The 72,089-nt window shown below is 43.8% G+C and overlaps 1 long non-coding RNA gene across 1 annotated transcript; it reads right to left on the reverse strand.

The window, feature by feature from the left end:
- Nucleotides 1–12,412: 12,412 nt before the first annotated feature.
- LOC129518423 (uncharacterized) lies at nt 12,413–49,831 on the reverse strand. Its single transcript, XR_008666192.1, has 3 exons — nt 48,009–49,831; nt 39,185–39,338; nt 12,413–12,551 (listed from the first exon to the last, which is right to left on the reverse strand). It is a non-coding gene; the product is annotated as an uncharacterized LOC129518423 (long non-coding RNA).
- Between the last annotated feature and the right edge of the window lie 22,258 nt (nt 49,832–72,089).

Genomic DNA, 72,089 nt, shown 5'->3' on the forward strand with positions numbered 1-72,089 from the left:
CAAGGCTTCAGGGCCCTGACTACTAGAAGGATGGCATTTCCATGCTGACATGGAAAAAGCAGTAGGAAAGGCAAGTGTGGTAGAGAACAGCCAGTACACAAAGCAATGCTAGAATTATGTATGTGTGCTGCCCCATAAGAGTTTCCACTCATGGAAACTGGCCCCTGTACCCATTCTCACAGCAGGCTCTATGTGTTCTGACAAATGAATCACAGGCACTATTACGCATGCATGTGCAAACCTGTAAATGTGTGAGTGGACAACTTGATTATTGCATTAAAACACCCAGGAAGCTGCTTTTGGTGGCAGGGACTCTGAATGCTTTGCGCTGAGTGTCAGGTGCATATAGTGAGACAAACGCTTAGGTGCTCTGCAATCACATGATTTGAAACTCAAGTTTACCCATAATCTTGTGTTCCTTATATCAGGAAGTAAACCAACTGGCATCTAGAAAGTGCTACATCTTGAGAAAAAAACAAAACTCAGCTTCTGCTTCAGTAGAATAAATGCAATAATCATGTGTATTTATATATGAATATACATATTATGAAATTATTACATGTTATATAATATAAAATGTAATCATAAATTTATATATAAATTATCTCTATTTTTAAAATTTTATATAATTGTAACACAATAATATAACATATTACAAATAGGTTATAGCATTCTATCCATATTAACTTCAATAATATAAAAATGTGAATGGACATCCACATTTATATTCTATAATACACATTACATAATGCTAGAATATAATAATATACCTTGGTATATAATTCTGTCTATATTTTATGTAACATTCATTACATTTGACAATTATATATTATGTATGTTATAGAATATATATACAAGCCATATGGTCATTAATATATTTTACTAGTATATACAATAGCTTTAAAAATTAAAATTTTTAAATTTAATTTAAAAAAATTACCAAACCATAACAAGTATATAGGCCCCAAATTAATACATGACCCATCATACACAGCCAGTCTGCCCTCTTAAGCTCCAAGCTAAAATGGAGTTGTCTTCAGTGAACATTATGACCTCATTCTTGAACTGACTCACATTCCTCACATACCCCCATTGTTCCCTTTAGCTCACAGAAACATGCACCCACATTCCACTTTTATATCCTTTAAATGTATTTTCTGTGCTATTAGTCATCCATTAAATTGAAAGTTTAAAAAGATGCAAGGAAAACTGGACAGAGAATTCATCTGAGCACCATGAATGGCTCTCAAGGCAAAACCCAGTGTAGAAGAGACAATTCAACTAGCCGATGAGGACTGGGGCACAGACTACTAGATGTGCTAGCTCAGGAAGTCCTAGAAAGTGATCATGAGGAACAAGACAGAGGTCTGGAGAGAAGGAATGATTTTGGATGACCAGACAAATATAAGAGCAAGTGTGAGTGAACGGTCACTAACATAGGAAATCGTTTCTCTACAGGCACCATTTTCTCAAGTATACCCCATCTTCACAAGGTGAATATGTGTTAGGGTAGAATAACTGTAGTAACAAACAGCCCTGCTGGTTCAAGACAATAAACATTTCTCTATTGCTCACACTATATTCCAGTGTACAAGTTTCTCCTCTGACACTGGTCCTGAGGCACCTCTTTTCTATCTTGTGGATCTTCCAAATTCTGGGGCTATACAGAACTTGCCTTCCAGATACACTGAGGGAAAAAGAGAGCATGGAACATTGCACATGAGGCTGTTTGGGGATAGGACTGGAGGTGACATGTCACTTCAGCCACATTCCACTGGACAGAACTCAAGCACACAGCCACCCCACATGCCAGGGAAACTAAGAAATGTGGCCTAGCTGAGTGCTCAAGAGGAAAAGAGGTAGAGTGAGCTTCTGCCACAGAATACCAGGTAGGGTAGGGAGCACAAAGACAAGTAGATCAGATAGAAAATAGTCATAGAGTAAAGAGCTTTTAAAAAATGGTTTGACCCAGTTAAGGAATGTCTTTAGAACTACCACCATCCTCTCAACTCTGGGCTTAAAGTATAAACAACAACAATAATAATTAGGTTGAGGGGGGATGACTGGATGTTTCAGTGGTTGAGTGTCTGCCTTCGGCTCAGGTCATGATCCTGGGGTCCAGGGACTTGCCTATGTCTCTGCCTCTCTTTCTCTGTGTCTCTCATAAATAAATAAATAAAATCTTCAAAATAATAATAATCATCATGTTGGGGGGGGTAAACTAAAACCAGAGATATGCACAGTAGAAAATATATGATGAACTGGAATTAACTACACTACAGATGTAGTGCTAGCTGCCTATCCCATCAACAACAGTCTGAAAGAAAACTGTAGTTTCAAGTGCCTGGGCAAGTATGCCTGATTTGATCTCAATTCAGACCTGTTTTGTCTTCTACTATCCTGCTTCTCCCATTGTCTTTATTGCCACTGGCTGGCAAACTACAGCCCACAGTAACATCCTGTTAACTACCTGTTTTGGTATGGTCCAAAAGCTAAAAATGGCTTTTACATTTTCCAATGACTGAATGAAATCAAAAGAATCATAAAACATCAAGGCCCATTGAAATTAAATGAAATTCAAATTTCACTGTCCATACATAAAGTTTTATAGGAACACAGCCACATTCATCTGTTTAAATATTGTCTGTAGCTGCTTTCATACTACAACAGCAGAGTGAAACCTTATAACAGACTGTATGGCTCACAAAGCTGAAAATATTTACTATCTGGCCCTTTACAGTAAAAGTTTACCAACCCCTGGTCTAAGCCAAACTGGCTACTTTCTGCTGTCAAAAACTGTTGTCAAATACACAATGTTTTCACTTCACAGGATGCAGTATGTTCAGTGTTCAAGCCTTTCAGTGTTTCTACTGAAACCAAGTAACAGGTTGGCAATTCTTCATCTACTTCCTTTGGTTTTGCTGTTCTTATTCATCAATCCATACCACACAGGAAGCTCAGTATGTAGAGCAGCTACAGTGGGCAGAGAGGACAGGATGCCGCCTCTGCTTTTCTATATATCAAATGGGAAGATTTTGCTAAAACCTCAAAAGTTTTAAGCAGAAAAAGAAATGCTTAGGCCTCTGAATGATCTGGAATATTTCCCACCATTTCTTCAACGCACTGTCCTCCATGACTATTTTCTATGTTTCATTTATAAACACCACTGCTCCCAGCTATAGCAGCTGGGATTCAAAACTACTTCCTTTGCCGGTGATTTATCATTTCACTGTTTTATACACACCCTACATCAGCTTCCTAGGGCTGCCATAACAAAGTCAAAGCCAGCATTACTCAAGTCTGTCTGATTTCAAAGCCCAAAATAATTCCCACTAGCCCTTCTTTCCAGCACTTTCTCTACCCTAGGATAAAAGGCCATGAATAAATTTACTCCCTCACCTCCCCCACCACTATATATAGATCTACTGGTTCCACCCTACATTTTCTGATCTATGGGTCCTTTTTCTCCACCCAAAGCATCTACTTTCCTCTTTAATTTTCATCACATCCAGACTTTAATTCCTAAACTGAACTTTGTTTCTCATTGACTCTTATTTGTAGTTAATGTAATTAAACAATACTGCAACTAATAAAAGCTATTAATACGTATTTACACCTGCTAAGGTTTCATAATGTAGCATATTTTTTTCTTACCAGTTCTAACCCACAGCCTCCCCAGCAGACTCTCCAAGCTGGCCAGATTCCTAGGCTTGCTTCTGCAGCCCATTATAGCCCATTGCAGGCCAGCGACAACTTCCCCAGGCTGCTTGGCAACTCAACTTCCCATATCAAACTAGTTATATAATCATGCTTTAGGCAACTTTTGTTATTGGTAAGTGACTATAATTGGATGAAGTCCCACATTCTTTCATGAATTTTAGGTCATTTTTGCTCCTCCAGCCATAATTTACAAGGGGCCTATCAAAAACCAATCTTTCAGTTTTGCAAGTTTCCAGAAAACCATACTTCAATGGGTAATAATTTGATAAAAAACTGTAAATAAAATCCTCAAAGCTTCAAGGTATTCTCCAAAAAAAAAAATAATAATAATAAGTAAATACACTACCATACATAACCCCCTGCAAAATCATGAGCCAACTCCTATTATGTAAAGTTACAAACTCTATTATGAAGTGATTACTCCTTTCGGGAAGGAAGAGAAAAAAAGGCAACATTAGCTGCTAAAATTCAGAAACTGGAAGTAATACAAACAGCTACCAAATGGTCGTCAAGTAAAACAAAGACCAAACATTTCGTAATTTAGCCAAGATCCTAATCCAACTTAACTCATAACAATGAATTAATGGCACAGATGGTTGTCATGGTGACCTCATTTTGGCTTTACGGAATCTAGATGTCAGATGACACATACGAGAGGTGACATTGGAATACTGCTGCAATAATGAACAGTGGGCATGCTTTAAATTCCTGGCATCTCTGACCTTCTTAAATTTAAACTACCTTTTATTTTATTTTTATTAAAGATTTTATTTGAGAGCAAGTACAAGTGGGGTGGGGTGCGGAGGAGAGAGGGAAAAGCAGACTCCCCAGTGAGTAGGAAGCCCAGTAGGGGCCTGATCCCAGGACCCGGAGATCATAACCTGAGCCTGAGGTAGATGCTTAACCCACTGACCCACCCAGGTACCCCTTAAACTACCTTTTAAATCCATCTGAAAATATTCAAGATAGCACTTAAGCCTCCTGATTTATGCTAACAATTTGTCTTTCCCTTCTCTTAGTAAACCTACCCACATTTGAATATACTGAATGGTTTAACCACCTCAACAGATTTGTGATCAAAGCAAGTGTGAAATAATTTTCCCAGCTTTGTACAGCAAAATTCTTTATGCAAGTAAGTCAACAATACGGAGAGGAGATAATGTAATTCAAAGGGCGTGAAGACAGGGCTTACAGACGAGGCATTTGCTAATATTATCATGTGAAATTGTTTCTTTTGTTTTCTTAAGTCTCAGCTGGGAGGCAGCAGCAACTGAAACAATGTTCTCCCAGTGTAGCACATATTTAAGTTGCTTCAGAGAATGAAATTATTTTCTAATCATGAAATCCACTAGACTGTGGAAGAGCCTAAGAGAACACACAGAATGCCAGCAGCTCTGGGTCATTTTGAAGTTAACACATTGGGGAGTACGGGGTGCCCTACATCAACTCACTTGAGGCCACTGCTGGAACTAAAGTAAGTGAGCAGTCCTGGAATGAGAGAGAGAACACAGGAGCCTTACTTCCTAGCCTCTGGGTTTAGCAGTTAATGCAGATATATCAGCTGAGGAGCTTGCCAAATTAGGGAGGCAACACACGCTGGGGAAGAGTAGGGAAAGTCTGGAGTTTATAGAATTAAAAATCTTCACTTGTAAAATCTTCTAAGCCTGGACTCTCAAAAGAGATGCTGATCATGAAGAATTATAATCCTGACTTTACGCTGAAGTGAATTGCAAGGTTTTACCCTTATGTCAAAGAGGTGAAGCATTGATAATCAAATGAATGGGCAATCTAGATACTCTCAGGCATGTCCTCCACTCAAGCCTGAGTACCTATGTTTTTCCTCTTGCTCAACTGTGGTCCCAGGCTGGAATCACAGCATGACGAAACAAAGAGGCCTCACGGTCTGCAAAGGAGTGTAGAGTTCACTTTTAAGCCACAGATCCCAACTTTAGCCCAACATAAATCCACAAGCCCTTCAAACAGAGGGCAGTCCCACCTGATTCAATGTACATTTCTAACAATCTCCTCTCCCCTTCCCATCTTTCCAGAACCAGCATTTAATTAAATCAGCCCATGGGAAAGAGCTGCAATCCTGATTACAAGCTCACCCTTACATGCTACCTTTTGATTCATGCTCTCTGGTGTTTTGTTGCTACAGATTTTCTTTAATACTCGTATGATTACTACACATTTTAGATTCAGGTGGAAGGCAGGCTGCATTAGGTTATAATCTTGGCTTTCTGGTTACTGTATGGCCTGGAGAAAGTCTCTTAACTTCTCAGAGACTCCATGAATGGAGAGAACCTTAGTAAGGACATCAAGATGGGGCTAAGAATGAAATGGAGAGAAACTCAATAGGACATCATGGGAGCTAAGAATGAAGTGTGAAGGTGCAAGCAGATCACTGAGACTGCCTGATGAACAAAGCATCCAAGAAACGTGTTGGCTTTTATTCTCATCTTTACCAACCTGTAATATGACTCATATACACAACCAACCCCAATAAATTGACCTCAGTGGATTGTAATTTCTTAAAGCACTCAAATCATCAGCCTCTGCTGTGTTTCTATGGCTTTATCTCAGCCAGATACATAGTTTAGAGCCTCCTGGGTCCAGATTACTAAACAGAAGTACAGGGAGTAATATTATGCTTTTACACGTTTAAGAAAAAGACTTCATAAGAAATTGAAAAAAGTATGGGAGTAAATATAAGAAAAGCTTAAAAAGTAAATGCTATGTCTATAGGAAAAACATGGTTATGCACTGAGGTAAATACTGTACCACATTTCATCTGATTGTGTGAGGGTTGCCTAAAAGAAAAAGGGATTTATAACCATTTGATTATTTTTGAAAGGACACAGGGAGAGAAAGATGGACAAAAGTAGAAGGAGAGAGGGAGACATGAGAAGAGAGACAGAGATAGAGGGCAAGGCGAAAAAAGAAAGGAGAGGGAAAGAAAAAAGTAAAGGAATGGAAGGGAAGCAAAGAAAAAAGAAAAAAAATATCTTAAAGCATCAGTTGGTCTTTACAGACCACACTGATTGTGGTGGTGTGGAGCAGTTGCTTTCTCTGATGCAGCAACATGCTGTTACTCTCACAGTCTGAACAGCAATCTGAGGGCCTGGAGACACATGGGACCAGGGGCACCTCTATGCTGGGAGCTGCTGCCCTTCCCAGGAGCCCTGGACAGGCATCTCCTGCCGCCCTTCCCAGGAGCCCTAGACATCTTCTGTTGGCTAAACCCTATTCTCTGGTCACCAGGCAACAGACACCTCCCATCTAGAACAGGGACATGACTGCTCCCAGGACTTCTGCTTTTATTCTATGGAGTTAGGTTTTAATAACCTGTCTCTTCCATAATACTAAGGTCCTCTTGACCCATTAACTGTGAAGCTGCAGTCTAGTATTTGGAGACTCAAAATCTTTTCTATTACATACAAACATTACAGTGAAAAGCAACAGTGGGAAAAGAAACAAAAACCAAAGTACAAAAGAGGTTACCACAAGTTATGTATTGTGAGTAAACATAACACAAAAATCAAAATGCATGCATGCACATGTATATTCATATACATGTGTGCCACACAGCTACATGCATGCAATCACACAAGCACACAAAGACATGTGCACACACATGCACACTGTTAAATTAATTAAACAAGGAAGCCATTAGACTGAGCTGGCTCAGATGGCCTTGCAGCCTGAGTAAGCAAAACAAAACCTCAGCCTATAAATACCTCAAAGTTACAAAATCAAAACCTAAGAACAACCAACTGCAAACAGCCAACTAGGCTTGAAGCAATAGCCAATCAATAATTTTCTTGTTTTGCTTCTGCCTTTTCTTTAGAAAAGTCTCTCCCTGAGTGCTTGTCAATGGAGCTCTCCTAACTACTTCCAGCTTGGCTACACCTGATTTTGCTCAAATAAACCCTTAAAAATTTTTAACATCTCTCAGTTTATCTTTTAAGCACACACGGAGACATAAATATACACACACCCTCACATACATGGGCACATATACATACACACATATTAATGTGGTAAGCTCTTCCTCAACCTCTAAGAAACGGAATGAGCTGCAGATGTCAAAGGCTTCTTGCAAGGCAGAGGTCACTGTTTAAAACAGTGAGCTGAGGGGATCCCTGGGTGGTGCAGTGGTTTAGCGCCTGCCTTTGGCTCAGGGCACAATCCTGGAGTCCCGGGATAGAGTCCCGAGTTGGGCTCCCGGCATGGAGCCTGCTTCTCCCTCTGCCTGTGTCTCTGCCTCTCTCTCCCTCTCTGTCTATCATAAATAAATAAATCTGTAAAAAATAAAACAGTGAGCCAAGGCAACAACATTCTAAAGACAGACTTTTGAACTTGCTTCTCCAGTATCCTTCCAGTAGCGATTGCTGCCCTGTAATAAGCTTGGGGGGGGGGGGCAGGGGAGGATAGATCATGTGTTCTCTTACCCCAGTACCCCAGTGCGGAGCCTGGGGGGGAATGGGACACATGTCATGTATTCTCTTATCCCAATGGGGGGAAGGGGGGCGGGGGGGGGGCGCGATGATACGTCACGTGTTCTGTCCTCCCAGTGACAGCCCCGGCTTCTCAAGCTCCTATAAAGCACAAGGAAGCTTTCCATAAGCAGAGAGTGAGTCAGAAAAGTGGTGTCCACTGCATCTTCCATAATGATGACCATAATTTAGCATATAAACCCAAACCTCATGTATTCTGAGGTTTGCTACTGGACCAAAGGGACCAGTCCTGCTCTCCCTGAGCCGAAACTAAAACAATAAAACAAAATTAGATCAGTTCAGGGAGCAGTAAACAGGGACCTCCTCTCCCCATCTCTGCTCTTTACACCAGAAACCAGTTCCTCCTGGCAGGTGGGCAGGTGCCGAGGTGGGGCCAGGTGTGGGTAAGAGTGGGAAGGATGCAGAGAGTACATTCTGTTACCATATTCCCTCATCTGCAGACCAGAATCAGTCCCACTGCATGTAAGCAAGAAACGGATTAGGGCTCCATGATGCCTGAGGGGGGGATCAAAACTGTCATAAACACACTGCCTTGCTCAACTGCCTTCAGTCTTCACTCTTATGTAAATGTATTACCAAAACAAAGGCCACTGTGCTTCCAGTAAAAGGACACCAGTGAACCCGCCAGCAGTCTTCCGGCTGCCTGGGTGCTTCAGCAAACATCTCTGAGATCCCTAAAAAAACATGGATCTGCAGGGTCCACACAGGACACTAGGAGTAAGACAGGGTCCCTGGGAGACAGCTGAGCAGGGGCTTCAGAAGGGCTTCTCTTCCTCATTTCTATCACAAAATTTTAAGTAATCAGCCAAATCAGCTTGTAAACAAAACGTGATTTTCAGAGTCAAAAGTTGAAAGTGAGAGTGATTTTCTTTTTGTTTCTTGGTATGGTTTTAAGCCAATGAGACAATGAGAGCTATATCCATGTAGTTCTGGTGTCCAACATCCATCATTCTGTGAAGTGGCCAGCTGATTTTAACACCATTTTTGTTCCACACCTTCAGAAATTAGCAAGATGAATCTTACAGATGTCCATTAGGGGCTAACATTAAATCATAAGCTTTCATCAACAGGAAAAAAAAAAAGCCAACTAGGAAGCATTTCATTTTCAAAATCGTGTATGTGTGTAAAATCCTTTGGGGGTAACACACTGTTTCTATACTTTCTCATTTCAGGGAAGACAGGAAAGATTATATTTCACTTTCATTTTGTCTGCCCAAGGAACAATTCATTATATTTTAATAATAATCAATAATCACAATGACAAGATAGTTTCTACTAATTGTACCAGGTAAAACTTTAAAGTAATCTCGATGTAGTAAATGATCCTGTTTTTGTTTTAATCATGTTCAGTGAATGTGCCAGCTAAGACACGGTGATTGGATGTTAAACATCACTCAAGGTTCATCAGGCTCAGTTTCTATTTGCGAGGGCACTGTGTGCTATTTGACCTGTCCTTTACAACCACATTGGGGTTTGGTTGGTAATGCAAGTACTTAAGGCAACGCAATCATATATCACAACCAGGACAAAAGTAGAACAGAACGGAGGAGGCACCAATGAAGTATCTCACTGAACCCTCACAATGACCTCCTATCTCCCACCCTACAAAGGTGCACACAGTCGTAGATCAGTTATATGCCCAAGGCCCCATGGAGGCAGGCCAGATGCTCACCCACTCATGCCTCACCCATATATATAATATATATATGTATTACCTGCAAAACTTCCACTGTAGCAGATGAAAACATACAATTTCTCACCTGTATGTCATTTTGGCTCCTGTGCAGGGCTTGCATAGTATATCTTTGCAAGCATAAAGGAAATAAATCTCACCTTCACAAGTACACAGCAGAATGGAGACATAATAATTCCAGGGGTGCCTGGGTGGTTCAGTGGTTGAGCGTCTGCCTTTGGCTCGGGTTGTGATCCCAAGGATCCTGGAAGTCCTGTGGAGAGCGTACTTCTACCTCTGCCTGTGTCTCTGCCTCTGTCTCTGTGTCTGTCATGAGTGGATAAATAAAATCCTTTAAAAAAAAAAAAAAAAAAAAACTCAATTCCAGCAGTCTCCATGGCTGCCCAAAACACAGCAGCCCGGAGCACCCTTCCAGAGTCTCAGTAAAGTCGGTAGGGAAATGTTTGGCTCCTTGAAAATTCTTAGAGCTAACTTTCCCAATTTTTAAAATTCAATTATATTTTTTATATCCATTACATCTTAAAATATTATTCTGCCTTTTTTCTCAACACTTCTGATTTTTCCAAATTAGTAAGAACTGAGTACTAAATTACTGAACAAGTACTTATTCAGGTCCCAGATGAGAAATACTATACAAGCACAAACATTATCACAGCCCAGCAAAGGGGCAGGGAGGGGAATGTGCGGGAACTTCTGGTGGCCATGGCTGGGCTCCGAACTATTATGTATCAGTTTCCTGTTGCTCACTCACAAATTGCATGAAAACTTAGTATGAAGCAAGAATGACCATTATGTAGCACATTCCCTATGGACTAGGGATTTTGGAATAGCCTACCTGGGTAGTTGTGGCTCAGGGTTTTCTGTGAGGCTGGCATCAAGATGCATACGAGGGCTGTGGTCATCTGAAGGCTTGAGGCCGGGCAGGAAAATCCAATTCCAAGGTGGTGTGTGGACAGAGCTGGCAATTCGGTGATGGGTGTTGTCAAGAAGTGTCAGTTCTTCACAAAGACTTCCTCACGAGTCAGATGTGTTCACATCACAGGACAACTGTCTTCCCCAGAGCGAGTGGCTCAAGAGAGAGCCATGGCCGTGCCTTCTGTGACCTATCCTCCAAAGTAACAAGGCCCCCTCATTTCCCTGATACTCTGTTAGTCCTAATACCAGACTGGTCCGTCCTCATCAAAGTGGGGACAACTACACAGAATGTGACTATCAAAAGGGAAGAACCATTGGGTGCCATCTTGGAAGCTGGCCACCTCACGGTTTCCCAGAAAACAATGAGAGAATTGCCAGAAACCTCTGGTCATGCGGGAACCTTGAGGGGAAGAGTAAGGTCAAGAGCCAGTCTTGAGGGACGTCTGGGTGGCTCCGAGGTTGAGCGTCTGCCTTCAGCTCCGGCCATGACTCCAGGATCCCAGGATCGAGTCCCGCATCAGGTTCCTCCTTGAGAGCCTGCTTCTCCGTCTGCCTGTGTCTCTGCCTCTCTCTCTCTCTCTCTCTCTCTCTCTCTCTGTGTCTGTGAGGAATAAATAAAATCTTAAAAAAAAACAAAAACAAAAAAAAAAGACCAAGCCTGGGGCTTCGAAAGTGGCTCACGGCGCACCAGGATGACCACCAGCCCAAGCGGGAGCACCCAAAGGCGCACACGAGGGAAGGAAGGCCGTGAAGGCCCGCCAATGCCCCAGTCAGTGGCGGAGATGGCTGGAGACGGCGGGACAGAGACGCGCCTGGAGTCACGGAGGGGACGGGAGGCCGCAGCAGGAGCGCAGAGCGGCATCGGGGCTGCCCGCCGGGGCTCCGCGCAACGCAGGTCACGCGCCTTCCCCGGAGCATCGCTGCGGCGCAACCCGACCCGCGCAGAGCCACAGCCCCTTCCGGCCAGGACGCAGGCTCTCCGTCCGTCCGGAGCGCTCCAGCCGCCGCCACGCGGGTGTGAAAGCAGAAGGCTGCCCTGAGGCGACGCCCCACCACAGGCCGTCAGGCCCGGGGCGCGGGGCGGCTCGCGGGTGCGGCCGGCGCCCCTAAGAGCCCCGTTCTGTGGGGGGCCCGCAGCCTCGTCTCTCACATGCGCGTCTGGAAAGCCGGGGCGCGCCACGTGAGGCTGCAGCCCGCCGCCGCCTGAGGGCGGCGCAGGACGGGAGTCTCCAGGCACGGCCACACGGAGTCCTCTACTTCCGCGCCCACCGAGCCCCCTGCGTCCGGGAGCGTCGGAGGACTCGGCTCCCCGCCTCGCGGTGGGGCCGCCGCGCACATGTGGAGCCCCCAGGGCAGCGCCGCCCTCCCGCACGCGGGAAGCCCTGGAGGCATCTGGGAGCCCGCGGCCGCGGAGGCTGCCGGGAGCGCGGGGGAGGGGGGGCGGGGCCGCGCCGCCGCTGAGGCTGCAGGGAGCTGAGCGGTGGGCGGGGCGAGGCGGAGCAGCCACGCCCACAGGCTGGTTCCTGACCGCACGTGGAGCCGGAGGCTTGCTACCTGGGCCTGCGGGCACCTGCTGCCTCTCACGTCACCGCGGTCCACTCGCGGGCACTGGCTGGTGTCCACGGAAGCGCTGCCCGTGCTCACATTCTCCGGATTTGCATTGCTTTGGGCCACACGGTTGCCATCACTCAAGGAAGACACGGAATCTGTGTTGGAGGCACAGGTAGAAGGAAGAGGTTAGCGTGCACATCCTCTGTCCCCTGCACCAAGAAAGCAACAAACTTCCGTGGAGGGGCCTAGAACATTCCATGCATGTCTAATTGCCCGAAGAGAGGGAAGAGCAACCTCAGCTACAAGACAGGTGGACAACAGAGAGGATTCGCCATATACCAGGGTCTTCCACAAAACCCTCATCCGTCTCTTTTTTAGGACACATGGCTTTCTCAATGATACATCAGGGCAACTCCCCCTGGAGCATATTTCCAGAACAGTAGTTCTTCAAGATCCATCATGGGGAAGAAAAAAAAATGAAGATTTTATGGGAAAAAAAAGAGGTTAACATTTCCCCCCATTTGACATGCACAGAGCAAAATGTTAAAAACAAAAAACAAAACAGGCTCTAAGAAAACTTTTGACTCCATGTAGCACATACTAAGTGTTCTAGACTCCATCTCCTCCTTCACTCTTAGGAAGAGAAGGCTGACTTAGTTGACCACATAATGTGCTCTGTTAAAATACCCATCTTTCTGGAAGCTGCAGGTAGCCTTGGGATATCCTTCCAGCAAATGAAACCTAAGTAGGAGACTCCTAAAGACTCTGGAAAAAGTTTTAGGTTTCCTGATGAAGGCATCTTTCTTCTCACCATCCCTCCTTCCCTCCATCCTTCCTGACATTCTTCCTTTCACCCCTCCATCCGGCCTTCCCTCCATGCCTCCTGTCTTCTTTGAGCCTAGAGCATACACATTTGGGGAAGCCATTGTGCAAGTAGGAGGCAATGAGCATGAGGATTAAAAGTACAAGCTGAAGACAAGAGAGGAAGAAGACAGTCTGGGATGCTGGGGAGAGTGTGAAGTCACTGCAGCAGCCTTGGACTATGTCTGGATCTTTTGTAATGTGAGAAGAAATTAATTCCTGCTTGGTTAAAACTGTGAGTCAACTTTGTCACATGCAGCCAAATCCCACCATCACTGATATGATTAGCCCAGTATTGCCCAAACTTATTTGGACACAGAAACTCTTTTTCCTTGTAGAATCATTAACCACATCCCACAGGACTGTTTTTCTGTCAAGCATATTTTAGGAAAGAGTGACCTAGTAGCACTAGAGCAGATTGAAGTGGGAGAAGGAGGGCAGCTCCTCACCATGATGTTATAAGAGCTGATGTGCTGCTCCTTGGGTGGTGGAGGGGGTACCAGGGAGAAGAGAGTGTGTTTTAATGGAATGTTACCATAATTGAAAATAACTCAAAGAATGAGAATCAGAAATCCTGGAAGCATTACGTCAAAAGTGTATTAGTCACCTTTATCTTCAGAACACAAATATGTTCAATATTATGCCCCCACTGTGAAATTTATAATGTAGTTTTCATTACTAATTTGCATTACTTGGACAAGAGTTATAATTTAAAACATCTTCCACGAATGAAATATACTTCCCAGCTGGTTGCTACTCCTGCCTTCTTCCACCTACAGTAATTCAAAATAAGCACCAGCTCTTTATGATTATTATTTTATAAATTCCAATGGCATGTAGGTCTGGGAGAGGCAGTGTGCATTTGCTGAGAAGCAAATTAGAGCTTCAGCACTATCCCAGAGCTGTGCTGTCCAAGAGGGTAGCCACTGCCCACATGCAGGTATTGAATATTTAAAAACTGACTAACCTGAATTGAGAGGTGCAGTAATTCTTACAGAATTTGGAAGATTTGGTATGAAAAAAAAAGAATGTAAAATACCCATTAGTAACTAATTTTTTTTTAAGATTTTATGTATGTATGTATGTATTTGACAGAGAGAGCACTCAAGCAGGGGTAGCAGCGGAGGGATGGGGGGAGCAGGCTCCCGGATGAGCAGGGAGCCCTATGTGGGACTCCATCCCAGGACCCTGACATCATGATCTGAGCCGGAGGGAGATGCTTAACCGACTGAGCCATCCAAGTGCCTCAGTAGCTTATTTATTTATTTATTTTTTATGTGTTGAAATGATACTATCTTTGATGTATTGGAGCAGTTGCACATTATTGAAATTAATTTCGTCAGTTTTTTTTTTAATTTTTATTTATTTATGATAGGCACACAGTGAGAGAGAGAGAGGCAGAGACACAGGCAGAGGGAGAAGCAGGCTCCATGCACCGGGAGCCCGACGAGGGATTCGATCCCGGGTCTCCAGGATCGCGCCCTGGGCCAAAGGCAGGCGCCAAACCACTGCGCCACCCAGGGATCCCTAATTTCGTCAGTTTTTTAACCACATTTTTTAATTGACACAGCTAGAAAAAATCTAAAGTTACCACTATGGCTGGCATTATATTTCTATTAGATAGATGTGTTCTAGTCACTCTTTTCCCTTTACTGTATTGTGACCTTTTTGAGGGAGGCTCTGGGCTTCAATTTCCCCACCGATAGGGGGCGTGATTGCTCCCAGTTTTAGATCTATGAACTGTAAAAGTTGTGCGTGTCCTCTTTCCCTTTTTTGTCTCTTAAGGAAAACAGTCACTTGGATATTTTCGGGGGGAGAACACTGAGCTCAGAGTGAGAAAGCCTGGTTTGAGTCCTGTTTCTGCTGCCACTCCCTGGCCAATGACCTTGGGCAAGTTGCTAATCATTTCGTATCAGTTTCACATGGAAAGAACCCATATTTGAAGTGTTTTAAAGAAAATCCTACCTGAATGTGAAGCTGGTTCTCAGTAGACACATGGTTATCTTGAAAGCAAGCATGTTTATTTATAGACAGAGAAAACAGTACATAGGAAGAAGTGTTTTAAATAATGGAGGAACGTTTTATCAGCTTGCAGCCCACAACCTTCTATACTTCAGTATAGAAGTATATAAAATGCCTCCCACAATGTCCACATTAGTTATTTTCTTTTTTCACGTTAGTTATTTTCAATCATTCTGCTGAAGGCTGAAGCGATTAGCACTTAGGTTCCCAGCAGGAAAGGAATCTCAGTAAGACAACAAATATGTGTCAGGTGCTATTCAGGAACTGAGAATACAGCTGGAAAACAAAAAGTCAGACAGGACTCCTTCCTCTCATGGTGCTTATTTTCCTATTTTCCAGAACTTGCAGCATCATACAGATATGTGCCATAGCAGTGAGAAACAAAAGCAGCAGGCACAATAGGTTCGCAGGTGTCAAAGTTTCTATAAACCGTACTGAAAGTTCCTCTCTGTTAAAGTTAGAACTTTTGAGAGATTACATGCAAAATGTCTAAGAATTCTGCAATGAGTTTAAGTCCTGTGATGCAAGTAAGTGGCAAGTCAGGGGTGGATAAGTATAGGATGTCTAAGAAGACAAAACAGGTCAGATGACAACAGACACTCAGAGCGATGCTAGACGCCAAATGAGAGGAAAGTCTGGGGATCTGAAGCAGAGAGCATAGGTAGGGCCTGGAGCAATTTCCTGAACTTTGGCTTTAGGCTTTCAGACCTTGGGAAGCAGTGTGCCCGACATCCAAACTTTGAGGTTCATCTCAGGAACCAACAGGTCACATGAAAAGCCACTCTCTAGCTATAACTGGGTAGTCTTCCTAAAATTATTTTTTAATATTTTATTTATTTATTCATGAGAGAGAGAGAGAGAGAGAGAGAGAGGCAGAGACACAGGCAGAGGGAGGAGCAGGCTCCATGCAGGAAGCCTGATGTGGGACTCGATCCAGGGACTCCAGGATCCCGAAGGAATCCTGGGCTGAAGGCAGCCGCTAAACCGCTGAGCCACCAGGGATCCCTCTTCCTAAAATTCTTTATGCATTTATACTTTATCTGTTATTACACTACTAGCAGTGTATGTACTGTCACCATTCATGTCACTCAAGGAATCACTCTCTTGTGTCTATAAAGAATCAAGTTAGAATCATTGCCTCATATATTTTATCGAATACTGGCTCCTGGGCCGGATGTCATCAGACACATGCAGTTTCCTGACCACTTGGAAGTAGAATGGTGTCCAGACAAGCCCTTTCCTGATCTCATTTCTTCATTCATTCAACACATATGTATTGCATGTCTATGTTATGGGTTCATTTGTGTCTCCTCAGAATTCATATGTTGAAATCCTAACCCCCAGGACCACAGAATGTGACTGTATTTGGAAATAGGTCCTTTTCAGATGTAATTAGTTAAGAGAGGATGAGGCCATCTGAGGGTGGGGGAGGTTAATCCAATATGACTGGTGTATTTATAAAAGGGAGAAATTTGGAGACAGACTCACACACAGGGAGAACGCCATGGGAAGATTGGAGTCCTGCCACAAGCCAAGCAACTACCAGATGCTAGGAGAGAGGCCTAGAACAGAGTCTTCCCTAGAGCCTTGAGAGGGAGCTTGGCCCTGCCAACACCTTGATCTCAGACTTCCAGCCTCCAGAACTATGAGATAATCAATTTCTGTTGTCTAACCCACCCAGCGTGGGGTGCCTTCTGCAGCAGTCCTCACTGACTAACACAGCCTGCTGAGTGCCAGGTCCTGCTCCGACTGCTGAAGCAGCCTCACGGGTCCTTGCCCCACAAAGCATAAGTACTGGACAGCTGAGATAGAAGTAAGATGACTTCAGATGGTGACCCAGGACAGCCCTTACACATGCTGCATTATAGATTCTTTATTTTACTGCTCACAAAACTGTCCGCACCTATAGACTTAAATATAAATAGCTGTGGCGCTAGTATCCATTCCATTCCAGGGATAAATGGCCAATGGGCATTCAGAATCTCCTATTACAGAACTTCATACTTACAATTCAATCCCACTTCCATTTTCCTTCCTTGATGCACATGGTAGGATGCTTTTTAATCAGCAATATTTCTCCTATATTCCTTCTATGTAATATAAACTTATATCTTTGCAGTACAAGTCCATAAAACCTTACCTGACATAAAGCCTACTAAGACAGGTTGAGAAAAAGAAGTCTTTTCATTGTATATCATTGGGAATTTTTTTTAAAACTTTAACAAGAGTAGACAATTATATGAATGGAAAGTTAAAGTAGGAAGTTGGGATGATTTATGGGCCACTATGCTGGCAACCCCAAAAGAAATGTACTAAGGTGTATGTTATATAATCTAATAAATGGATAAAAGATATTATCATGAAACTAGAGAATGGGTTGCCTGGGTGAAGATGCTTGGGTGAAGATGCTGGATGAAGATGCTTTTATGACTTAATCTGAACATAAAACTGTAAAATTTATAATATACTCAATATCAAACTGAAAAAAAATTTTTTGATATGGTTTGACCATTCATATTTTCCTATTGCCTGAAATACTTCCTAGCCAGAAAAAAAAAGTTTTCTGTGTATGTTGATACCAGAGAGATGATAATGATAGATAGATAGATAGATAGATAGATAGATAGATAGAAAGAATGATAGATATGGAGAGATACATATAATTGTATCCTCAGAAGTAAGGTGGAGAAACTTGAATTTCCTAATCAGTTAGGTTTCCTTTTTTTTTTCCAGTTAGTTTTTCAAACTGTCTTCCTCAAATCCTAATGTGCATGTGCCTCTTTCCTCTGGTGAAGCATCTGTCCTTTTTTTTTTTTTTTAACAATTTTATTTATTTATTTACTGCAGACAGAGAGACAGAGAGCATGAGAGGGGAGGAGAAGCAGAGGGAAAAGCAGGCTCCCAACTGAGCAGGGAGCCCAATGTAGGGCTCGATCCCAGGTCCTTGGGATCATGACCTGAGCTGAAGGCAGAAGCTTAACCAACTGAGCTACGTAGGCGTCATTTTGTCAGGACAAGTCTTCATTGTTTTTCATGGTATAGAGCTCTCCCAGCACTGCAGACACTTGGCATCCGTGGACCCTGCCCACTGTACCTTCAAACCTTCAGTCATTAGGATGGCAAAAACCCCTCCCTGCACACTTCTGACTTCTCACCTTAATCAGTGGTTGTCACCAAGCTGCCATCAGGTTTCCAATCTGCCTAGAGCTGCCCTGTTTAATGTTGCAGAAATATCTGGATTGGGTAGCATTGCATAAAAATGCATTGTTTTCTGGGCACCTGGGTAGCCTAGTTAGTTGAGTGTTTGACTCTTGGTTTCAGCTCAGATCATGATCTCACAGTTGTGGGACTGGGCCGAATGTCTGGCTCTGCACTCAGCATGGAGTCTGCTTGAGACTCCCTCTTTCCCTCTGCCCTTTCCCCCAGCTCATGCCATAAATCAATCAGTCTGTCTTTTCAAAAAATGCATTGTCTTTCCATCAGCAGTGCACCAAAATGCCTGGCCTTCTTGAATAACCAGAATATTTGCTAGAAACTAGGCACACCTTTACACATGGCCAGTCTAGAGGACTGTTACCTCCCCTCCACTGCACATGGTTACTTCCATCTTTATGGCACCTTTGTGGCCATTAGCACATCTAGTTGGACACCTAATTCCCAGATTCTGCCTTGAGCATGACAGTTGATACCTGAGTCCCCAGAGGTGTGATGGACTTCTCTGAGATGGGGCCTGGGCAACAGGACTTTTTAAAGCCCCCCAGATGATTAGAAAGTGCAGCCAAGGCTGAGAACCCTGTTCAAAGTGTGTTCTGTGAGTCTGGTTAGTCCAAGGGTCCATGAACAGACAGCATCAGCATCCCCCCAGGGGCCTATTGGAAATGCAGAGCCTCAGGTCCTGGCCCTGATGAGACTGTAATGAGACCCCGTGATGATCTATAAGCCCCTTCCCTGAGTAAAGTAGATATTCCAGTGATTTCAAACAGCACCTCACCTCCACGTGGATAACTGCCAGGAAAGCCTTCCCTGATACTGTATACTGTGTTTATACTATGATTACATAAAACTGCCGTGACTTTCCATACAGGCTTCCTGCCGGTTCTGAGTTGGGGAGTTTTGCTTATAATTTGGAGTCTGCAGGTTTTCTCCATTTCCCGTATTCACTGAAAATATGTCTTGTAGTCTTGTTTTCCTTGTAGCTGTCTAGGAGACAATTCAAAACTAATCTGCCAGCACGTTCCTACAAAAACAAAAATCACTTCTTTGGACTTTAAAAAAATATATGATTTATTATCTCTGTTCTCTGTTTTTTCTCTTACTGGAACTGCCATTGTTTATGTATTGGACATCCTAGAGTGGTCTTTCTAATTTTCTTATCCTTCCCTGTTATCCATTTCCTTGTCTTTTTTCTCTACTTTTTGGAGATGTCTTTAATTTCATTTTCAGTAGTAAGCTCTTTCTGTGTTTACCCATATGCCCTTGGCACATAAATTTTCATGTCTCCAAGGCTGTCTTCCAACTGCCAACACCTAACAACTGTCAGCCTGGGGACTTTCTATGGCGACAGTATTCCACTGGGCTTTTATGACCAGCAAGCTATAAATACTGAAGAATTATTCTGCCTTGGGAACAGCCTCCAACTAATAACTGGTTGACTTTTTCCACTCAGCACATTTCCTTGGAGATACATCCACATTGCTGTGATTAACAATAGTCTGTTCCTTTTTATTGCCTAGTACTATTCCATTGTATGGATGGATAACAGTTGGCTTAACCATTCACCTATTGAAGGATGCTGGAAGTGTCCAAACTGTTTCCAGTTTGTAACTATTACAAATGAAGTTTCCATGAATATTCATATGTGGATCTTTGCATGCACATAAATTTCATCTGTCAGGGATAAAAGCCCACATGAGCGATGACTGGGTCATGCGATATTTTATTTGCATGTTTTGTGCTGCCTGGTTCTTAAACTAGAGAGCTTTTGGACTTCACCCAATAGCAATGGAAACTGTTTGTGAACTTTTGGGCAGATAGGATGCAATCAGACTATTACTATATGAAAAGGAGCAACCTCATGCAATATGGAAACTAAACTGAATATGAAGAATCCAAGCAACACTGTAATCATGAGTAGAAAGTTAAAGGGCATGCACAGAAAAGAGTGAGTGAGAGTAGACAGGAGACATGGATCAAGGGGGCAAAGTTCTTTGGAACCTTTCAGGGTTAATTCCATAGTTGGAAAAGGATACGCTTGTAAAATATGACCCTCTGGACTTCTTTAATCCCTAGGAGGATATTTGAGGAGAAATATAAACAAAGCAAAGCAGAAGAGAAACTTGTGCTTAAATTTATTTTTAATTAATGTGTCCATTTAACATTAAAAACTATTCCTATAAACAAAACTATGGCTTAAATAACAGCTGAGAGGAAAATCTCCACCTCATTTTTTTCCTGTCTGCAGCCTCAATGTACTGCTTTTAATAAAATAAAACATGATGTGCTTCTGTGGGTAAATTATGATTTTCCCCTAATATATTCTAATTCAAACTATTTTCAGAGCCCAATCTGAAAATTGCTCCCATATCTATAAAAAGCACATGTATTTTGAGAAATAAAAGATGAGAAACAAGAAGAAAAAGATACTTAAAAAAAAAAATTCTGCAGCCTGTCTGGTTACAGCTTGAGCCAAGAATCTGATGTCCTGAGAAAATAATTCTTTCCGACAGTTTTAGAAAAGGAAGAACCCAGATAAAAATAAGCCTCTAGCAAATGGAGCCTGGACAAGAATCCATCCCCAAAAAAATCTAATTAAAAATATATATTATCTCACTTGCATATCTTATTTTGGGTACCTTAAAAACAAATTGTTATTAAATCCTTTCAAAGAATTGTCCATCTTTATCATAACCCCCTATTTCTATAGTTTATTCTTGCAGTGGTAAAGTTGGGGGTAGGTAATGGCTTATTTTGTTTTGTTCCATTTTGTTTTCTTCATGACCAATCCTGAGAGGTGGAAAGCAGCCCCACCATTCCATTTTTCAAATTTGAGTGTTTAGGAAAGCCAGTTTCAATAAAGAAGAAAAACCAAGCAAAACAAACAAGGAAACAGAAAACCTACAAAGATACATGTGCACTCAGTTTTGTAAAGCCAGGGAGATGACACCATTGATGAGATTTGGTGACAAAACAACTATGAGTAGCCCAAATCAAAGACACTGGGGACTCCTGAATCTGGATATTGTTTCCCCTATATGAATTTTTTTCCCCAACTGCCTCTTTCTCTAGCTGTCCCTCTGTTCTACACAAGGAATGCAGGGTTCTGTCCCAAGGAGGACTTTAATGAGGTGTTAGGCCAAGCTTCACGTGAGGGAGCCACCTCAAAACTCTGAAGCCACTTCTCATGAGGCTGTATCACGAGCATCTCCTAAAACACTTTGGGGTTTCCTGCCATATTTAAAGACCTCAACAAACTCCTTTCAATGCTCCCAATAGTGGAGAGACTTTAAGGAATCAGATACACATCAGAGTCCTCTAACTCGCTTGTAAATCCTGATTTTCCCAGGTTCTTTTCCATATGAATATGTTCATTATTGAACCACAGCACATACAAGTGTATTCCGTGCCTAATGACCTGTTGACTTGAATTACCATTATAGGTGTTAAGGTCCTTATGTATGCATAACTTCCAGCCAAGCAAAGGAGAAAAAGGAATATTCCTAGCTTAAGAATGATTGCATACATGAAAGCTTTTAAATCTTTATCCATTAAAGAAGGAAGTGTCTTTAAAACCACTCTTTTGTTCAAAAGTAGAGCTCATTTATGGTTCTCAAATTTGCTGTATTTGAATTCCTTTTTTTGAACCTTAAAACATTTTTCTCTGTATGTTTAAGTAGATCATGTCCAGTACTGGCATTTTACTAAGCACATTCTCCAATGTTGGTTAAAACATGTAAGTATTCGCACCATGGTAGCCAGTCTCCAAAATGGCCCCCAATGATGATCACCAACCAGAATTCATACCCTTGCATAGTTCACTCCCACACTACACCAACAGAATCTAGCAGAAATGATAGTGTGTGATTTACGACCCTAAGCCATAAAAGGCATCAATGCTTCTACTTTGGTCGTTTGCATCACCCATTTTGTGAAATGCCGCACACCATGCTGTGAGGATATTCAAGCACCATGTGAAGAGGCTATGTAGAAAAGGATTAACTTGTCAGGCAATTGAGGGAGCTGCCTTGAAAGTGGATCCCAGTCCCAGTTAAGCCTTCTGATGACTGCAGCCCTGGTCAACAGCTGACCACAGCCTCCTGAGAGAATCAGAGCCACAACCACTCAGCTAAGCCACTCCCAAATTCCTGATCCTTAGAAACCTAAGAGATAAGAAATGATTACCATTGTTTTAAGCCTGCTACATTTGGGGGGTAATTTGTTACAAGGCATAGTAATTTGAACACACATATCTATAGTAAAGAACATTGATTACTCAGAAAAGGACTCAACTCCAACAGGAAAAAAATTTCTCAAGATGTCAAGCCTTCCAGCAGATTATTCAGTGGATCAGATAAAACACTTTTTTTACTGACAGTCTTTAAAGTATCACAAACCAAACATGAATATTTTGCACGTCAATTAAATTTTTTTCTTTTTAGAACCACTGCACCTCTTACTACAAATTCCTTTTTCTGATTATACTCTGATAAAAGGAGTAGAGATGGTCTCTGTGGCTCTCCAAAATTTTCCATGAATGTCTACATAGAGTTGCCAGCAACCCATGTGAGTTATGAAGTTACATGATATATAATCTAATTGACAAAAAATATTAATCAAACTGAGACTGGGTTGAGTAGGATTTAAATTTTTTGACAAAAAGAAAGCTTCATAACTTAATTGAATTTGAGGGGAAATATTGAGATAAAATTTTAAATGGTCTATCAAATATTTGCATTGAAGAAGGGTTAAATTCATGTTTTTTCTTTACTCTGTGCATGTGATGGACTGAACATTAAAAGGCGCAGTATGAATAAAACTATACTGGAAATGCCAAGCCCTCTGATTTTTAAGAAATAAATTATTTCTCTCTTTATAGAGTCCTACCAACCACACTTGCTGTACCTTGCTACATGTTTCCAATCTTGCTACGTCTATGCCAAGATGAAATTCTTAACACATTAGCCAACGTCTTTTAGCCAAATGTATCAAATTGTATTCATGAAATCAAATGTATGAGAGCTCACAGATAAGTGGAATAACTCAGTTCATGAAATTATATGGGCAAATCCAATATTCAGATGGCCTCTAAAGGGAACACAGCCTGTCATGCACAATAAAATTTAAAACAAAAATTAAGAAGGTTCTCCCGCTGTAGCAGGGAGTTTCCCAAGCGTGGAAAACTGCCTTCTGTATTCTGGGTAATTACCCAAAATATAAAATGTCTATTTAATAGTCCTTTCTTCAGCCAGACATTTCTCTACCCACAAACATCACCTTCTCATCCCCAAATCCACTCTCTAATTTTATAAGGAAATATCCTGGGGGCAGGGGAGAACGGGGATAAAAGGAAGAAAATTTAGTCAGTAGCTATCCTGCTTCCTGTGTTCCTGGATTTTATTATTTACATTATGGAAAAAGAAATGGCACCAATTGGCTTTTTGATTGCTCCTTTTTTTCCCCCATGTTTACTGAGTACTTTTCCAAATATATATATATATAATATATATATATATATTTATGAGAGAGAACGAGTGTGAAGGGCAGAGGAAGAGAGAATCCCAAGCAGACTCTGTGCTGAATGCAGAGTCCAGCAATGGGCTCAGTCTCATAACCCTGAGATCATGACCTGAGCTGAAACCAAGAGTCAGATGCTTAACCAAAAGTGCCACCCAGACACCCCTACTGAACACTTTCTGTGACATTGCTGATCTAAGCATTCAACTGTACCATTAGTATTACTCATTTAATCCCCAGTAATCATGTGGGTCATCCTGCCTTTCACAATGAGAAAACTGACTCTGAGTAAAGAAAGTCTGCCCCACCCATACCAGTGGTCTGAGGCAGGACAAGGATTCAAAACTGTGAAGTCTGAGACCAGAGCCTACCCTTAACCACACATCTATATCCATGGTCATTTTAATGAATAAAACAAACCACTAAAGACACCTGTTTTCAGTGGCTTTATAACAAATTGTTCTATCATCTATTCTATTCTCTGGGGTAGAACAGAGAAGAATTCGCATGAAACTTGGGAATCCCCTTCATGGGTGCTGTATACCTTACAGAGAGTCCCTCAGACATTCCAGAAACCTAACAAAGATGGCAGTGACACTGCTACATGTGATCAATATACAAAGAAGTATATCAAAAGGGGTTTTTCGTGACTTAGAAGACTGTAATAAAAAACCCAAGTACTTGTCTAATTCAACTACTGCAAGAGATTCTCAAAGCAGAGTGCCTTTTAAGGAAGTTTGTATAGTCAGAGATTTGGATTGATGGATCAATGTCAAATCAAGCATCATTGAGACAGACTTAGTTGTTTCAGTCCTTTGTATTTCAGCATTACATATTATAATGTGCATGTTCTTGACCAGTTTTCAGATGAAAGACACACAGTGGCCAATTCAAAATTAGAATCGAGGCACCTGTGTGGCTCCATCTGTGAAGCATCTGCCTTCAGCGTAGGTCATGATCCCACAGTCCTGATACTGAATCCCACATTGGCCCTCTGCTCAGCATGGAGTCTGCTTCTCCCTTTCCTCTCCCCACTCCTGCACACAGGCACTCTCTCTCTGTCTCAAATAAAAAAATAAAATCTTTTTAAAAATTGTTTTAAGAAATTAGAATCAGTTCCTATAATATAAATCAATCCATGGAAATTGGTAGCAAATACATAACTAGGGAAAACTTAGCAATTTGGGGATCCCTGGGTGGCTCAGCAGTTTAGCGCCTGCCTTTGGCCCAGGGCGCAATCCTGGAGTCCTGCGATCGAGTCCCACATCGGGCTCCCGGCATGGAGCCTGCTTCTCCCTCCTCCTGTGTCTCTGCCTCTCTCTCTCTATCATAAATAAATAAATAAATAAATAAATAAATAAATAAATAAATAAATCTTAAAAAAAAAAAAAAGAAAACTTAGCAATTTGTATATGGGAAAAGGGAGCTTACTTTGCTAATGGCCAGCTATCTGCTGGAAACTCATATGGTTGTGGAAGAGTAAACACTAAGTTCATTTCCTTTTGTGCCAGGGACTTAGCAATTCATTACTAGAAAGATTTATAAAAACTCACAGAGAAAAGAATTCTAGTGAATGTAAGGAGTTAAAGTGATTGCTGAAGAAATATCAAATCATCAATCTGTTGTATGGATGAGGGAATCTGAGTGAGATCCATACACCTAAGCATAATATAGACAATTCCTGAACTTCTTGCCAAGGTGAAGCACCCTTAGGTGAATAACAATAATGATGATGATGATATTTTTAAAAATATCATCTGGGTTTTATGTACGTTCCTTGAAAAAATTACTTCCTAAGATATCGTCACCAGATAATATTTAATAGAGCATTCCAGCAGATTTTGACCTGTTTTTTTCCCCAAGATATCTAGTCTAGTATGCAAAAATTTATTTTGGAATCTTAAAAACAAAAGTTATAGTTGAGTCTTTAAAGAGCGTAATGCAGTTAATCTCATTTTTAAAATTATGAATCTAAAGGCTAGACAAGTTGCCTGCATTATCCAAGGCCCTACCTTTATTTTGTTCAAGTCTTTGTCGATTCACGCAGCCAATACAACGTAAGCCAACAATCATCCTGAGCAATGGTGTAGGTACTCAGCCTACACAGGTTGTATCACCATTAGTCAATGGCAAAGCTAGTATTTAGAACCAGATCTTCTTACTTCAAGTCAAAGATGTACAGAAAAAACAAAATGGTACCTATGTCCACTAGAGCTAGTAACCAGTCTGTCAACAGATACAGTCGTCATCCCTGATAACAATGTCTACAGCCAAAGTCCATCGCCATAGCTGCCATCACGGAGGCCTAACTTACTCTGTCAAGCAAAAGTCCGTAATTTAAAAAATACTTGACAGTGAGTTCTGGGAAAGTAAGTTATGCCTCATTTTCTTCAAACTGATAGTGTGTGGCATAGGAATCAGTTATTGAGACCAGAATATGTGCTTGGTGAAGATTGCTTGAATGAGCTAAGAAAGTTGGGTTAGAAGGTTTCTTTTTTTTTTTTTTAATCCATGATAGACACACACAGAGAGAGAGAGAGAGAGAGAGAGAGAGAGAGGCAGAGGGAGAAGCAGGCCCCATGCAGGGAGCCCGACATGGGACTCGATCCCAGGATTCCAGGATCATGCCCTGGGATGAAAGCAGGTGCTTAAACCACTGAGCCACCCAGGCTGCCCTGTGTTAGAAGGTTTCTATGGCAGTTGTTTGTCATTCTGCAGGCACTTTCCTCATCCTTTTTGCAATGAATTTAGGAAAGGGAGAGGGGCAATGAGACTAATGGCAAAAACAGAGGTAAAATTGGCTGATATTCAGAGATGGACAACTATCCAAAAACAGGCATATGAGCACTCTTGTTGAGATGCCACCATATTGGTGGAATTTGGAATATCAATAGATGAGAAGCTGGAGGCAGACAGAGAAGGAAACACACTAATGCCAGAGTCAGAGACACTGCTGATCGCTGCACATGAGGGCCTTACACACTAAAAAAGTTAGACCGACACAGGCACACAGAATGCAGACACTAAAGAAACAACTGGTGTGTCTAACCTGCTCATTCCAGCCAGGACTCAGAGCGTCCCTACTCATTATTGGCATCCATATTAAGACAAATAGGAAGAAATGAGGCTAAAAAAATAGCACTCACAACAATTCAATACCACATTGAATACATGTAATGTTGATGCATTTCATACCCGCTCTTCATGAACAGAAATTATACCTTCGTTTGTCACCAGGTGTTTTTTTTTTTTTTTTTTAGCATCCCTTCCCTGCATGCACTCTTTCAATTGGAAAGCTCCTAATGTGCACAGATCAGCAATACCTATGAATGGAAACACGTGTTGGGAGTAAAGAAAAATAACAGGTGGATGGGAAAATTAAATTAGACATCTTGGAGAATAAAAAAAAAGTCACTGAAATTCAAAGACAGAATCTGCTCTTGCAGAACACAGCCAAGAAAAGAAATTGCAGTAAGATATTGGCATCAAGGAATCTACCACAATGAGGAAGTAAGGAGTTAAAAAGTAGTTTAAGCAAAGGAATATCTAGAGGGTCCAACACTTATCAAACTAGAATTCTAACAGAAGGAAAAGGAAAGTCTTTCACAGCCCAGATCATTCCTGAATCATCCTGGAAACCTTTCACAGATCAACAAATTTCTTGAAGTGAATCAATGGGAATTTGTAACTGGGTTTCCACATTTCTCTGCCCTCCTCCTAATTGACTGACCTCTACATAACTCCTTAGAATTTGCGAAGCTTTCTTCACTTAGGGTCTCAATTATCCTCTCAACACCCTTGTGACATGGGTATCGTTAAACTCATTTCTCATATGAGAAAACTAAAGCTCCCAAGGAAATATAGAAACTTACCCACAATCCCACAGCTAGAAAAGAACAGAGCCAGGGTGAGTGCAATGGCATTGAAATATGTCCACAATTTTTAAAATATATTTCTCTTTTCAAAAGGTGGAGCCTAGGGAATCCCTGGGTGGCTCAGCGGGCACCTGCCTTTGGCCCAGGGCGTGATCCTGGAGTCCCCGGATCGGGCCCTGTATCAGGCTCCCTGCATGGAGCCTGCTTCTGCCTCTGCCTGTGTCTCTGCCTCTCTTTCATTCTGTGTCTCTCATGAATAAATAGATAAAATCTTAAAAAAAAAAATAGTGGAGCCTAGTTTCCCTTGAGTGTGTGACCTGCTTCCAATAAACAGTAAGTGTGAAATGAACATATAGGATTTTCAAGACAAAGTCATAGAAGGCAATATGGTGTCCATCTTGCTCGCTCTTGGATCACTCACTCTGAGGGAAGGCAACTGCCATGTTGTGATGATACTCCAGCAGCCTATGAAACAAGTCCACTCGGTGAGGAAGAGGCTATCTGCCAACATAAAGAAAAAAAAACATCCGCCTTCTACCAAAAGCCATGTGAGTGAGCCACCTTGAAACAGACCTTCCAACCTCAATTAAGGCTTTGGATGACTTCAGCCAGGGTTATAATCTTAACTGCAATCTCATGAGACACCTTGAGTCAGAACCACCCAGCTAAATTGCTCCCAAATTCCTACCCCCAGAAACTATAAGATAATAAGATCTTGTTTTAAGCTACCAGGGAGTTTTTTTGTTCTGTAGCCATGGATAACCAATATACCAGGAAATAAACCCAGGGGTCTTAACCCCAAAGCTTGTGCCCTTTTACTTCATACCACTACTTTTTCTATGATTTCTCGTGCAAAATGAAAATATTTTGGCTCCCCCAACTTACATTTCCCTGTCTGTTCAATCTTTCCAATTATGTCTCCTTTTTCTGTGCCTATTTATAGTAGGTCCTGTGTTCTTGAAACACTGGTCTCCTCTTATAGACAATAAGAGCCACAAGAACAGGAGATAGACCAGTTTTGGTCACCAGTGCATCCGCAGGACCAAATTTAGTGTTCAGAAAGGAGTAAGTACTCAATAAATATTTTTGTTTTTATTTTTTTTTAATTTTTATTTATTTATGATAGTCACACACACACACACAGAGAGAGAGAGAGAGAGAGAGAGAGGCAGAGACATAGGCAGAGGGAGAAGCAGGCTCCATGTACCGGGAGCCCGACGTGGGATTCGATCCGGGGTCTCCAGGATCACGCCCTGGGCCAAAGGCAGGCGCTAAACTGCTGCGCCACCCAGGGATCCCAATAAATATTTTTGGATGAATAAATATCCAAAGCACATAGGATACAACTAATCTGCCACTGGAACTTTATTCTTATTTTATCTTGAACCAAAGGGGAATACATTCTATATCTAAGAAGGAAAAGAGCATTTTGCTGGAGTTACAATTTTTTATTGATCCAAACTCCCCATTAGAAGTGTGTTTCATTCTGATAAAGGAAATACTTTGCAGAACAGGATAAATGACTGTTTTTCAACAACATCCAAAAATCCCCAGGGCATGTAAAAATAAGAATATTTTCCTAATCAAAAGCGTCTTGTTCAATCCTCCATGAGTTCTTTCACTTCCTTTGCAGACTGACTGGAGGTTTTGGGCAGCAGGCCCTCAGACAGGAGTGGCCAGGCTTGCTGCTGACCTCATCCTACCCCCAGCTGCAGACGGGGGGCTGGAAGCATTGCTTACAGACAACATTTTTATGGGCAAGTTATTTGTTCGCACATGAACAGTAAATCAACATGTAGTACTAAGTTGCGATGGCTTTTGATTTTGTGGGAAATGCCTAACCACCCAGATTTTATTTCACAGCCAGGAAAAAACAATGATAATAATGTGTGAGAGGAAGAAAATGCAGGAAACATCTATCAGACATGACTGAAATAAGAAATCCAAGGAATAAATAATGGTGCTAACAGCAACGCAGCTTGATCAAAGACTAGACATTTTTATAGTAACCACTAAGGCAGGATGCAACATCGCATGTACATTTTTAATCCAATCCTCCCTCCTTTCCTTGGCATTTTATCATCTCAACCACTGCTGGGCACTAGTTCTTTCTGCAGTGAGGGAAATGTTACGTGCTATTTAACACAGGACCTACTAGCCATGTGTGGTGACTGAGCACTGGAAATGTGGCTAGCTAGTATGACTGAGAAATAGATTTTTAATTTCATTTTCATTATTAATTTCTTATTTTATTATATTTTATTTTTATTATATTATTTTTATTTATTATTGTTTTATTTTGTTATTTCATTATTTATTATATTTTTATTATTTTAAAATTTATTGTTTTATTATTAATTTATTATTTATTACATTAACTTTAAATTTAGTAAGTTAAATTAAGATTAATAGCCACATGTGTCTGGAAGCTATGGTATCGGGCATACCCTGCTCCAGAACTATTTCCCGCAAAGTCTTGAAAGAGGGGCACTCTCAAGCTACCGGAGGAGCTTAGGTTGAGACAGGCTGAGCAGCATTACATTTTGCCAAAGACAGCAAGAAACTCAAAACTCAAGAAACTCAAGCTATTTTTAAAAACTTCTAGGGAACCCTACTGTTCCACTATTTTCTGGAGTTTCTTATGATCAGGTCCCAGCGTGAGAAGTGAGACAAAAAAGAGTAAAGAAGAAAGCCCACCCAAGTTCTGCAACCAAAGTTCTTGTACCCACAGGGAAAGAGGGCTCACTCCATTCTACAGCAGGAACCACAGCATGTACCTTTGGGGTGAAATGGCAAGGTAAAGCAAAGGGCTTCCTAGAACAGAAATAATTTTTAATTCACAAAGGCGATCTAACTAGAACCCAACAAAGCCCTCAGAGAGTGAGATTGCCTGAGTGGGATGCTCAGGGAGCATATCGGCTATCTCTCATCATTGCTTTCTGTTTGGGGGAGCAAGTCCAAAGTCTGCAACCTGTCGAGGAAGTAGCAGCCAGCCCCTGTCCCAGCCTTCTTCTCATTATGTAGAGGCCTAATTTCTCACTGCTCCCCAATACAGGTCTGACCATGGCCTCCTGGCAGTTCCGTGTCTGTGGCCAGGTACTCTGTTCCTGCCTTCTGCATGGCTCCTTGACTGCACACCCATCAAAGTGTCCACGGCCCGGCTGGCGAGCAAATGGGCGAGTGTCCACTCACCCTCTGCTGGCAGGAGTATTCACTGATACAACCATTCAGGAAAACTGTCTAATGGGGGAATCTACTAAAACTGAGCGCTCTCAGTCCCATGTAAATATATATACAACATGTACATATTTTCACCCAAAGACATCCATTTCAATATTCATAGCAACATTATGCAAAGTACCCTGAAACTGGAAACCCCATGAAACCCCAAAACAACACAGTGGGTAAATTTGGCATATTTATACAGGGGAATACTACGCAGCAATGAAAATGGATGATCTGAAAACACATTTAGCACCAGCGATGCCTCAGGCATCAGGATGGGCTAAAGAAGCTAGACACAAAAGAGTATCATTCTATCATGTCAGAGGGATGCATCATTCAGTGTGTAGAAAGTACAGAAATGAGCCAATTAGTTCAAGCTATTCAGAAAGGTAGAGGTGGTAGTGACTAAAAAGTGATGGGGGATGAAAGAAGGAACTCCAGAGTGCCTAGAATGTTCATTCTTTCCTTGATCCGAGTGTTGATTTGAGGGGTGTGCTCAGTCATGAAAAGTCAACAAGCTGTACACTGAAGACACATACATACCCTTTTCTGAATGTATTCTTTTTTTTTTTTTTAAGATTAACAAAAAAGATTTTTATTTACCTGGGAGAGAGAGAGCACAAGCAGGGGGAGCAGCAGAGGGAGAAGGAAAAGCAGACTGCGTGATGAGCACAGAGATGAACACAGGGCTCGATCCCAGAACCCTGAGATCATTACCTTAGCAGAAGGCAGATGCTTAACTGATGGAGCCACCCAAGCGCCCCTGGATGTATTCTTCAATAATTTTTTTAAAAAGGTCTATCCAGGGGGAGGGAGCCTGCTTCTCCCTCTGCCTGTGTCTCTGCCTCTCTCTGTGTGTCTGTCATGAATAAATAAGATTTTTTAAAAAATAAAAATAAAAAGCTCTATCCATTCTCAAAGTACAACTCAAAACTCACCACTTCCATGAACCATGAAATATCTTACAGCAATCTTTCATTTCCTCATCATCAAAAAAAAAAAAAAAAGGCAAGACAAAAACCCTGCATATTATGTCAGGCACATACATTTCAGCGTATCAATCAGAATGTAAACACTTTGCTTTTTTAAATCCCCCTTGGTGTTTGGCACAGTATTGGTCACAAAATAAGTATTTCATGAACTCTTGTAAACGACACACATCTTTTCTGTTATTATTCAACATTGCTTAAGTGGCAAAGACAGGTATTATCTCATACTTTTCTGTGAATGTTCAAACAGCTGAGTTCAGTTAAGCACACATTTCCCTGCACATATAAAAATGGAAAACATTGCAACAAAAAAGACTGGAAATTTCCATCCACGCAGCTGTTGCTACACAGTGTCTGTGGTGTAACCTTCTCTTAATGGAACTCACTCCCACAATCCCACACAAGAGAAATTATTTCATTCCATTGCAGTCCCATCTCTGTCCTGGGCAAAGCCGTCAAAAGCAATCAAGGAAGGAAGAAAAGACTCCCCCAAAATGTGATGAAAAGCATGAAAACTATTACAGTGTACCAGACCCAGAATTTGAAAATTCATGGTAAATCCTATTTTTTTTCCGAGTTTCCAAATGACAGTTGACTAATTAGTATGCTTCTTCTGTCACTCATAAACTATGAGAACAGAGGACAAGAAAAGTAGGAATCCAGAGACTAGTCGTAAATTACAGCAGGAGTGTCTGGACACCCTCCCTGCAAGTGCATAGTAGGAAGGATTCTCACTGACAAACACTGCCAATTCGGATTAATCAAGGGGAACTCTTTCCTTCACGGCTTATTCCTCACTTCTCCTTTCCTTCCAGCCAAACTCTTGCCACATAGAAAGAGGTTGGCCTCTCGAAATGTTCTTTTTGCTTGGTTTCATCAGCCCTGCAGAAAGAGGGGGAAAAGTAATCTCTGATTTGCAGAAATGAGAGAAAGGAGATTACGGATTTCCTTAGAACTTTCACCTCTGCTCTAAATAAACACTTGCAAATAATCTCCCCATTCCCATGGTTTCATGGGGGAAGTTCAGTGCGGTTCGGAGAGGGGTAGTGTGACACATTTACAGACACCCAGAGGGAAAGCAGAACAGAACATCCAGCAAGTACCTTCTTTAAAAAGACTCTTATCAAGCTTCCACAGAGCCACAAGTGCTAGATAATGAACAGAGAATTCACAAAATCCAAGAACCAGTCCAGCTAAATCTGTTTGGGGCACTGTGTGTTCGGTGACCTATGACTTTTCACTTGGTAACAGCTACAAACTTCTTTCTTCTTGGCTTGAAGAACTTTCCAGAAACAGTCAAATTTATCTTCTCAGTTGTAAGGAGTGAACTAAAAGCAAAAACTTAGATATGCAGATGCCCCCTCCCTCTTCCCCATCTCCTCAATGTCCCTCTGTCTTCCTCTCCCTCTCCACATCAGACCCTTTGTAGTTCAGGCAACCCCCTAAATATTACTCTCTGGACCCCGGGGAAGAGAGACTGAAGCTGCCCAATGCTTCAGGCCACACAGGACCCTCTCCCATACCTGGCAGTGTTAGTCTGTTCAACAAGCTCTCTGGGCCTTGGATCAGATCTTTCTCTCTCTCTCTTTTTCTTAAATATTTTATTTAAATTCAATTTGCAAATATATTGTTTAACACCCAGTGCTCATCCCATCAAGTGCCCTCCTTAGTCACCCAGTTACCCCATCCCCCCACCCTCCTGATCTTTCTCTGTAAACAAATGCCCCATCCCCCTCAACTTTAAATCTCCTTGCAGCTCAGCAGGAAAACCAGAAGCATACATACGTCCAAACAAAAACTCATACACAAGTGTTCAAACCAGCACATTTATATGTCCACCAAAATGCGGACACGAACCAAATGCCCATTAACCGATAAATGCATAAATAAAATGTTGCATATCCGTCCAATGGCATGTTATTCAGCCATAAAAAGGAATGAAGTATGGATTCATGTTGCTGCAGGGATGAAACACTAATCTAAGGGAAAGGCAGCAAACACAAAATCCACATATTGTATGATTCTATTTCTATGAAATATTCTGAATAGGCAAATCTGGAGACAGAAAGTATCTTAGTGGTTGCCAGGAGCTGGGGGCAGAGAGAAATCAGAAGTGACCGCTAATAGGTGCCTTGTTCACATCTCTACAGACCAGCAAGTACTCAGAAAATACTGGCTTATTTTATCTGCCTCTCCCAACCAGATGCTAGTTCTTTGTGGATGAAGGCTGTATCATTTTCTTGAACCGTCAGCCAGAGAAAGCACTCAATAAACACATGTAAAATGGAACATTTGGATTAGGAGTCTTTGTTCAATATATTTCGAGCAAAGAATAGCAAAGGTTACATGACTTTGGTGTAAATCCTTAGAGCATCTAAAACCTGAATTCTCTCTTGGATGTAATCACCAGGCATTCCCTTAGAGCTCTCATTCATCGGGTTTAGCATTGCCTTGCAAGTTACATTTACGGACGTGTTTGCTCCCACAAAGCTGGGGACTTGACTATCAGTGCATTTTGCTGCATTTACAGTGAAACAGGTCCTGGAACTCTGCACATTTTCTGTCCAGCATTTGTTAAGAAGATATCAAAGCAAACAACTGGCAATTTGGATGCGAAAGCAGTGATGTGACTGCTTAGGCGGCAGGTGGTTCAGGGGAAGGTGGCCCTGTAGGAAGATCTTGGGATCCCTTCTGTCACCCCCTGCATTGCTGCCGGGAGCAGAAAGTGTTGCAGTCAACCCAACCTCCACAGGCCATGCATCCTTACACACCTGGGAAGCCCACTCCAGGCTGTCCTAACCAATTAATCTACAAAACCCTGCTTGAGGACTGCCAAAATTTCCCCCGTCTTCCTGAAAAGAGATCCTCGTGCTTGCCACAGTAACTGCAGTTAACCCACAAGGCATCGGTTGCCCTTCAGGTGAGACCTTTCTTTCCCTAAATACTCATTTCCAAATGCTGGCTTTGCTGCTAGTGATTCCACATTGAGCCATTAGTCATGAAGGCTAATTGTGTCACTCTACGCTTATCTTCAACTGGTTCTCCCATCCCACCCATTCACCCACCAGCAACATCTGCCTATTTCTGGTCAAACCAACACAGTCCTTTCCAGGGCTGTGCCCTAGAAGTTCTCTCTGCCTACAACTTGCTCCCTCCCTTGAACCACAGAGCCCTTCATTCAGATCCGTTCAAATGTTGCCTTCTCAGGAAGACCTTCTTTGGCCCATCTCCGTGAAACCTTGCCATTCCACCTTCCATCTGTCTTTATGGTACCTATGGCTATCTAACTAGTGCACATTTGGGTTTTTTGGCTGTAAACCCACTCAAACGTATGCTTCCTCAGAACATTTTGGTCACTGTGGGTTCTCCTGCCACATTGCAGGTCTGCAGCAAATATCAGGTGAAGGAAGGAGGGAGTGAGAATTTGATTAACAGATTTAGAAATTACAAGGCAGCTCCTGTTTCCAGAGAGCTAAGTAGTAGTATCAAAGCCTCAACCATAGCATAAATGTCTGTATTGGGAGTTTCTATAAGTTTGTAATTCCCTGAAAGTTACAGAATGGGGCATCAATTGCAGCTCATCTGGTTACAAATAATAGAAATTCCTTCTCCAGCCAACTTGCATGGTCAAGGAAATTTACTGGAGTATCTGGCTACTGAGAGACAAGGGTTGAATCTGGGTTCAGAGTCCTCGTGACCAGGATTGGGTTTTTCTCTCCACTTCTCAGTACTGCCCAGGCAGCCTGAGTTTCGCTTCTACACCAAGTCTCCATATCTGTCATGGGGCCCCAAGGGTGTCAGCCACTCAAGATGCTTCCTCATTCGAATCCAATGAGTGAAGACTCTATTCTGGCAGCACCCAAGGACAAATGATGCTTTTCTCTCCCAGAAGTCCTTGCAGCCCATTGGCTCTGGCATATGTGAATCCATGGAGGCATCTTTGGAATCAGTAGGGGACAGAAGGGGCTTTGGCCGGGATCCAGCCCACCCACACGTCTGATACAAAAATGGTGGGGGCCGAAATTCCTCAAGAGGAAATCAGAGTTCTGTAGAGCAGAGAAGTGGCCAATCTCTGCTGGAAAGACCAACCACAAATGTCCAAAATCTTGTATATACCTAATGACTTAGGATGTTCAAATCCTAAAGTCAATTTAAATGTAGAGAAAAAGTTTACTTCTCTAAAACCGTTTCTTACCTCAAATTGTAGCTTCCTCAATTTTTAAGGGCAATGGAAATTTTTTATGTCTTGATTGTGGTGATAGTAACATGATTGTGTAAGTTGGTAAAATTTATAAAACTATATCCAAGTCTACAGACCTTATGTAAAAGGCGAGATAGACAATATTTTTGACTTTGCAGATCAAAACTGTTGCAGCTACTCAAGTCTGTCATTGTAGCAAGAAAGCATTTATAGGAGAGGCTGTGTGCCGGTAACAAAACAAGCAGTGGGCCAAACTGAACCCATGAGTTTATGTAGTCTGAAGACTTCTCATCTCCACATTTGCAAAAGAGTGAATTTTTATCATATATAGATTATATCTTGATAAACAAACAAACAAACAAAAAAAGTAAAACAGAAAAAAACACCTCCAGGAAAACAAAAACTTCAACTTATTTGAAGACTTTCTCAAGAGAATGGAGTTATTTATTTATTTATTATTTATTGTTTATTGTTTGTAAGAGGATTGCTGATAGTAATTGTGCAAAAGATGAGCCAGAAAGTTTACAGATAGTTAAATAGGGAATTTTAAACCTGACTATTTGAGATTATTTTATCAACTCACTTGGAAAATTCACCTAGAAAAGTCAAGTACCTTCCCTCTGCCCTTGACAAAGACACCTGTAGCTGGGTGAACTCCCTGTCAACTCTCTACACCAACTTGTTTTGGTTTGGTTTGGTTCAGTGGGAATACTTTAAGACTTAGCATCTTGCACTTGTGGTTTTTTATTGTTTGCTTCTTTTATGGCAAAGCAATCTTTATCGGACATAGATTGTAGATAAAAGCCAGTCATTTCTTCCCCTTCTCTAAACAACAGCACAAACAAAAGCATTTCTGAGGCTTTTAGGCCCACCAGAATAGAAAGAGAAATCCAACTACTGGGAACCAGAAAGTGAGCACTCTCAGGGAAAAAATAAATAAATAAATTTTAAGCAGGAGAGTTTAAAATCAGCACTCATCAGCTGGCATTCAAACACCCAAACTTGATGTAGGCAAAGTGATGTGGGGGTGTTACTGTACGTGTGGAAATTCAGGTTGTAGAAAAGATATACAATCAGCCTCTAGCACCTGGATTTTTTTCAAGATGTAGAATAAAGTAGTCAAAGTGTTCATCTCATCTTGGGTGGAAAAAATAGGCTTTTAAACCAAAGGTAACTAACATGAAGATCAGCTGGCATTTCTCATGAAGATGTCCCTTCCAACACACAAATGTCAGTCCTTTAGGGGATGTATATAAGGGGCAGATGCTGTGAGGCATGGCTCCAGAAAGACAAGTAAGACATGAGCTGCCCTTAAATACTGAGAGCCCAACTAAGACAGATGCACACGAATATTTAAGAAAGTGTGTTGTGTTAACATAGAGTCTCTAAATACTTTAACAATGCCAGGCAGATTTAATTTATGAGAGCTGGGGTTAAGCATAAAAGCAATACCATTTCTCTTTGAAGCAATACTACTAAGAAAATGGGACCACTGTCTTCTTCCTTGCCGCCTGCGGAGGTGGCCTCCATCTGTTCCTCAGCAGCATGGCGCCCTAATACCTTTGCTGAAACCACAAATTGTTAGAAAGAAGACCAGAAAGGCCATCAGATACCAGTAAGACTATATGTCAAAATTAAGTACAGCTGGCAGAAACCCAGAGGCACTGGGTTTCTGGACATTAGGGTGCACAGGAGAGTCAAGGGCCAGATCTTGATGCCCAACACTGGTTATGGGAGCAACAAAAAAACAAAGCACATGGTCCCCAATGGTGTCTGGTTTCTAGTCCACGACGTTGAGGAGTTTGGAGTGCTGCTGACATGCAACAGATCACACTATGTAGAGATTGCTCACAGCATCTCCTCCAAAAATTGCAAAGCCATTTGCAGAGAGAGCTGCCCAGCTGGCCCTCAGAGTCACCAATCGCAATGCCAGGCTGTCCATAAAACTACAAATATATACATATATATATGATCAAAAGAGTCATACAAGAGGGAAAAAAACAAATTCATTTTCTCCTTTTCCTAAGTCCTATGCTACCACAGACACGAGTGCAGAATTTTCTCTTTAAAAAAAAAAAAAATGCTGGGGCACCCGGGTGGCTCAGTGGTTGAGCATCTACCTTGAGTTCGTGATCCCAGGGTCCTGGAATCAAGTCCCACATCAGGCTCCCCATGGGAAACCTGCTTCTCCCTCTGCCTGTGTCTCTGCCTTTCTCTGTGTGTCTCTCGTGAATAAATAAAATCTTTTTTAAAAAATGCCAATTCAAGAGAGTGCTTAGGGGCACCTCGGCAGCTCAGCCCATTAAGCATCGGCCTTCAGCTCAGGTCATGATCTCAGGGTCCTGAGATCCAGCACCACATTGGCCTCCCTACTCAGCAGGGAGTCTGCTTCTCCCTCTCCATCTGCCCCTCCTCCTGCTTGTGCATACTCTCTCTGTTTCAAATAAATAAATAAAATCTTTGAAAAACCAAACAAGAGAATGCTTATTGTTACTCATTTTTGGTGTGATTATTTTGTTTTGTTTTTGTTAAATAACTTCAGATTAATATTACAAAAAGGAATTAGGAGTAAAATGAAGCTAGAAGGGACCATCAGAGTTAATGTTAGTAACAATCCTGGTCTCAGTAGCCATCAGAACATTTTACAGACAGAATTGTGATATGGTTGAAACAGCCAAGCCAGGAAGATAAAGTTAAGTTAAAAACATAGAGTCATTTTTTCCATGGAGTCATTTCCTACAATCGGACATAAATATCCCCAACACTCTTTGCCCCGGACATAAAATGGATAAGTTGAGAACAGCTCCTACAGTTGATTAGATTCACTGCAAGTTAATTTTGGGATGTGAAACCTTATATAAGAAGTTCTTAAACTGTACAGATACCTTAGAAGGATCACCAAGGTTCTTGTCTCAATGCAGATTCCCAGGCAGTGCTCCCAGACGGTTTGATTCTGGAGACGAACACGGGACCAGGAGTTTACCCTGTCATTCCACAGACCATCTCGCATTCCTCCTCTAGCCAGGAGAGAACCTGTAACTGCAAAAAGCAGTAATCTGCCATGTATCCAATCCTCCAGGTGACCCTTAACCCCGGAGGTTCCCAAACCTCAGCACCATTGACCTTTCAGGGCTTCCACCAAGAATAATTTGGGATGGACTAAGGTCTGACATAATGATCCTGTTGGATGCTCTCTAGTCCATTTGTAATCATTCAACGAGCAAATCAAAATTTTTAAGAGAAGATGCATTTGTAGTGAAATGTCATCAGTTCCATGGTTGCTTTTCCAATTGTGTCACAAAGATGTTTACTTCCTTCACATGACAGCTAATGCTATTTCTCTGAAGCTGCCAATTTTCCCGTATCAGCAGAGTAACTGTATCAGTGTTTTTTTTTCTTTGCAAAATAGAATTGCACACAGTCAACCTGAGGCATTTATAAAATCCCTATCACTGTCTTTTGACAAGTAAAGGAATCTCAGACCCAAATGCCTAGAAGGAATTTAATTATGTGATTATAGTTGCATAACTATATGATTTGTTGAGTCTTGGTAGGCAAAAAACTATTTTTCAGCTAGCCATTAATTGGTGTGGGACATTTGATTTTGCAATCACTACACTATGTGTTTATTGCTTATCTCTAAGTAAAAGACACTGGTGTGCCAAAATGACCTGCCTCAATGAACAAGAGATTTGGCAATTGTCTGAAACAGGGGTTGGCATATTACAGCCTGCCACCTGCTTTTGTAAAAAAAATAAATAAATAAAAAATAGAAAAGTTGTTTTATTGGCACATAGACATGTCCATTCATCCATTCATTTAGATATTGTCTATGGTTACTTTCCAGCCGCAACAACAGCAAAGTAGTTGCCACAGAAACCATATGGCCTAAAACCTAAAATATTTACAATCTGGCCCTTTTCCAGAAAAGTTTGCCAACCCTTGATCTTGTCAATTGAGACCACCAAAGTTAGGACTTAGCACAAAAGGGCCAGATAGATGAAAATGCGAGGTGTTGACAATGGCACCATACACATAGACTAATGTGGGGAAGGAAGCACTATGCATCAAAGCACTAGAAGAAATCACAGAGAAAAGACCTGTAGATTTCACAATATTAAATTTAAATGTTTTTTTAATTTAAGATAAAAAGGAAAAACAGTGCAAAAAAAGACTACAAAGAGGTTAAGATGCTCATTATCTAAACAACTCTCACAAATTTGTAGAAAAAGTCAATAGAAGAAACATAAAAGGAGTGGATACAAATTGCCACTTTATAGAACAAGAAGTATACAAAACTGATAAAGACGTGAAAAGATGCTCAATCTAAGTACTAATCAGAATAATTCAAAGTATAATGAAGCATCGTTTCAAATTGACAAAAATGGAGTGAAACATTGAGTGGTATCAAATCTTTATAAAGATGTGTAGACAAGGTGCCCTTGTGCCCCAACTATGGAAGGACATTTTGAAGGTCAGTTGGCAACATCTATTAAAAATTTAAATACATTGACTTTTGACCCCACAATTGGAATCCTTGATGTTCACCAGGGCAAAATGCTTGCCCTTCACAAGACCGTATGTCAAACAAACTCTGGAAAAGCCACACTACAAAATCTGGGCAGCAATTATAGAGCATGAAGGAGAAATGAATGTACTAATGTTGAAAGCGGTCCAAGGTTATTATCAACACAATAGAAGTGGTTTGCAAAGCAATATATCCATGAAAATACCATTGAGTTTTAAAAAAATCGTATCTTCAGGGGCACCTGGGTGGCTCAGTTGGTTAAGCAGCTGACTCTTGGTTTTAGCTCAGGTCATGATCTTGAGGTTGCGAGATGGAACCCCACGTCGGAGCCCCACTGCGCCCACTGCGACAGAGCCTGCTTCAGATGTTCTCTCCTTCTCCCTCCTGCTCACTCTCTTTCTCCCAAACAAATAGATAAAATCTTTTTAAAAAATCATATCTTCAACTTGTTATGGGTCAAATCATGTCCTGCGTATAAGGTATGTTGAAGGTGGCCATGAGATGGGACTTTGGCAAGGAATGTCAAATGCTATTTTCTTGGCAGAAAATATCAGAAGCTGGCAGAGACAAGGAAGGATCCTTTCCTAAAACCTTCATGAGGATCCTGGCCCTGCTAATACCTTGAGTGAAGACTTCCAGCCTCCAAAACTCAGAGACAATAAATTTCTGTTGTTTTAAGCCACCTAGATTTTGGTACTTTGTTACAGCAGCCCTAGGAAACTAATCCATAATCCATCACTTCTCCCCTAAAACCTCCAGGCATTTTTGGAGGGTTTGTGCAGATACTTATCTGTAAATGCACAGGAAATGACTGAGAAGATTATACTCCAATCAGTAATGGGTACCTATGGGCAGAATCTGCAGATGACACATGAGGTGAACCTGACCTTTCTATATATATTATTTGAAAACCCAGCAGCCAAGATGAGTATTCGTTTAAGTAAAAATTCTATTTTAAAGATGAAATGGTGAAGGGCATGCTCAGTGCCTCTCCCTTCTCTTGGAACAAGTGCCCCTCTTCTGGAACCCACCTCTCTCCATTCCAACTATTTGGCTGAAACAAAGGCATCCACCATTGATTGGTCCACACTGGGTCCCTTGGGTGTGATGGAATCCCTCCCCATCAGCACAGCTGTAGCCGGAAGCCTGGGACATGCTGGCCGCTGTGGCCACTGCTTGTCAGGAGCAGCAGCTCTAGGGGCAGAGGATAAAGCCAGTTTCCAAAGGGAAGCAGAGATGATGGACGGACATCTCTGTAAGAACGAGGGGCCTTGAAACCCGTTTCCAGCCACTCCAGAAACCTGCTACACTTCTATCCTCACTAGAGCCACTGCTCTCTGTCACCAATGCCACTCGGAATTGGGTCTTTGTCACTTACATTCAAAATAGTCCTACACAGAAGAGAACAAAGAAAACATAGGAGAATAAACACATGACTCGGGGATCCCTGGGTGGTGCAGCGGTTTGGCGCCTGCCTTTGGCCCAGGGCGCGATCCTGGAGACCCGGGATCGAATCCCACGTCGGGCTCCCGGTGCATGGAGCCTGCTTCTCCCTCTGCCTGTGTCTCTGCCTCTCTCTCTCTCACTGTGTGCCTATCATAAATAAATAAAAATTAAAAAAAAATTTTTTCAAAAAAAAATAAAATAAACACATGACTCTAAACGCCTGTTGAGAAAATGTTCAACCTTTTCGTTACCAAAGGAATACAAATTCGTTTAAAATCGGATATGTCTTTTTTTTTTTTTAAATTCAGTGGCATCTATGCCATGTGTGTGTCCCTTGAACTGAAATTCTCAACTTCAGGGAGGTGCAATGATAAACATATTTTTTTCTTCTTTATTTATACTTTTCTGTATTTGCTAAATCCTTACCAACAAGACATTCTGTATTAAAAAATTAATTTTTCCTTTTCTTCCCCCCCCCCTTTTTTTTAAAGAAAAGCCTTAGAAGAAATGAAGTGTGAAACATTCAGGACCTAGACATTGAGATTTTTCAAAGAATTGCAAGTATTTGCAGGGAGAAAAGACTCCAGGACGACTAATGGCTTAGAGCACATTATTTTTGGCTTCCTAGCACATCTCAAATACAGCATATTTACTACTAATCTGGGTGTAATAGTTGTGCCATCACCATGATTATGTCATATATTTAAACACTGTAATGTATCAGATCCTGCTAACTGGTGTGGTAGCTTATAGTTTTGCTATTCTAGGATCCTCTCTGAAGAAGGAGTAAACATCCCCATTCAACAGGTGTGCCTGGGTGGCACAGTCAGGTAAGCATTTGACTTTTGGTTTGGGCTCAGGTCATGATCTCGGAGTCGTGAGATCAAGCCCTGTGTCAGGCTCTGCACTTACCATAGAATCTGCTTGGGGTTCCTCTCTTCCTCTGCCTCTCCCCCAGTATTCACACACAGTCTCTCTCTCAAATCAATACAGAAATCTTAAAAAAAAAATTCCCACTCAGGTATTTCCAGGTGACCTGTTGCCCCCAGTGAAGGTGAGAAATGTGATGTTTTGGGATATATTTTATGATGTGGTTGTCATTTCCCCCATCTCCCCATTCCATCAACCTCAGTCCCCAAGTGACTACAATGAGCAGAGGCCCCAGGCCAGCTTACAGTGATATGTAGCAAGAGCAATAAATAAATAAATAAACAAGCAAAAAATAAGCTAAGTGTTAAAGTCACTGGGGCTTGTTTGTTACTGTGCCATCGCACAGCCTACCCTCACTAGTGCAAGGGGAACCCAAGAAAAGATTCCATAAGGAATCTTTGGAAAGAAAAGGAAGATTGCATGTACTGGGTTGCAAAACACATTTTAAGTACTGTTCTATTCTCTTGCTATTTTTACACACTGTAATTATTCTTCTTGATATTTTACTAACTTAGCAAAAGGTTCTAGTGCTTTTTGAGGCTGATTAACAAGCAAGCTAAGGGAAAAGCTTGGCTGGATCAGAAGCTTTAACATTTCTAGCACAGCTCACACTATGCACAAATTACACTGCTATCATCATAATCAAGCACAAACAGGCCACATTTCTGTAATACATTATCCAGCCCGTGATTCCCTCCACCCTGCACAGCGTCCCCTCTCTGTCTCAGAAGTAGAGGAGAATGTAATGGGAACCGCACAAGCAGCTCATAGTAATTTTTCCCAGATCTGTTTTTACTCCACTTCTAAGCCTGAGTGTAGACCCAAGATTTTTGCCTCATGGAAGCTAACTTAAATCATTTCATTAGACTCATGCTCAGCTTGTGAAGTGCACATATGCGGGGGCAGAGGGAAGGAATGCCTTTGTGCTGCATCAGGGATATGCAAAAATAGAGAAATAGCCCCTCAAGTAACAGTAAAAGAAGAACATTTTTCAATATAAGTTGATGGCAACCATCGTCAGTGATCTTGTGCATGAAAGGAATGCAGAGAAGGGTGAAATCACTTTTAGAAAGTAGACTGAGATCACCATCATCCAGAGCCAAAGAGCAGCTCATGAACTCAAGTTCCTGACAATGGAGCAAAGCACACACACACACACACACACACACACACACACACACAGGCTGGCATGCCATGTAACCGGCAGCACTGTCCACACACACAGCCACACACGCAGTGACACAGAGAAACATGCATGTTTTCGAGAGGTGGGCTGGGGAGTCAGGCCCATCAGCTGTGATCTGTGAACAGATGAGGTGCTTGCATGCTTGTCTTACTGATGAGGGAGGCTTAGAAGTGGTTCTGGAATAAAAAGATCACAAATGTCTTTTATGTTGATGTGATACCTCCTGGTGCTGGTCAGTGAATTTCTGCTGTCCTAACATTTTCAGCTTTAAGTCCGTTTCGACTCAAATAGGTAAACCACAACGTTTAATGAAAAGAAAACCCTCCTGTGGTCCGGGGCAACTTCACGTAGTGGAGTCATGCTGTTCAATGCCAACCAACATTGCCTGAGATGGCAATCTTTGGCAAGTTAAATGGTAATTATTCTGTCTGGTGAGACGCCACTTCCTGGTTCAGAGAAGGGCACCTCCTCGCTGTGCCCTCACACAGTGGCAGGGGCAAGGTAGCTCTCGACGGGTCTCTTGTATTAGGGCACTAACCCCATAACCTACCTCATGATCTAGTCCCCTCCCAAGGCCCCACCTCCAGATGCCATCATCTTGGCAGTCAGATCTCAACATTCCACCCGGGTGGGGGCGAGACCAACCTGGAGAGCACAGCATCCCTGGGACGGCTCCATGCCGTTGTTGATACCAAATTCTGGCATCGTTTTGCTCACGGCAACCATACTGAGTAGAAAATCCCACGATCAACTTCTGAAAGCAACAAATGCTTTAGAAATGATCAGACTGATCATTTGTGTCTCAATGTATATCATTGGAAAGTAGTTTTAATCACAGATGGTTTAGTCGGAGAATAAAAGGGAATATACTGTTTACATTGTTATTTAAGTATTAATTTATATAACCAAGTCCTTTGTGTGTTTCCTATGACTATAGATTTTGTGTTCTTTCTTTTAAGATTTTAATTTATTCATGAGAGGCAGAGACATAGGGAGAAGCAGGCTCCCCACAGGGAGCCTGATGTGGGGCTCGATCCCTGGACCCCGGGATCACGACCTAAGCCAAAGGCAGATGCTCAACCACTGAGCCACCCAGGGGCCCCTAGATTTTGTCTTCTAAAACACTCCAAAGGGCAATTCCGATGGTGAAATAACATATATAAACTCCTAAGCAAAGTTCCCATTGCATGGTAGCATAGACTAAATTTTACTTACTTTTCTTCTAGTAGAACATCTAGACTTTGGACAAGTTAATGAAAACCAAGACATGGAAGTCATGTGAACGAGCCATTCACTGTAATCCCTGAAGGCTGTAAACTTGCACATTTGAAAAGTGCACCCCATCACCAGCCGTAATCTAATGCCACAGGAGTTCCCAGCTACTTAAGCAATAACTTTAGTTCCAACGCAATTACGCTTATGCGCCAGCGTCAACAGGGAAAAATAACAATGAAAATTGAAATTCAACTTACACATTGACACTGAGGCACAATTCATGGACGGCAGAACTGAAAGGACATAAATTGTTTCCAGTTTCCCTCAACACTGAAGAGAAGAGCATGAAACAGGTAATAAATCAAACTTTAATTTAGAAATTTCCTGGGATTACACTTTCATTTGTGATCTTTTTATTCTGGAAGCACTTCTAAGCCTCCCACATCAGTAAAAGAAACATCCAAGCACCTCCTCTGTTTATACATCGTAGCTGACGGGTCTGACTCCCTAGCCCACCTCTCAAAAATGTACGTGCACCTGTCACTGGTATTTTTGTATGTGTGTGATCCTGAACAGCCTTCACATTTCCGGGTATTTTCCAATCACATGGAAATCAATTCTCCTAAATGATATCATGCCATTCTCTCAGCAGATAAAAACACTTTAATTGGGTGAGAAAAGGGATTTACTACTCCAACAGCTCTTTGTAAAAATTCCTTTCACTTTCTCAGCATCAAAGCCCCCGTTACTATTGCTTCATTTCTTTTTTTTTTATTGCTTCATTTCTTTAACATATGTTAGATGGTGTTATTTTTTTTTTAAGATTTTATTTATTTATTCATGAGAGATACAGAGAGAAAGAGAGGCAGAGACACAGGCAGAGGGAGAAGCAGGCTCCGTGCAGGGAGCCTGATGTGGGCCTCGATCCCGGGACTCCAGGATCATGCCCTGGGCCGAAGGCAGGCGCTAAACCTCTGAGCCACCCAGGAATCCCCTGGTGTTGCTATTTTTCAAATGGATTGTGCGTGAAGCATGCCCTTATATTTCTATACCACTCAGGACAAAATATATATCCCGGGTTCTGTTTGCCTCTGAAAGATGGATGACAACCCACCTACACAACCCTGTGCATGTATCCCGGAGGCTTTGAGGCAAGTAAAGACTCACACACCAGTGGCCCTATTCATGCTTTTTCTTCTCCTTTATTAACAAAACAAAACAAAACAAAAAAACAATATTTTGTCAATATGTTCCTATTTAGTAGTTGAACCATCTTGAGAAAGGTAAATTGTCCACTTACCAATTTTTTCCTGCTCTGCCCAAATCAATGAGGCTAAGAGACATGTGGAGATATTCAATTTAAAAATTATAAATAAAAACCCTACATCTCTCAAGCAGGCATCAGCAAACCATACCTGTTGGCCAAATAAGGGGCTGCCTATTTTTATAAAGTTTTTTTTTTTTTTTAAAAAAAGATCTGATTTTTAAGCAATCTCTACACCCCATGTGGGGCTCAAACTCACAACCCTAAGACCAAGAGTTGCAAGCTCTATGGACTGAGCCAGCCAGGCACCCCTATAAAGTTTTATTGGCACTCGGCCACACCTACTTGTTTACATATTGTCTATGGCTACAAAGTTGACGATTTTCCAAAAAGACTCAATCCCCCACAAAGCCTAAAATAATTACAGTCTGGCCCTTTACAGAAAACATTTGCCAATCCTTGCTCTAAAGAGGTACTAGCAGAAATATAATGCAGGCCACAAATGTCATTCTGAATTATTTCGTAGCCATATTAAAAATTAAAAAGAGGGCAGCCCGGGTGGCTCAGTGGTTTAGCGCCACCTTTGGCCCAGGATATGATCCTGGAGACCCGGGATCAAGTCTCATGTCAGGCTCCCTGCATGGAGCCTGCTTCTCCCTCTGCCTGTGTCTCTGCCTCTCTTTCTCTCTCTCATGAGTGAATAAATAAATAAAATATTAAAAAATAAAAAATAATAAAAAATTAAAATTAAAAAGAAACAAGTGAAATCAATTTTAATATATTTTAGCCCAAAATATGTAAATAGTGTCATTTTATCATATGATCAATACTGAAGTTATTCATGAGAAATCGTCTTTTTTCTTCCTTCATACAAATTCTCAGAAGTGTACCTCATATAGCATTTCAGATTAGCCACAGTTCAAGAGCTTGGTAGCCACTTGTGACTGACTAGTGACCATGACATTGGTCCCTGCAGCTCTAAAGGGCTTGCTAAGTGAAAAGAGAAAGGGAAGAAAAAGGATGAATTTTTCAGTGAAGGCTCCAGCTTCACACAAGTGGAATGTGAGATAATGCACGTTTTGCTCATGCAAAGTATATACTGAGTAATTTGGGGGACATAAAACATCATTTGTCACATACCTGAAATTCACCTGTCAACTGGCTGTCCCGATTTTATCTGGTCACTTCCGCCTCAGGCCCTGAATCTTCCTCCTCAGTAAAATTTCAAGTGGCAGGGAGCGAATGGAGGGAACGTTTTCCTAGCGCCTCCGCTCTGCTTGGGTGCCTCAAGTCAGCATGTAATTGATTTTGAAAATTGCTGGTGTGCACACACTCGATGGCCTTGGAGATCAATTAATGCTAAATTCATCCAGCCCAAGGGCTGCCAGGTGTCACACAGAAGGCGAAGGCTGTGTCTCCCTAGTACGAGTCTGCAATGTCACCACCAACTAATGAACCTACGAACTTGAAATGTAGACGCCATCTTCCTCTTCAGAAGGTTTTACTTAAAAAAATGTGTGTTGTCCCACTAATACACTGGCACGCCTTGCACAGAAAAGGAAGAGTCCACCCAATGATCACTCACAGTAAAAGTGGACTACAGGTAACCCTTCTTCTTCCTATGGAAAACTAATAAATAATGACCATCTCCTTTTCGCTTCCAGGAAAGTAGGCCAACACTTCTGGAAGCCTTGAAGTGCAGAGCTAGGCAATGCAGAGTGAGATGACCAGAGCAATTTTAGAACATGAGAGCTGTCTGGGAATCCACATACAAATCTGAGTGGTGAAAACCAAGCCCTGTGTGTTCTGTTTCCTATACTCAAAAAACTTGGTGACACAATTCAATATTGTCCATCATGGAGGTTTCTGAACATGTTCTCTTCTGAAGGCAACGCAAGCAGAGTTCAAAGCATTGGACGAACATCAGACAGTGTGGAACAGTGTCATCAGGTGAGAGAACGGTGTGATTTGGCAGTCGGGGGATTCGGCAGATGAGTGAACCGCTTGGCAATTGTAGCATGATCAAAGCTGTCTACACAATTTGAACAGGTAAGAATAGACCCAAAAAAAACGAAGGAGAAAATGATCTAGTGACAGCTACAATTATGCTCTTTTCCTTTTACTCATCTTGAAAAATCATCTGGGAGAAACTTTCTCACAGAAAGAACAGAGAAGCTTTATGTTATTCTCTTTCAAATTAATTTACTTGCAGAACTCAAGATTCGAAGCACCTTGCCATCAATCCATTATTCAATGATCACTCAAAAGATGTTTCTGTGCAGAATGAGGGTTATCTTTTAGGGGGCACGAAAAAAATTTTAAAACTGTGTGCACACCACTGTGGTCAAATGAGTATTAAAATCCAAGAGGAAGCTGAAATAATTCCACCCCAATTGAAGACACCAGAATCTTCAAAGTTCTCCATGTTTTTCTTCTCATTTCAACTATATTTTCATATAGCTTCAATTACACGCAGAGGCATGAGGAGGACTTGTAAAGTCTCCAGAATTCCATGGACAGTCATCAGCTTCTCACAGGCTCTCCATTTGGATCGGTACCATGTGTTCATCTTATTTTCCTGACAGCTTGCCCACTTTCTCTGGAGATTCTTTTCTCCTACAAACCAGAAAGCTCACTCCAAAAGAGAAAGCACAAAGTGCCCTGGAAAAACAACAGCCTCCATCCATGTCACTAGGTTTATAAATTAGTTCTGTTGTTATTTGTTTTTTAGCTCTCTGTACCGGGAAAAAAAATATTTTTTAAAGATTTTATTTATTTATTCATGAGAGACACAGAGAGAGAGGCAGAGACACAGGCAGGGGGAGAAGCAGGCTCCACGCAGGGAGCCCAGTGCAGGACTCTATCCCGGAACCTCGGGATCACGCCCTGAGCTGAAGGCAGCGCTAAACCGCTGAGTTTAGCTGCCCAAGTACTAGGAAAATATTGACAAAATAGTCCATCAGTTTCTCAAATGTGGTATAGGACATAAAGAGTTCTTTCTCCCATAGGTTAAAAAAAAAAAAAAAAAAAAAAAAAAAGGAGACTGCCAGGTATCTCCACTGTCAAGCCACTTTTAAGTTATGCTATATTCATTCTAGAATTCCTCAGTAAGTTGAAATAAAATCACTGTGAATGTACTTAAAGCCATTGGAGTGTATACTTAAAAATGCTGAAAATGGTAACTGTTGTGTTATATATATTTTGCCACAATAAAAAAATAGAAATACAAAAAAATGAAACCATGAAGTATAGCCATCCACAAACAAAATGACATCCACGATTCAGTGTTGATAGTAAAGTCCTAATCCTGTGTTCCTGGCACCTACCAGACACCATGTCTGGTTTTCCTCCATGACTTGAAGTTCCAAAAGTTGTTCCCCCTACTGAACACTTTTTTTTGGGGGGGAGGGGTCATACTGCCAGTCAGTCCTATCCCTAAACAGGATTGTAATTTAAATATGCTGTTAAAATCCAAGGCTAGACTCTTCTCATCATGGTCCAGTTATTTTGGCCTGAGGTACAGACAAACAGAATTCCATTTAAATATTACAGTAATAACCAGTTACCTCTTTAAAATCCATGGCCACGCTCATATTTCTCCTTTGTTGATGGTCATCAACAATTTCTGTGTACTGGGAAGTTGGTGTTAGCCTTTTCATAAGTGATCAAATTCTTCCATGAGGATTTGTAAATTTTTTTCATACTGACAGCTAACTTATGAGTAGGTATGTTTCAGTGTTTTCCCTGAGATTAAGCATTCCTTAGAAAATTCCACACACTCCCCATCTGTTGCATTGGTTGGCTTTGGGGGTGGTTTTCATGATTTTGTGATTGGTTAGTTGTGAGGTGTCTTCTCTATACAGGACGCTTTGTGGACTTGGAGGAAGATGGGCGAGTTCAGAGGGAAGGGGGGCATTGCTGAGACTTAATAAAAAAGAAAGAGGGCTGTGGGAGAGCCAGATCCTTTCACACGGAGGAACACAGGGCAGAGCAAAGTAGGCAGATGGGGTGATGAGTTCTGTAGGCTGGGGAAAGTGCTCCAGGCTAAGGGGCTTAGGTTATATGCCCTGGAAGGGAAAAGGGGTGTGTGTCACTGGAAGATTTTTAGCAAGGATGCATGTAGTGGGTTACATAGCAACCTCAAATATGTGTCTAAGCCTAACTCCTGGAATCTCAGAATCTGACCAAAGAAGGGGTTTTGCAGGTGCAAGTAATGTTAGGATCTTGAGATGAGGTCATCCCAGATTTTGGGTGAGCCCTACATCCAATGACTTGTGTCCTTATTAACAGAAAGGAGAGGCAGACAAGAGACGCAGAGAACAAAGAGGCCATTCGAGGACCAGGGCCAAGATTGGAGTGGCAAGTCAACAAGTCAAGGACTGCTACTAGGCCCCAAAAACTGAGAGAGGGGTATGGCACGGATTCTCCCCGAGTGCAGAGGAACACCTCCTGCAGACAGACGCCTTGATCTCAGGCTTGTGGCCTCCAGAACAGTGGGAGAATAACTTCCTACAATTACAACCCCCGTCACCCCCTTCTCCTGAGTTTATGTGCACTTGCTACAGCAGCCCAAGGAAACCAATACACATTCACGTAATCATGTCTGCATTCCAGAAACACTGGTCTGGCTTCCATAGAGGAAAACAGCTTGACCTAAAAGATTCAAGTGCTAAGGGAGACCAGTTAGGAAGACTGGCAATAATCCAGGTGAGAACTGCAAAGACCCAGTACTGAGACAGGGCAGTGAAGGCATTATTGAGGCAAAGGCCTTTCACAGACATCGTCAGAGGTAGATTTGGGTGTGGGGGGTGGGCAGCAAGGAGCCAAGGACAGGAGCTATGGGGGGCAGGGGTGGGGGAGGGGTGTGGGGGTGATACAGGCACAGGTATTACCTGAAAAGCAGGGCAGCTGGGCCCCAGAGACGGCAGGGGAGGTAGGCATGGTGCAGATGAGATTCATCATTGCCAAGTTAAAGAAATGAACAATGTTCGATATGATGACCCCCGCGAGTCAAGGTCATCTGCTGAGAGTGTGTGGAGAACGACCGGGAGAGAGCCCTGCCAGCCCAAAGAGCGTGGGTCTGGAGGAGGGGGGAGAGCTGAAGATGGTCTCCCAGAATCGCTCTCTCTCATGAGGGCCCAGCTGGGGTTGAAGATCATGATCTGTAGTAACGTGAATTCACTCGGTTGTGCAATTTTTCTTCAGCAGCCATCAGCAGTTTGGATGTGCACCAAGGACAGCAGATGGCTGGGCTGATTCAAGATCGGGCTTCCGCAAAGAGCAGTACATAACATTTCAGTTTGTTTCCAATATGAGCTCTGTTGGACCGATCAACTCCAATAAATTCTCCACTATAAACATCGGGTACAAAAAATGCTCCCTAATGGATAAATACATTGTGGTACAGTCATATGTTGAATGCTATGATAGCCTTGAGGATGAATGAGCTATAGTGCAGCAGAGGGAACATCACGCACATAATGTCAAGTGACAGATGCGAGACACCCCCCCTCCGCAGGATACACGCAGTACAGTTCCATCAATACAAAATCCATTCCATTTAAGGGTGCATACGTGGAATAAAAGTATAGAGAAGAGCAAGGAGATGATTATCCCCAAAGTCAAAAGAGTGATAAATTCTGGTAGGGAACGGTGGGTTTGGTGATCATGGGGGTTTCCTGAGCAGCTGGTAACATTCCCCTTCTCAACTTGGGTGACGACTAGTTGTTCTTTCTCTATTACTCAATAAAATATGTATATTTTGAATGCTCCCTTGTGTCCAGAGGTCATATGTCATAATGAAGGATAAAAAGAAAAGAGGTAAATCCTCTGTGACACTAATGGCATTCAATTATCACTTGAATTCTCTACAAAACAGAGATTAGCATTCTAATAAGTCAGGAAATATTTTTCAGGGGCAAGCATTAGCAACCTAAATCAAACTAGGCTAAGAAAAAAAAAAAGAAACATTGATTCATGTAATTGAATACTCCACGTGTGGCCTTCAGGCATGGCTAGATACAGGTGCTCAAATGCTACCTAATAGGGTCTCTATTCCTTGGCTCCATGTTTCCCAGTACCTCAGTGCTGTCTTCAGTCTCAAGCACTGATTAAAAAAAAAAAAAAAAAAAGAAAAGAAAGACTATGGATTTTATCATAATTAGGTTTACATTTACATTACAGGCTTAGCAAGCAAACAAGCAAGCAAATAAATAACCAAAGAATAATAAACCTCTTTGTCAGTAATTGTAATGAAAGCCCATACCTGGCTCTTTCTGGATTATCATGGATAACAGATTCTTCCCTCAGCAGTCACTGTAGCCAAGGGATGTGACATGCTGTTTGGCCAGACCTGGTCCCCAGGTTTACCCCCAGAGCTCTGTATGTCACAGAGTGACAGCCAAGTATTCCCTAAAGAAACTTTATTTGTTTTAACCAAAATAAAGGGAATGGACATGGAAGCAGACAAAATCCACCAACGTGCACTATATTTCCATCTTCCTTTGGTGCTATCACCAAGTAGTAATTTCCTTTCACTTCCCATTCCTATACAACAAACAAGCCACCTCCAAATAAAGAGCAAAGGCAAACAAAATAAAATACACAAAAAAAGACCCAGGAAGGTAGAAAGAAGCCAAAAGACTTGAAAGAATGAGTGAATGATTCCATGTTCCCCAACCTCTGGCCTCTCATTAATTACTTGCTGGAAGTTTGGGCCAGAGCCTATATACATAATTATATAATTTCTATCGAATTACTGATAATGGATTCCTGCTAGCATGGTTCAGTAGAATAGAATGTGACATTACGCTTGGCAGGACAATGAAGGGTGCCAAATGGACCCAACTCCCTCAGCCTTTGCCCAGTGACCTGCAAATTCTGTCCTGGAGCCTCTGGGAACAAATGAAACTCAGTCAGCTCTCTAGAGTGAATGAAGGGGGAAGATCATGAATGCCCTGGGAGGGTCCGGGACAAAATGGATTTCCCCCAGAAGGAAAGGACAAACTGATCAAGGCCGCCAGGGCTCCAGGAGTACTCCAAGATAATCACAACCAAGAATAGGTCCTCATTAACGTCTGTCATTCACGGAATCCTTTATGCCTCTGTGGACGCTGCCAAGGAAGAACTTCAAGGCAGATCTGCGCAAATTTGAAAGCATCCTGAGATCACTAACTCTTTCTAGCCACCCCACACTGGAATCAAATGTTAATAAAGGCTGTCGAAACCATAGCTCAAACAGACTTTAGGCTCCAGACGGCTTCCTTCTTCTCTTTTCTTTTCTTTTCTTTCTCTCTTTCTTTCTTTCTTTTTTATTTTTTTAAGATTTTATTTATTTATTCATGAGAGACACAGAGAAGAGAGGCAAAGACTTAGAGGGAGAAGCTGGCTCCCTGTGGGGAGCCGGATGCGGGACTTGATCCAGGGACTCAAGGATCACCACCTGAGCCCAAGGCAGACACTCAACCACTGGAGCCACCCAGGTGCCCCTCCTTTCTTTTTTTGTGTGTTTTCGTTTTAACATCTCCTTTCTGAGAATAGCTTGAGGAAATCCAAAATATGGGAACATCCACATCCTCTCCCCAGCAAAGGCAACTAAAAAGAGAGCACTCTCCTTTCAATAATTACATTATCATTTTGCAACAAAAGGCTTTGAGGCTTCTGTCACCTACGATCAATGAAGATTAAATTCACATCTTGAAAACCCACATGATTTTTCCACAAACATACCTTAGGCTCCCTCCTAGGTGCCAAGCACTACGGTAAACTCTGAGGACACAAACAATAATGGGACACGACTCCTGCCAAAGAGAGATGAGTCAGGGAACCTCGTCTCTAGTAGCATTTTCAGATGACCCTCATGCTGTGATGAAGATGGAATATAGAAGTAATCTCTTCTTTAAAAATCTGTCATCTCCCAGAAAAGAGAATTAAAACTGCAGCTGTCATATGGGCGAATGGCCCGGGTCTGGCAGTTGGGAGCTGCCCTCCCCACCATGAGGTGCCTGCCTTCAGCAGACCTCCTCTCTCTGCAGACTGCAAAGCCCAGGGACCAGGGGCTGCGGGGCACCCCGAGGCTCCCAGGAGGCACACCCCAGGCTGCCGGAGGGGCGTGAGCCCTCCTCACCCTCTGCCCCTCCTCTATCAAGCATCCGAAGTGGTCTCCCCAACCCACTTAGGGTCCAAATTGTGTCCCCCCCCAAATTCTATGTTGAAATGCTCACTCCCACTTCCTTGAAATTTGACTATATTTGGAATCAGGGTCTTTAAAGAGGTGATAAAATTAAAATGGGGGGGGGGATCCCTGGGTGCTCAGCAGTTTGGCACCTGCCTTTGGCCCAGGGCATGATCCTGGAGTCCCGGGATCGAGTCCCACATCAGGCTCCTCGCATGGAGCCTTCTTCTCCTTCCTCCTGTGTCTCTGCCTCTCTGTCTCTATCATAAATAAATAAATAAAAATAAATCTTTAAAAAAAAATTAAAATGGGGGTGATTAGGGTGGGTCCCAATCTAATGTGACAGGTATCTCTTTTTTCTCTTGAAAAAAAAAAAGAGATTAGGACCTAGACCAGCACAGAAGGAAATCCTTGTGAGGACACAGGGAGAAGCCAGTCACCAACACACCCAAGGAGAGAAGCCTCAGGAGAGACCAAAGCTCCTGACAGCTCCATCTCAGACTTCCAATCTTCAGAACAGCAAGGAAATAAATTCTTGTTGTTTAAGCCACCCACGCTGTGTTACTCTGATATGACAGCCCAGCAGACCAATAACAAACCCAAGGGGGACCGCGCCCAAGGCGCAGAGACCCTACAGGAACTCCCAGGTTTTTAAGATGCCCCCTTCTTTCTCCCCTGTTTTGAAAGATCAGGCAATTAAAATGCACAAGACCTCTCACTTCTGAGACCCAAAGGGCACAGATTAGTGAACCTGGGCACAGACAGGATCACCCCCCCCCCAGCAGCCCCGCAGCGCACCCCAAGCCTATCTTCTTCCTCTCCTGACAAGGGCCAGGACCCTTCCAAGGCCTGCACAACCTGGCCTGGGGAGGCCAGGGGAGCTCTTACCGAATCTGGCTTCACGTGATGGGAACAGATTGTGAACTATACATTTGCCAATTTTTCCCCTGTGCCAGACCATTTTTAAGTGATGTGTGCACAGAATGGCATTTAAAGGCCTTAAATATCTCTCCAGGGAGAGAAAAGAGCAGAAAATAGCCCCCGCGGCTCACATAATATCAGCCGGCACAGCTGAGGCTGAGTTTGGGTGGGTTTTCTGTTTGTTTTTTGTTTTGGGGGGGAGGGGGCGTGCTGCTTTTCTGGTTGTTTTTGTTGGTTTGGCTTTGAGGGTGAAGAAGGGAGAAGAGAGAGGGCAGGCAGTTCACAGGCAGCACCTCCAGGCTGGGGAGGGGGCCCGGGGACTACTGGATTCCAAGTCCCCAGTGGCGGCTGAGCCAGCTTGGGGGATATGTGATGACCCCGCAGGCCGCTCAGCTGCTGGGGACACCCAGCCTCCACCTCAAGCCCACCCCCTTTCCTGGACAAGTGGTGGTTTAAAAAAAAAATGTTTTTTTTTAAGCAGCACTTCCTGTTATGTTGGAGGAAGGCTTGGGCCGTTTTATTATTAAGCAATTCTCTTTTTAAGTTACCAAGGAAAAAAAAAAAAAAAAAAGACCACATTTCCACCAGGCTAGAATCGGCCTGACTCAAGCATCCATGTTTTAAATCTCATATTTTCTTAAGCCCTAATTAAGCCTTCCAAGAGCTCGCTATGTTTAATTTGCATTCTGAAACAGAAAATCTAATGTGTTTTAACATTGTCTGCTTCAGCTGAAAAGGAAACTGTAAATTTATACAGTCTGGTTTAAAAAAAAAATTGGCAATTGCATCTTAATGAGTCTCTGGAATGGGGTTGGGCAGAGCCCCAAGCCCTGTCCTTAGCCTGCCATCCCCCTCTCCCCTTTCCAGAGGCCCCCCTCTGCTGCCTTGCATCCTAGCCCTCCACCTCCTCCCGCTGCTCCTCCTCCTCCGCTTCCTCCTCCCATCGCCCTCCCTTCCTCCTCCCCTCCCCTCCCCCTCCCCTGCACCTCCCCTCCACATCCCCTGCACCTCCCATCCCCCCTGCACCTCCCATCTGCCTCCTCCTCCCCCTCCCCTCCCCCTCCCCCATCCCCCTCCCCTGCACCTCCCATCCGCCTCCTCTTCCCTTCCCCCTCCCCTCCCCCTCCTCCTGTACCTCCCATCCCCCTCCCCTGCACCTCCCATCCCCCTCCCTCCCCTGCACCTCCCATCCGCCTCCTCCCCTCCCCCTCCCCTCCCCCTCCCCTGCACCTCCCATCCCCCTCTTCCTCCACTTCCTCTTCCCATCCCCCTCAGCCTCCCCTTCCATCCCCGCCTCCTCCCCTCCCATCCCCCCACCTCCGCCTCCCTCGCCCCTCCCTTCCCCTCACCCCTCCCGGAGCCCTCTGTGCCTTCCGCAGCAACCACAGGCTGCCTCCTCCCCCTCCCCTCCCCTCCCCCTCCTCCCCCTCCTCCTTCTCCCCTCCCCGCCCCCGCCCCCGCGACCCCCTCTCCGGGCCCCTCTCGGTGGGGGCCGGGTCTGGAAGGGTCACGAGGCCCCCGCGGCCCCCCGCGGCCCCTCGGCCTCCCGGTGGGGTGAGGGGGCCGGCTGCCGAACCTGTTCTTTGTTAAGAGGTCACCGCCAGCGCCCAGCTCAGCCGAGAGCGTTACCGACGACCTTCGAAGAGCCGCGCACTCGCAGCGCCCCCGCCCCCGCCCCCGCCCCCGCCCCCTCGCCCGCTCGGGCCCGGCTAGTGCGCGGCTCCCACACCGGCCCGGGCCCACCTCGCCCCTTCCCCGGGGCGGGGGCATCCTAAGGCCGGGGGCGGGGGGGCGGTCCCGAGGATCGGGAGAGGGCCGCCTGGGAGCTGCGCCTGGGGGGGCTGGCGGGAGGGCCTGGGAGGGGTGCCGGAGGGGAGAAGGTGAAGGGGGAGCTCCTGCGGGGAGGGGCCCTGAGGGTGCTGTGGGCGGCGGAGGCGGGGCCCGCAGCGGAGGGCCAGGCCCGAACACTTGGGGCTCCGGCCCAGCGGGTGCCCGGAGGAGGGCGGCTCTGGGCCCCGTGGGGGGGGGCAGGGCGTTGCTTCTGCAGCCGGGGTGCAGAGTGTGCAGTCGCTGGCACCCCCACCCCGGGAGCCCCACCCCGGGAGCCCCACCCCGGGAGCCCGCGGGGCGGCCGGGGGCGCGGTGCGCAGAGGGGAGGGCACGGGGCTGGGCGCCGCCCCCAGCCTCCCGCCCTGGGTAGCAGGGCCGCAGCCTGGGCCGAGAGATGCGGGCCCACCGAGCGCTGGTGCGCCGCCCTGCCCTCCCTCCAGCTGTACCATCCACACGGGGAAACCGTGTTTACTCTTCCTAAAAGAAAACAAAACAGAGCCGGTGTTCTGTCCAAGAAAATACAAATTCCCAGAGAAAAAGCAGTGCTAACGTTAGCATGCTTGACATGCCTGTCGTGTTTTTCTGTGCAGAAAAATTTCCCATCCAAAAATGGGAGTTGAGGGTACAAAGGAGGCGCATAATAAAATAGGGCTCTCGGGGTAGAAAGAGCTTAGCATTCTCATTTTGCTACCTTAGCCTTAAACATACTTTTCTAGGTCACTAAGTACTAGTCAAAGGCATAGTTTTAATGACCGCTTAAAATTTGACCGTATGGAATTTTATGTGCCAGAGTGTATTAACCATTTCCCTATCGTACGTAGCACATTCCTCTTGTTTAGCCCTGAAGAAATATATCCTAAATTATCCCCGCTTGTGTACTTATGTAAGTAACCTTTCTCACTGTAACCCTCGGTGCAAAAAAAATGAATAATTTCCTCCCGCCATGGATAAGTGTGTTGACTTTGCTTGCTTTTAGGGTTGCTTGGAATTCCTATTTGAAGCTTTCTGGTGTCCAGGAAAGAAAACATTGGCCAAGTGACCAAGCCAAGAGCTGCTTCTTGTCCTCTGAGACCTCAGATCAGGGAAGAGAGCAGCCTGCAGGGGGAAAAGAGATGCTTGGGGGTGCCTGGAGAGCGTGGCAAATATCCAGGTATCCCTGTCTTGGAAGGAGCCTGGATGGGAAACTCTCTCCCAAAGCACCGCCTGCCACTTTCCCTGGGATATCCAGCAGAGCCTGAATGTTTATGATGAGGAGTAGAAAATTCCCCTTCTGTTACATTCTCTGCTAAATATATCACTTTTTAAAAATGTATGCACATTTTTGTGGAACGGTGGCTATCACTGATTCCATGGAAATTGAAGGACGTTAAAGGCACAAATCTCAATGTGCTGAGACAAGATGGAGGCATCCCAGGGAAAGGCAACAGTCACCTCCTGTTAATAACAAACTTCACAGGCCTGAGAGGCATCACACTAGTTAGCTTGAATGATTCCCTCTTTTTTGTGCCAATCACATGAACTGTGTGAGCAAATTGTTTCCCTTGAGTTGCTTCACTCCACATTTTTGTATTGCATATGATAAGAAGAAATTCGAGAACAATGTATATAGCCTTTCCTTTCACAAAACCTCACCGCCCCAAACTTCTGTCTCCATAGTGAATGAGAATGAATTGTAGAGCCATCCTCCTCCTCATCAAAACACTCACATAGTGGGTTTTCGTTCTTTTAATCAACAATTTCAGGGTTAAAATGTGACCAGTTGTGTACATTTACTCATGAGAAAAGAAAACACGTCCACGTTATTCATAAAAGCCAAAAAACGGAAACAACCCAAATGTCCCTCACCAGATACCCAGACACGATACGGTCTACCCATACAGTGGAATAGTATTCAGCTGTAAAATAATAATAATAATAATGAATTCCTGATGTGTGCTACGTGGTTGAATTTCAGAAATGTTATGCTAAGACAGAAAGGCTATATATCCTATGACTCCATTAATACAAAATGTCCAGAAAAGATTAATCTAGAGAGATAGGAAGTAACTGAGTGATTGTCACTGGCAGCAAGAGCAAAGTGATGAGGAATGAGAGCTGAGGGGTACCAGGTTTCCTTTGGGAGTGATGGAAATCTCCTAAGATTATATCATATCATGATTATACCACACTTTCTGTACTAAAACAAACAAAAGACCCACTGAATTGTACACTTACCGGGGGTGATTTTTATGGCATGTGAACTTTATCTCAATAAAATTTTTTTTATTTTTTTTATTTTATTTTTTTTAATAAAAGTTTTTTAAAATGCAATAGTGTGGGGATCCTGGCACAGACCTATTAAAGGTAAAATACCTTCAAAATAGGCCACCCTGAAACTAGCACGTGCTAGAGTGAATCTGTACCAGGTACTAGCTTTTTCTTGGAGATTTTTTTCTCGGTCATCCTGCCCCTTCCAGAACCGAAGTCCTCATCTCTTTATGTTAGCATTTGGGCTCAGTCCTTGCAGTGCTTTGCTTCGCTGCTTTTCCCACGTACCCTGTGAAATAATACATAAATCGATCTCACTGGCGACTTATAAGGTTAACCCCCAATTCCTCAAGTGACAACTCAGGCCTTCCCCTAACTAAGCTCACCAAACTTAGCTGAATTGTTTGTGTCTCCTTCTCTCCGGATAAACCACCATCCCCAGGCAGAAGCACACTTCCCACTGACACCCAGGACCCACACACATATGTGGCTGGAACCAGCTGCTCAGGAAAATCATCCTTACCTTTGCTGTGTGTGACACAGTAATTTTGTTTATCTATTTTCATTTCATTTTTCAATGCTGGTCATCACCTACCCCACTAAATGTACAACCAAGGAGTTATTTGAGGAACCATCCCTCCTTCCCCAGTTTGAAAAATGTGAGTGCAATGGGGATATGAGGCAACAACCAGAGACAGTGTTAGTTGTTACAGCTGGGGGAAGGGTGCTACTGGCATCTGGTGGGTGGAGGCCAAGGAGTGCTGCTCAACCCTACCGTGTCCAGGGCGGCACCCACAGCGGAGAGCAATCTGGCCCCAAACACCGAAAGTGCCTGGATGGAGAAATTCTAATCTCAACTCTAAAAATGTTTCCAGTGTCCTCATCTACTCAACGGGTCTGGCAGCTAACTCTAAAATAAGGTGGAAGGAGAGAAAATTCTCCATACCTGCCTCCTCTTCCCTCTTCTCCCCTAAATATCTTTACCTTCTATATTATGAACCCAAAGCAGACGTTGGCCTCAACCAATGTTAGCTCAGAGAGAGTGGCTCTGACCCTGTTATCAATATTTAGCTGAGGGCTGATTTGTGCTCAGTGGATTTGCAAATGTATCTGTCAACATAACTCATATGTGGAGTATTTATGATACCTTTGTGACTCCCCACACAGTCCCCCTAATTTGAATCCTCTTTCTCAGCCTGTGGCTGGTCCACTGAGGAGTGTGGGTCTTTCTTACTTGTGCCTGAGGTTTCTCTGGCTTTGAGCTCAAATGTCCTAAGATAAGGCCAACTCTTTGCCCACACCACTGCCTCACTGGGGCCCTCTCGCCCTGGACTGGGAATGGCAGCCTGGCTCCCCACCATGTGTCTTGGCCCCAGCGAGTGGCCACGTGTTCATCCTGCCTCCCGCCATTTGGCGCTTTCCACCCACATCCGCCTCGGGGCTCCCCCATGCCGCTCCCCCTCCTGCCCTGCCTTCTGCTCCTTTGGAAAGTTCCTCCTCCCTGGCTTTGCACTCCCATTCTTTCTCATGAAGAATTCAGAAAGTGTCCGTGATGTGGCTCACAGACCTCGGTTCCCATCTTAGATCCCACTCACCCCACCCCTAATTACGTGGACCCTGGCGCTCCAGCTTGGCCCCATATTGGAATCACTCCAAGGGCTTTAAAAACTCCTACCATGGGGCACCTGGGTTGCTCAGTCGGTTAAGCATCTGACTCTTGATTTCAGCTCAGGTTGTGATCTCATGGCCATGATCTCAGGGTCCTGAGGTTGAACCCGGAGGTGGACTCTGGGCTCCATGCGGAGATGCTGAGCATGGAGCCTGCTTAAGATTCTCTCTCTCTCTCTCTCTCTCTCTCTCTCTCTCTCTCCTTTGTCCCTCCCATCCCTTGCCCACTCACACATGCACTTTTGCGTGTGCGTGTGCTCTCTCTTTCTATAATTAATTAATTAACTAAAACCTCCCACCACCTGAGTCCCACCCCAGAAACTGAGATATCTTTGGTCTGGGATATGGCCCGGAGCATCACAATTTTTGAAATCACCCCCAGTTGAGAACCACTAATTTAGAAGTATCCAGAAGTATGTTTCCACCTTGCTGTTTTTAGCTACATTAAAATGTTTGTTTTTTTCAAAATATTTTCCAATGTTACTTAATGCCAACTGTACTTTGTTCTGTCGAGGCAGAAGAGAGTGGCAGGCCTCTTCTCCCAGGGAGTAGAAGATGAGAGCTGCAGCGGGCCCCCCAGGACGAGGCTCCCCACTCAAGTGGAGGCTCAGCGGCCTGCTGAGTGCCCTCAGTGGGATTAGCACAGCCTGGGGGGCTGGTAGGTCTCCTCTCCCTGAGCTGGTTCCTGCTGCTGACCAGACCACGGTGGGCGCCTCCTGAATTTCCTTCTGCAAATGCGGGCTCCCGACTTGGGGGTCATGGGATGCCTTCCCTCCCAAAGCTGTGCCTTCACACACCCGCAAATCCCTGAAGAACGGCCCAGGGCTCAGGAAGGAGATGTGGCTGGGTCAGGGACAGTTTGTGGCTTGTGCGCAACAGGGAGCCGTCAAGCATGATTCCATCCAAATGCTCGCTGGGCTTTTCACAGAGCTGTACCAGGGAAAGCAAAGGATGATTAGCAGCAGTTTTTAAAAAATAAACAGAGCATTGATGGATTTTCTTTTTTTTTTTTAATTTGCAACCTTCATAGAACTATGTTAGGAATTTAAGGGAAGGAATTAGCCGTTTGAATTCTTTCCTCTGAACTGTTTGTGGGGAAATGACTCATGCTCTTTACCTTTCTCTGACCTGCGGGCGGTGTACTATCGTGTAAAGATGTGTCCATATATGACTTACACTCAGACCTACCACATAATTTGTGGGGCATAATGCAAAATACACAAAGCGCCTTTGTGCAAAAGCAGAGCGTCTTTGACAGCCTCCTTGCCCTGGCATGGTGTCTTTTACTTTTAACATTGCACTCCTTTGGCATGGCGATACTCCCAGGACCAGTGTGCTCAGGGTCCCTCGAAACAGCAAGCAGAGCACATGCCCGATGCCCCCAATTCCTTTGTGCCTCAGGTGGAGGGACCCAGCAGTGCCTGGACCCAGCAATGCCTGGACCCAGGGAAGCAAGCTACAGACAGCTCACTTGTGGGGAGGCAGAGAGGCTGCCGGATGGATGGACGTGGGACCCCCAAGTTCCCATGTTCATGCTCCACTGTCCCATCGGAATGCACTTTCGAAACACAGAGTCAAGGATAAAATTACTAGGGATTTGCATATGGTGGTTGCAGGGCATTACAGTTCAAGTGGCCAGTCTGAGCATGGGGCCGTGCATGATTGAACGGCCACAAACTGGCCCTGCTTGCACATGCAGCACCAGCTAATATTTTATATAGTTAAGTAAAGGATAAATAAATAAAATATTTTCCGAATCACAAGGATGACCCAATAACCAGTCCCACGAATAATTCACTCTTTGGGGGACAGAATAACATTTTAAGCACCACTTTTGCCCTTCTGGATTGCCAAAATTTTCCTTTTTTTTTTTCTTTTTCCTCTTTTTACATTATTAGCATCTATACAGTAAAAACATGCGGTGTACCTGTTGTTAAATTGGTTTCTTAAAAAAAGAAATCAGTTCCTTTTGTTGTTACTGCCGTACATTTTTTTTTTATTGATTTGTAAAACAGCCAAAGAGAACTCGGGAGATGTAATTTCTGTTATGGCCAAGAAAATACACATTCCACAAAACCAGGTTGTTCCTTACTCAGCATATAATGAAGTCACTTGCTGATGAGTTTGAAAGGATCAAGCCAGCGTGGGTCTTAAGTGGCAAAGCCTGATGGTAAAGGATTGTCACCAGATTTGTCACTTCTTCGCCCACCTGTCCAGTGTTTCCGGTGCACTGGAATGTGCCCAGAACTCCTGGGGTGACTTCTTGGGAGCCTGCCTTTGTAACAAACAGCTCAGGTGGCGGGAGCGCACCCATACTTTGAACACCACCACCCAGGATAGTATCCCCCGACTGACTGTCCGTGGAGAACAACAGCCCCTCCTCCCAGACACCCCATGAACTCCCTCTTGTTCTAGCTGCTGGGCTTGTTCTTATACATCACTAGGCTGCAATACCACAAAGCCACACACAGACACACCTTGTCTGAAGGTGTCCGCACCCGCCCCAGATGTGTGGAGTCATGCAGCAGCACTCGGAGGGCGGGTACCTGTCTCCTGACCGTATGCTCACCTCTTGGGCCATGCTGGGTTGAAGGTGCACACGTAGCAGTTCATCACACCCCTCCTAGCTCCTCTGCCCTCCTAGGCCAGGTATTGAAAAATACAATCGCCCTTTTTGTTCTCTGTGTTTGCGCTCTGCTGGCACATGCCCAGCCTGCCAGGTAGGAGCAGAGACTGCAAATGCAAATACCTTCTGCTCAGGAAACACATTCCCGTCTTTTCTTAGGAGGTGACTCTTTTTCAACTTTAAAAAGCCTCCACATATAAAATGTTTTTGTTATGTTCTTGAGACAGCAATCTGCTAATTTGGTAATTTTTTCCCCTCAAATGTCATTCTTTCACTGTCATTGCAAACAACCTTCTTGGGGGAGGTAATTAATTTTCATTAAGCACTATACACATTTCCTAGCACTTCTGGTGTCTAAGATATCATCTTCTGTTTATTGAGCCATGTACTTAGAGTGATTTGTTAGGTCCAGGAAAATCAAGAAAAAGAGCTGCTCCTTGTTTTATCAGCGTATAATTTTTTTGAAGGATCTCATCTGGTAAAGTTTTCCCTGCCTTCTCGGAAGTTTACATTTTGGCACAGGTGACTTGTTGGTTTCATTATTTAAAACTGCGAAAAAAAAAAAAGAAAAAAGAAAAATAAAAAAAAATAAAACTGCGGATGTGTTTTAAAATACAAGAGCTGCAAGGAGTCCTAAGTGCAAAAGAAAATTTCTTAGGGCAAAATAGAAAGAAAACAAAGAGATGCTACAGATGACTGCTTAGAAGCTTTCGTATATTCTGCAAGATGGTGATAACGGTCGATAGCCTGGCAAGTGTTTCAGAGAAATGCACAGGAAGCAAAACCCACTGCACACATAACGGGCCCGGTGGTTCGTTGTGCAATAATATCCCACAAGCCTTCAGGGTCCTCAGAACCATCGTGTGAGCTACACATCAATGGAGGTGCCCCATCTCCTGAAGGCCACCCTACAGCCAGGCTTCCGTGCAGGTCGAGAGGACAACAGCCCCCCAAGGTAGGGGAGAGGCGAGCAATACTTGGCTCTTCCCCAGACTCTCTGGGTAGCTGGTCTCGCTTTTTCTCTTTCTTATCCTCCTGGCTTCTTGTTCTCCAACCATTACTTTGAGTCAGCAAAGAGGAAATGTCAAGGGACTCCTAAGGAACACTGGTGATAGGGTGAATAGCAAAAGGCAACATTTTGCCCATTCTTTTTATTAAGAAAGCTTTGTTTGATTCGAGGATGCGCTGTTCAAAGTGAAGGACTCCTTGGAGATTCTCTGGATAAGAAAGAGACACATGGTAAACCAACTCAAGGTCAAGCAGATCGGGTTTTGCTTGGCTTGGTTTGTAGCGAGGCCCGGAGGCTCTCCAGGAAACCCTTGAGCAGGCATTAGCTGGATGTCTCTGTGCACAGAGTCACTTTTCGTAAGGATCTGAAGGTGCAGGGGAGCGTCAGCCAAGGACAGCTGCCAAAAATAGCTGACTTCCAGGGCTGCAGAGAATTGCAAGACCAGCGTAAAAGGACCTGTGTCACACCAATTAACCCATCGATGCCAAACCGTGGTCTACTCTTGGTTACAGAACGCATACACGCCTGTTGGGAAAGGTGCACAGGGCAGCTGCTCGGCGGTTCCAGCCCCGACGCCTCTCGTAGGGCAAGGCTGCGTGGACGGTGCAAGCCCCTCCCGGGGTCTGAGGCCTGCGGCCTGTCGTGTGACGGTCCGCAGCTCCATAGGCTGCGGGACCCAGGTGAATGGGTCTGGTTCACGAACGTGACAACAAAAATCGAGCTCAGAGACTAATTGTCCTTACCTTGACTTCCTCCAAGGCGACAAGATGTACGCGCAAGAAACGAGACAGGCCTAGTGAACAAACTGGTGTGTGCGGCACAGCTCTGTTCTGAGTAAAGTGCCTTTGAACGTATGATATGGTTCATCGAGACCCGCACCTTCTCCGTAGTTGGATAACCACCGATGTGGCAAGACCGTGCACCAGGTAGGGTGGGGGGAACCGGGGCCAGGACGGAGGAGCAGCGGCCCTGTGCAGGGGGGACAGTGGTGCGCACCCCCGCAGGCAGCCCTGACCCGACCCGGGCCAACACAGAGGCTGGGCACCTTCCTGCAAGCTTACAAATACTGGCATCGACGTGGGCGCGAAGAGCTCAGGAGCTTCCAATTCTTTTGCATCAGGAGCTGGTCAGGGCTTAAGGGTCCCCCAGAGCCTGTGGGCACAAGCATTTTAAAATGTCACCCCATTACCCACACAGCTCACCCCATTGCCACAGGCAAGGTCACAAGACACCAGCTCCAGGGGTGTCCTGATTCAGCACAGCCCAGAGACTGGTCAGGCCTGGGAGGTGAAGCCTGACATGCCCACAGTGAAAAGTGGGGAGCAGGGGAGCCCCGGAGCAGACTGATCAACACCCTGGCTTCCGCGGGGCCACTTCCTGGCCCAGACCTCCCCCAACCTCATTCTCCACCGGACCCCTCATTCCTGTTGCAAGGCCCCGCCGGCAGCAGGGGCACAGGAAATTTTCATTGAATTAACTGGCCCGTACTCATCGAGTCCCTAAGATGGGGCACATTCTGTGCAAAGATCCAGATGCCGTATGGATGCAAATATCCTTATTTTTCTCCATGACCCTGCACCACAAATGCATTCGTGTTCTTCCCACTTTACAGTGACCTCCAGAGGCCCTCCAGTTAGTTAGTGGTGTCCAGAACCCACACGGATCCCACTCAAAGCCGGGGTACTAACCCAGCAGAGCCAGCCAACCAAGAAGAGGTGGGGGAGGTGGGAAGCCACCATTTATTAGAAATCCACTGCGTGCCACATACATCGTGGGCACAACCTCTCATCCACCAGCTCCATACCTAATTATCCCCAGTTTACAGACGAGAAGAATGAGGCTCTGAGACTTGCCCGTGGCCACAGATGAATGTGTGTTAGAACCTGGCTTCGAACCCACATCAGATGGGCTTTGAAAGTGCAGAAACCTTGCCACTACGCCGGCGGCTCTCAAACTTTACTGTGGGCTTGTCAGGACAGTTTCCTAGGCCACATTCCCAGCAAGGCTGATCATCAGGCCTGAGTAGGACCCAAATTTCCATTTCTAACAAGCTCAGAGGCGGCTGATGCCGCTGGTCTGAGGTCACACCTGCGCACCAGCAGAACAGTGGAGTCCTGTTCCGTGCATATTCCTGGGACTCACGCCCAGGGCTTCTGTTGCAATGGATTTTAGTAAGTGCAGAGGCTGCCCATGTAATACCTTCCCTGGGAAATCCGAGCACAGCCAGTCCCTGCACTCACTGCCGGTTTGGAGGGCACTCCGGGTGGAGCCCCAGCTTGTGTGTTCTGGGAAGTGCAAGTCATTTGGGAGCAGGATCGTCCAGGAAAGGGGAGAGGACGCAGACAAGCATGATGAAGCACACTGCATCATGCTTCTGTGAGCTCAGCTAAGAGGTTGGGGTTTAATTCCGCAGGGAACGCGAGCCACTGAAAGATAGCATCAGAAGTTCCATAGAAACCTAAGGATCATTTACTCGATAACAACATAACTGATAGTTCTTTCTTTTCTTTCTTTTTAGAAGCTCCTCCCCCCCCACAACACAGGCACACACATACACACTGCATTGCAAAGCAATAAATCAATGTGTAAAAATTTAACATCATGTTTACACTGTTTACAATCTCAGCGATTGGTAGATCCATCCTTCTGGCTGCCAGGTGGAAACGTTTGGAGCCCTCTTCGATGCCCTGATTTTTGACACATCTACGTTCAATCCTTATCACTCACGTTTACAGTTGTGTTCGGAATCTGACTACTTTTCATCACGCCCTGTGGGAGCCACCATTTTCTCTGACTGGACAACAAGATTGACTTGACAAGGGCCTCCTAATGTGATTTCCTGATTCCACCCCTACAATCTATCCTTACCACAGTGTCTGGAGGATCCTTTAAAGAAGAATTCAGATTGGGGCAACTCAGTTGATTGAGCACCCGACTCTTGGTTTCAGCTCAGGTCATGATCTCGGGGTTGTGAGATCGAACCCGGCATGGGGCTCTGAGCCAGACAGGGAGCCTGCCTAAGATTCTCTCTCTCCCCGCCTTTCCGTTCCCAATGCTTGCTCACTCTCTAAAAATGACAGTAACAAAAAAAAAAAAAAACAACAACAACAAAAACCAGAATTCAAACTGTGTGTTTGTAAATATATAGGAGCATTTCTGAGCAGGAAAAAAAAAAAAAACACCAGAATTCAGATAGTACCTTTGCTTAAAACTATGCAGAGCAGCCCCTTTCTTTCAGAATAAAGTCAAAGTCCTTACTATTGCCCACAAGGTCCTATACAATTGCCCACCACTCTCCCCTCTTACTTCTTAGACTTTGTGGAAGGAAGAATAATGACTCTGAAAAGATTTCACCTGTGGCTACGTTTTGTGTTGCTTGCTGTTAAGTTGCTAACCCACTGACTTTAAGATAAGGAGACCATGGGCTCCCTGGGTGGCACAGCGGTTTGGCGCCTGCCTTTGGCCCAGGGCGCGATCCTGGAGACCCAGGATCGAATCCTACGTCGGGCTCCCGGTGCATGGAGCCTGCTTGTGTCTCTGCCTCTCTCTCTCTGTGTGTGTGACTATCATAAATAAAAAAAGATAAGGAGACTATCCTGGATTGTCTCAGTGATTCTAGTGTAAACTACAAGGATCCTTAAAAGTAGGAGAGGGAGGCAGAAGAGGAGGTCACAGAGATGCCTACTGCTGGCTTTACAGATGGAGGAATGAGTCAAAAGCCAAGGAATGCAGGCAGCCTCCAGAAGCTGCAAAAGGCAAGGAAGTGAATTGTCCCCTAGAGCCTCCAGAAGGAATGCAGCCCTGTGATCCTTGATTTCAACCCTCTAACACCTGTTTTGGACTTCGGACCTCTACTGTTCTAAGCCACTAAGTCTGTGGGCATGTGTTAGAATCATGATAGGGAACTCATACAGACCACAACTCCTGCTGCCCTGCACAGACCCTCACCCGTACTGCTGTCTTTGCAGCTCCTTGAGCACATCAGACAAAATGCATCCCCAGGTAGGGTGACCATATAATGGATTTTCCAAAACAAGATTCTTGGGGGACTGAAGGGCAGCCCTGGTAATAATTACGATAGGACAATAGGCATAAAGGGAGACTGCACTGGACAAATAGAGACGTGTGGTGATGCTAGCCTCAGGGACTTTGCATGGGGTCATCCCTCTGCGTGGACAGGTAAGCCTCTCACAGACTCTTCTGAGGTTTTGTTCAAGCATCATCCTCTCAGTGAGGCCAACTCTGACCATGATATTTAAAATGCCTGTCCATGGGTGCCTGGGTGGGTCAGCCAGTTAAGCATCTGACTCTTGATTTCATCTCAGGTCATGATCTCAGGGTCATGGGATCGAGCCCCACGTTGGGCTCTACACTCAGTGGGGAGTCTGCTTGAGGATTCTCTCTCCCTCTTCCTCTGCCCCTCCCCCCACTCGCTCACTTTCTCTCTCTTAAGTAAATTAATCATTTAAATTTTAAAAATAAAGGGACACCTAGGTGGCTCAGTGTTTGAGCATCTACCTTCAGCTCAGGTCGTGACCCCGGCGTCCCGGGATCGAGTCCCACATTGAGTTCCCTGCAAGGAGCCTGCTTCTCCCTTTGCCTGTATCTCTGCCTCTCTCTGTGTGTCTCTCATGTGTAAATAAATAAAATCTTAAAAATAAATAAATAAAAATAAGATAAAATGTCTGCCTGTCCCCACATTCATTTTCTCCAGAACTTTTTACGCCCTGGTCTACTTTTTCTTTTTCTTTATATGTTTTATATATTTCCTTTATATGTTTGTCTCCTCCTAACAGACCATCTGTTTTTCTGTTTTCTTGCAAATCTTGCTTTTGTCCATTTCCTTTGGCTAAGATGCAAGGTCTGTGGAACATAGATCACCTTTTGTTTTGTGATATACCACAAGTTCTATCTAGAACAGTGTCTGGCATATAAGAAATCCTTGAGCAAATATTTGTTGAATGAGGGTGGGTATCTAGAAGATGGGGAGGAAGAACATGACAAGCGAAAGTACAGATCTGAAGAGCTGAGTTTTAGACTCTACTTCCCTAAATATTTTGAATAAGCCACATGGCTTCTCCAAGCAATTTTTTTATCTACAAAATGAGAGAGTTCTAAGATCACTTCATAGTCTCAAATCTCTGACATAATTAGATGAACACTAAATATCCTACGTACAGTAAAGCTAAAGGCCAAGCACATAGGATAGGAGACAACAGCAGCACATAGAGGACCAATTGGCAGGAATGGCCCCCAGGGTAAGATTTGTGAGAGGAATGCTAATCCATGAGAATGTGCACTTGGGGCAGCTGCAATTCAGCCGGCTGTGATGAGTCACGTGCCACAAGGTACATTACAGAAGTTCAGCACAATCGTGTCTGGGCAGGTAAAATGGTCAGGGGAGCATGAGCCTGACACCCCTGCTTAACTCAGCATGTCCGGGGCAGCTCCCAGAAACAAAATGACCTCATATCTGAACCATTTTTCAGATGGGTCTCCCTAAGCTGCCTTGAAGTGAGCAAGGTGGTGATAATCACGATGTGTATTAGTTCACGTCTTTGCATCTGGTTAGCAGGGCAGACTCAGTTCGGATTTCCCCTTGTCCTCAGAAGCTGTAAAACCTGGGCCCAGATGCTAGAAGTAATGCAGACCACATACCACTGCGCATCCTAATACATAATTATGGTGATTATTGTTCATGGCTTTGCAAAAGGCTCCTGCAGACCCCATTAGCTGCTCTCTTTGCTCACTCACCTGAGTGAGCAGATTTCAAGAGGAAATAAGGGGCCTTTGCGGGAGAAGTAATGCAAAGGAATACAGAGTTGGATGTTTTGCTCAAGAAGTTGACATGAGGAAAAAGTGAGATGGCATCAATAACATAAAATGCTTCCATTGGAGGAGCAATAAAGGAGCAGATGTACAAATCACGGTAGGTCAGGGGCCCCCATGGCAGTGGTAGTGACATATGGGGCCAGGCATTGTCTGCTGGGGGCAGAGAGGGGCGAGCTGTCTTGTGCATTGTAGGATGTTTAGCAGCACCCAGCCCAGATGTCCCACTAGATGCCAATACCCAGTTGTGACCACTTAAAAATGCCTCCAGACACTGTGAAATGTCCCCTGTAGGGAGGCTACATCACTCCCAATTGAGAGCCACTATAGTAAGTTAACTAGTGTAGCAAACCAAGCCAGTTAGAGTCACGAGACATTCCAACTGGGGTCTCTAGAAGGAGGTAGAGGAAAGCTGACCGAACGTGGGGAGGGTCTCATGGGGGTTCCAGGAGCAGGGTCTGCGGTGGCATAGAGCACCCCTCCCAACCGAATGGCCAAGACCACGTACAACTGCGAGGGAGGCTAAGAACATTACTTAGCTTCACGACCAGAAAAAACAAAAGCAGTAAATGAGGTTTGCTGAGCACATCATATTCTCCATCACACGCACATGCTTGTAAACGCCTGCCCCCCTCTATGCAAAATCTCTGGGAGCATGCCCACAAACCCAAGCCTGGAAACAGTGGTTGCCCCAGGGGAGGGGATGTCTGAGAGAGAGAGAACTTTCACTAAAATCAGTGATATCTGCTTCTTTCAATCAATCTCTTGTCACTTCCGTAGCTAAAGTTCCTGATCACCTTCAGAGTAATTGGAACCAAAGTGTGTCTCCATAAAGACATGGTATTAAAATAGCACAGGAGGATTTAATGTAATTCATGACTCAATTCCGTAAGAGTTTTCTCTTTTCCTACTTGAAAG

The sequence above is a fragment of the Nyctereutes procyonoides genome, unplaced genomic scaffold, assembly GCF_905146905.1.
Source record: "Nyctereutes procyonoides isolate TBG_1078 unplaced genomic scaffold, NYPRO_anot_genome, whole genome shotgun sequence".
NCBI lineage: Eukaryota > Metazoa > Chordata > Mammalia > Carnivora > Canidae > Nyctereutes > Nyctereutes procyonoides.